This window comes from Sceloporus undulatus, chromosome 3, assembly GCF_019175285.1.
Source record: "Sceloporus undulatus isolate JIND9_A2432 ecotype Alabama chromosome 3, SceUnd_v1.1, whole genome shotgun sequence".
Taxonomy (NCBI): domain Eukaryota; kingdom Metazoa; phylum Chordata; class Lepidosauria; order Squamata; family Phrynosomatidae; genus Sceloporus; species Sceloporus undulatus.
The window spans coordinates 159,455,986-159,528,074 of NC_056524.1; the positions used below are offsets into that span (position 1 = coordinate 159,455,986).

Sequence of the window (72,089 nt, forward strand, 5' to 3'; positions counted from 1 at the left end):
CTCAGACTATATGTACACATTGCCACATTATACTCTAATAGTGCTGCTGTTCCACTATTACTGCTCTGGGTGCTTCCTCCTATTGCATTTTGGGATTTGTAGTTCAGTGAGGCCTAAGATCTCTCTGGCTGAGAATTCTAAATGCCCCCTCCTTAAACTACAAATCCCAGAATGCAACAGGAGGAGGCAGCAAGAGCAAGTAAAAGTGGAATAGCAGCACTATAAAGAGTAGTGACATCACACAACAAGAAACCTACGCTAGCTCTATTTCCCAGTAAGTCTTAGAGAAGCTCTAATTCCAATCAGCTTCCAGTTTGCAAACGACGCCCCCCTTGCCCTTATCAAAGATGGCACTTTGCAGCTTCTGGAGCCAGAAATCAAAACGGATGCTCCCCGCCCCGCCCTCTGGAAAATTCCGCAGCGTTCTGGCAAGGGGCGGCGGCCATTTTACGAAGGCGCCAGAGCAGGAAATGAACTATGCCCTCAATTAAGATGGCGGAGGGAAAGTCGGCTTGCCCATTGCCCTTAGGGGCAGGAGTCACCGATACCACGTGAACAACACTGACCCAATGGGAGGGCGGGGAAATGCTACCCTCCCTTCCCTTCTTCCCACTGAGCTTTGCGGCTGCTGGTGATAGGGTACTACGCAGTACGCAGGCGACGCAGAGCGGGAGGCGTTGAGAGGTGAGGTTGAGGGTCGTCATGGAGGGAGTGAGGGGCAGCCTAGCTTAGTGTCCCTCTCTGGAGGATGCTGAGGCTCTGGTGGAAGAGGAGCAGCTTTTGTGGGGGAGACCAGGGAGGAAGGCCTCACTGTCTTGTACTGTAACAGAAACATAGCCTTGTGTATGATTAATTAATTAATTAAAAATTAATATATATATATATATATATATATATATATATATATATAAAATATAAAATATATAATATAATAAATATAAGTATAAATAAATATAGAAATAAAAATATATAATATAGTATAAAACATAATGGAAAAATATACATATAAATAAATAAAATATAAAAATATATATAGTATAAAATATATAATATAATAAATGTAAATAAATATAAAAATACAAATATAAAAACATAATATAGTATAAAATATATAATATAATAAATATAAAATAAAAATGTAAAAATATAGTATAATATAATATATATAATATAATGAATACAGATATAAATAAATATAAAGATACAAATATAAAACATATATAATATAGTATAAAATATATAATAGAATAAATATAAGTATAAAAATAAAAATAATAAACTCTTCCAGAACAGCCACATGGCCCAAAACCCCCCCACAAAAATTGTGGATGCCTGCCTTGAAAACCTTTGACTTCATAACATGTAAAAATAAAATAAAAACCCCATTAAAATTTATGACAATAATAAATTATTATTATTTATAATACATAAATAAATAAACTTGTTTTCACTTTTTTAATGTAATATATTGGTGAAGGTAGTAAAACACATTTTAATTCGTTGCTTTGAAACACAACGATAACAACAACAATTGAGGGTTATAAAACCTTTTTTTAATGTACATTGGTTTTATAGGAATTTGGCTTCCTGAATCCAAAATCGACCTCCAGATTTGCTCCACCAGGAACACAACAATAATAACAACATCAATAGCAAGAACAACAATAATAGCCTTCTAATAGACATTCATAGAAGCCAACAACATCTTAATTTGCTGCTTTGAAACAACAACAATAATAATAACAACAGATCAACAAATAATAACAGTAGCCTTCTAATAGATGTTTTTAAAAGCTAACAGCACTTTAATTTGTGAAACACAATAATAATAATAATATTTATTATGATTTAAATCCCAGTTCTGCCATTAGATTCCTCTGGGTAACCTTATGTGAGTCACACTCTCTCGGCCTCAGAGGATGGCAATGGAAGACCGCCTCTGAAGAAACTTGCCAAGAAATCCCCATGATAGAGAGTCGTAGGGTCTCCTTACGTCAGAAACAACTTGAAGGCACAAAACAGCAAGGTGAACCTATTGTGGGGTTTCCTTGGCAAGATTTGTTCAGAGGAGGTTCGCCATTGCCTTTCCCTGAGGCTGAGAGTGTGTGGCTTGCCCAAGATCACCCAGTGGGTTTCATGGCCAAGCTGGGATTCGAACCCTGGTCCCCAGAGTCACAGTCCAACGCTCAATGGCATAGTGAAATGGTATCCCTTATAAAATGGCAAGATCAAGGTTTGCTTTGAAGAATTTATGTCTTTTTTTTTCCAAGCTGTTGATGGTTAAATCCTTTGAGATGAAAGGCAGACTGTATATTTTAATGGTGCAAAGAGATTGCCAGGTCTTTCTGATCTGCATATTGGATACAGATGGTGCTTTTTTAACAGCAGCAGCAACAAACAAGGCTGGACAGAATCAAGGGCCATTTGTTCTGTATTTGGGTCTGCTGCATGCCAAGCCCATGTTGCCCACTGTGCAAAGGCTGTGTGTGTGTGATCTCAAACACACAGACACACAGGCTGCCTCTCATGAACTGGCTCCTAGCATTTACAGGGTCAAAGCCCTAAATACCCGTAAGTCCCCAGATCTCCTCTGATCTTGGAAGGTAAGCAGGATAAGCCCAGGTTAGTACTTGGATGGGAGACAACCAACCAATACTGTGTACTGCAGGCTGTATTTCAGAGGAAGGAAAACATTCACTAGACTAATGTACTCCTCATGGCTTTTTAAAACTCATTGTGGCATCACATGGTTGTGACTCAGTGTTTAGTTGTTTGCCACAAAATGTCAACTCATTGTAGAGTCGTCCTGTGCTGTGAAACGTTACTGTCTCTTGCATCATCTCCTTTATTACTCCTCCCTTTTATTTTTAAGACTTTGGAAAAGCTGAAAGTAAAGTTGTTTTTTTCTTTTTCTTTTCTTTTTAAAAGAATATGTGATGGTTATCTTCATGTTTAAGTCAGATATCCAGGTCTTAGACATGCCTGCTCAGAAGTAAGTTTCACTTTTTTATGGTCAGGTGTGATTTACTAATAGGTGTGAAGAGGAATTCAATTCAAGTAAGAATTTTCATCCCAACGTTATCAGTCACCCAGTGTAAGGTATTCATTCAACCACTGTAAGGTATAACTAGAGTCATAGTTAATTGAATGTTTTCCTTTATAGTTAATATATTATAAAACTTTGTGCCATGTAACCAGAGCAATGTTAAAATACAATAATTCTTAATGTTTTCTTTCCAAACTTCCCTTGAAACATTTCATAGATCTCCATCACATAGTGGTGTTTTTTTAATGGATCTGTTTATTTAAAAGTCCTATGTAATATTTGGCTCAACATAGTTTTTCAATTTCTTTTCTCTGTAAGGCCTTATTATAAAATAAGCTGAAAATGGAGTGGGGTAGGCAATTTCCTATGCTTAATAGTATCTCCAAGCAATTTTGTGTACTTAATGTCAAATAGTCATTTAGAGTTTTTAATAGATTGAAAACTGACGTGTTTCTTGAGTCCTGGCCACTTTGCAGTAATTAAGTTGCAGGCAACTACTGACTGTTGCTTTTTTCATCAAGGACACCAGAAATCTGAGTGGAGCTTTTGAAGAGTTGTTGAGATGTACCATCAAACATACCTATGGCCTGTTACAGACTGCCAAAATAAAGCTGCTTCAGGTCTCTTTGGAGGTATGCTATTTAAATGATGAATGAGTCCTAAGAGTCCGGAGGTCGCGCCAAAGCCACACTCCATTCCTAAGCACTGGAGTGCAGCTTTGGCACAGCTTCCAGATTCTTACGATGCATGCATCATTTAAACAGTATATCTCCAAAGAGACCCGAAGCAGCTTTATTTTGGCAGTCTGTAACAGGCCTATGTTTCCTTTTTCTTCAAAGACTCGTCCTCCATTTTTCAAGTGAAAAAAACTAGAAATGTGGAGGAAAAGTCTAGAATCCATGTGTTTAGGATGCAGTAATTTCTAGTAGTATCTTTACTGTAAGGCATAAGTGAACGGGTTTTATGACTAGTGGCTGCACTGGCAAGGGAAACTGTAGTCCAAAAAGATAACTTCCAAGTTCTCCAAACAACCCTTATCCCTGAAGTTGCCATCTGTCAACTCCATCTTGTAGAGTATGTATGTAGTACATCTTTTAATGTCTGCATTGTTTCAGTGTTGTGAAGAAGAGGGAGCTATCCTTTTTCTAGAGAAGTCTTCCTGCTCCATTTTTTAGGAACTGGTTTGTACCTATTCACAGGTGGTAGGGACTTTTTAAATCATCTGCTGGCATGGAAGGCAGTCTGCTATCTAACCCAGCTTTCAGTAATGTCTTTATTTGATTTTGATCCCCTGCTTCTCTGTATACAGTCTGCCCTTGCCTTATGCAGGGGATCTGTTCTGGGACCCCCCCCCCCGCATAAGGCAAAAGGCGCATATGCTCGAGCCCCATTAGATATAATGGGAATTGTGCACGTCACACGGCCATGTGTGCATACTATGGGTGCACGCGCCATTCTTCCAGCGGCGTCCGCATAAGCTGGAAGCCGCCTAAAACTAGCCTGCGTATGGCGTGGGCTCACTGTATTAGTACAGTCAGCCCTTCTTATACATGGATTTTTTTATACACGGATTCAAGCATACACGGTTTGAAAATGTTCCAAAAAAGTATAAATTTACCTTGATCTATTTTTTATTAGGGACACCATTTTGCTATGTCATTATACTTAATGGGACTTGCGCATACACGGATTTTGTTATACACGGGGGATCTTGGAACCAAACCTCAGCCTATAACAAGGATCCACTGTATTCCATGTTGAAAGTATTGTACCTAGCTGCTCTTACACAACAATATTATAGGAGTAGCCTGCTTCTCCATGCCACACTTTCTCCTACCTCTATAGCACATTTGCTGGGGATTAATAGCCTTTCATGTTGTTACAGGTGAGAATTCGCTATTGGCCTGACTGCCGCAGAGATGCTGGCAGCAAGGTTCGTGTGCCTTCGGGCCCTCCCAAGCAGGGGGCTAGGCCCTGCACTCACTCAGGCCCCTCCGGCTTTAAGGAATTCCACTCTCAAGACAAAGCAGTGGCTTTTGCAGCCATATCAGGTGGGTGTCTTTGGGAATTTACTGTATATACTCATGCATGTCTAGAAATTATAGTCAAAAAATTGATCCCAAAAAGCTGGGTTGACTTCTCCACAGAACAAAAAAGGAACTATTCTCTTTCTCCAAGTAGAGTGGCAAAAGGAGAGAGCTTAGTCCATCCCAGGAGCACCTAAATGAAGCACCAACCCTTTGTGCTCTGTTCACCATTGCTCCACTTCTGACCTTTTTGAATGCCTGGGTTGGAAAAGCACAAACAGTTATGCCTGCCATAACTTTGTAAGTTTGTTGGCATTATTTTCCTTAGCTTCATCCTTTGTTAAGTGCCTCAACTTATCCACGGGTCAGATCAAAATCCACAATTTTGCTACCAAAACCTGCCCTTGACTTATACATGAGGTCGAATTATAGTCAAGTATATATGGTAATCCTTGTTTTGAGATTTTTTTTCATGTTTGGGTTGTTGTTGTTTTTTAAGCCTTTAGTGTGCAAGTTCTTCATTCACTATATGGATCAGTGTGTGATATAGGTTTTGTTTCTTAAAAAAATAAATTGACATCTAACCATCTGGCATGTAACCATCAGATCCTCAGTGTGAAGTGCAACATGAGCATCTTTCAGTGAGGTCAGTTAGGTGAGATGTAGTGAAAATGCTGTTGTTAATATATTGGTGATATATTGATCGTACCTGGTTGTAATATCAAAATATTTCCTGCTTTTTGAACTAACTCGCCCAGCTCTCAGGCTTGCATGATCCCTCCTCTTCTCATTTCTCCTTACTAACTATAATTTAAACAGAACACAGCTGTCCAAGTTCAGATAGTATGAGGAACTGCAGTTGCATTAGTTTACAAATGGCTGCTTTTGATTCTTAAGGTTGTTTTGAGTTACACATCAGATTCACTCTCAAGTCCATGTGCTGAAGTAGACTTCTTACACCAGATTTGAACATGAGTATCTTTAGTTCACATGTAACAATAGCAGAACAGCATGTGTTCAGTACATAAATGCTGATATACGGTAGTCTGTGTATCCAAGAGAAATTTAGTTTAGTCCTTTAAATTTAGTCCTTTAGCTCCAGAGACTCTTCAGTTGCATCGCAAAAATCATAGTCCTTGAGTTGTCTATCATTTAGCATTCCTCCATGCAGAACTTCCTCAAAGTCTTCACTCTCACAACAACATAATAACAAACTCTTGCATACCTTTGCATCTCTTCATTCCTCCCTTTCATGCCTAGTTTGAGATACACATTATTCATAGCAGTTTAAAAGCTGAGATAGAATGATTCAGCATTTCTTGTGGCCTAATTTGAATCACCAATCTTGCAGCGGCTTTCATTACCTTTTTTCTTTTTTTCTCTTTAATCCTTTATTTGTAAAATACCTACAGTACAAATAACAACACTGATCTCTTCTGGTGGGCAAAAGAGCAAGGCTGATGCTAGCTTGTTCACATACTAGAACATTTCCTGCTTCCCTTATGTAGCACACCATCCTCTTTCAAGAGGATTTTTTTAGGGAATCCCACAAGAAGGCCATGAGTGCAACAGCAACCTCCTGCTCAGCAGTTGGTGACTTTGTATACTGTCTGATCTAAGTTACTATGTTTAATGGCTCAAGTCCTGGATGGTGTAGCCTAAACACAAGCCTAGGCCTCCTAAACATGCATCATACACTGCATGTGTGTGAACAATGCAGCCATGTAAATGGGTGCAGTTTTGTCTACCTTTACCCCTAGCCAAGATATGGTTAGCTGGAAAGATATCCAAGAGGCCTGTGTGTGGCTACATCATTGCTTTGTATCCTTGGGGGATAGTGTGAGAGGAAGATGGTGTATATGCCATTGTGAATTCATTTTAAGGGGTCTTTTCATAATCTCTGTGTACTCACATACTTGATGTTCTTACTTACTACTTCCTTGGTAGGGTGAATTGCATGCCCCTTAAGGTTGGAAAGTCTCCTGATTTTCAAAGTCTAATTTTCCATTTGCATATATCATTTTTTCCCAACCTGTATATTTATTGAATTAGCGGTCTCTACTTTTTGTTGCAACAGGGATATGCCTCCAGAGCTAGGATGGGGATACGCCAAGGAAAAACTGGTCAAGAAATTAAAGAAGCTGCTTTTGAGCCAGCAATGGAAACAGCATTTAAAGGTATATGTGTGTCTTCTCGAAATGAAGCAACTGTCAAAAAAGAGGCAAGAAAAAAAATCAAAATCAGAATGAACAGAAATCAGTTCATCTTATTATTATATTTGAACTGCAATGTCGACTTTAATGGGCAGGTAGTTGAAATGCTAAAATAAAGCAATTTTTAAATTACTGTATTTCCAAACTGCTTTTAATGCTGTCCAACCCTAATGCAAAAAAATAAAATAAAATGTATGTTAAACCAGAAATGGCAATTGTTCAGTGCTTCAGATACTGAACTGCAACTCCCATCAATACTAGCCAGCAAAGATCAATGGTGAGAGATGCTGGGAGTTGCAGTCCAACAACAGCTGGAGGACTGCACTATTTCCACCCATCATAAATTTAATTAATGATACTGGATCAATTTTTTTGTTTGTTTGTTTCTTCACATACAGAATAACAAATGATAAAAAGTGAAATAGCAGATTTCTCTCAAGCTGTCGGTAGCTTCTTCGGGATCTGACAGTTTGATCTCCTTCATTTCTCTTCCCATTTCTTTCCTTGAGGGCACACAAATCTTGTAGACACAGGTCAGATGGAAGGGGACTGTCTCAAAATGGATAATAGAAGATAAGGGGAATCTAGTAGCTTATAGTGGCCAATACATGCCTGAAGGGTTATGAATAGTATAGTATAGCTGCCACCTACCAGCATCCTTCAGATATGCTGGACTGCAGTTCCCATCATACCAAGCAAGTATGCTAAGTAGACTGAAGGTGATGAAAGTCAAGATCCATCACTTCTGAAAAGTGCTGAATGGGAGAAGACTAGCATAGCAAGCTAGCAAAAGGTTGTTCAGATACATGTCCTTTCTGAGCTTTTTCCACCTTGCTGCTGCTGAAGATCATCTCTGTACCTGAACTTTAGTTGTGTTTTGTCACCGTGTGCATTATGAACACAAATTCAACCAGGCTCACATGTATTTAAGATATTTCATTGGTATGCTCCCTTACTGTGAGGCAAGCACAGTTAAAGATGTCTGACTGCTGTTTTCTCTTTACCAGTTGATCGGATGGGAAGAATGATTGTTGCTGGAGGTGCCGCTGTTGGTCTTGGAGCCCTCTGTTACTATGGATTAGGGATGTCCAATGAGATTGGGGCCATTGAAAAAGCCATGTAAGAAAATATCTTTAAAAAATTTAAGTTTTGTAAATCAAGACAAGGTAACTGTTTAAATGAAAATCAGTTTAGAGACACTGCTGTTTTAGAAATGTTCTCCTTTACCTTGCTGCTTCTTCTTTTTTTGTCTCTCTTTGAAACATGCTTCAGAGATAGGGGTTAATGTTCTGGGAAGGAGTCTCCTGCAGGGAAGTTGGAACCTGATGGAATTCCTCTGATAAGATTTCTTTTTAAAACAAAGATTCAGTCAAACTGCTACCGAAAAGACACACAGTGCTTTTTATTGGTTCAATTGTAATAGAAAGTATTCAGTCAGACAAGCTGAGCTAGAAGCCAGTTGATAAATTTTGATGTCTAATGGAAGCCCTTTTCAGAATTTTTTCAGGGATTGTAGTGAAAGAATTTAATTCAAGTGGGATCCCCAACAGATTGGAATCATCAGTGTGACCAATATAGAAACCATTGCCCCATTCAAATTTCTTATCAGTCTTTATTTTATTTATTTATTTACAGTATTTATACCCCACCCTTCAGCCCTAAAGGCTCTCAGAGTGGATTACAATTATTACTATTTTTAATAAGACAGTTCCCTGCCTTCAAGCTTACAGTCTAATAATCTTTGCGGCATCATCCTTTCCATTAGACTATGACATCAAGAATTCCTTCTCAATTAACTGTGTTGGTTAAGGCTTCTGGGAGTTGCAATCAAACAACATCCGGAAGATTACCTGATTTCCAACCGTCCCAGTATAGGATCCTTAGAGAGCTGGGATCACTTTCAGGAGGAATGAAACAAACCAAAATAGTGTTGTAGTATCAGCGTGTGTGCGCGCGTGCGCACAGAGTCCACCCTTGCCTTACGTAGACTCTGCATACTCTGCTTTGAGTGTTCAAGGTCTGTGGGTGGCAAGAGAGGATATGGCACAAACCTCCGCGCATGGTGTGCAGAAGTGCACCACCATAACAATTAATGGGACTTGAGCATAGGTGGATTTCCCCATAAGGTGGGGGGGGATCCAGAACAGTTCCCCCACATTTGGGAGGGTGGACTGTATATCTCAAAAACCAGTTGTTGAAACTGGAAATTGGAGTAGGGAATTCGAGGCTTAATAGCCATATGAGAAAGTTCTGTTACTACAAAAATACATAGAGTAGGTGTTGCAATTTCTTTTGCTGTGTATTACTATTGCTACTATTGTAGTAGTAAAAACATTTCGAATAGCATAACTCGAGGTATAAGATTTATTATTAGGTAGAGCAATTAAAATTTATTTGCCAGTGAGATGAAACTTTAAATTGGTGGGCTGCAAGCTATGAACGCACTACTCTTTCTACCAGGCTGTTTTGGTGTGTCGATATAATGAGAAAAAAAGATGCTGGAGGATATTTCTTTCTAACAATGACATAGTTTTTGTTTATTAAAGTGCAAATTAGCTCAAAAGGTAGTAATAATGAGGTGTAATATGCATACATACTTAAATTTAATTGCTTTAAGAACAAGTTATTTTCAAAAATATAGTTTAAACATCAAAAACTGTTCTTAAAAGGTATGTATTGCAGTGACTAGTAAGAGATTTGTTTATAAGGAGATGAAGTATTGCTACAGGAATTGAAAGCCAAATCCAACATTACTTTAATTTATGATCTATTGAAATTAGTGGAGCACTACTTGGGATTAACAAGACCTGTTCATTTCAATAGGTCTACTCTAAATAGGATTAATGATGGCTTTAGCGCTTTGTCATGCATTATTTTGAAACCAATGGGAATTGAGTTCCTCATACAGTAATTGATTTACCCTCTGGACTTCAGTGGCTCTGTTCCCTGGGATCCAGCCTGAGTCTGGATCCAGTCTGCTGTTGCAAATAGTAATCTATTGTTTGTGTAAATTTCCTGAATACTAAATGTCATGTCAGGAGAGTGGGTGATCTCCCAGCAAAATTAGTATCCTGAACCTTCTGTATTAAAAGCCTGTTTTTTAGTATTGAGAACTGAATTGGTTGCTTTCCATATTTATTCCAGAAAATGTTTATAATTTATTTTAACTCTAAAATAAACCTAATACTTAGAGATAATGAAGAATTTATCATCTCACATTTCTTAGAAGAAAAATTGGGGAAAATATTTTAGAAGTAAAAAGGAAATTTAAGCAAAGAAACTAGACAAGGTAGAGATAGCTAGAAAAGATACTAAGCAAAGCAAAAGATTAAGAAAGCGTGTGTTTATTTAAGTGGATAAAGTTGATAATAAAAAAATGTGTATCATAGTTAATTACAAAAATGTAAATGGGAAAATAAGTGTGATGGTTTGTACTTGGTTTTATGTTTTGTTGTGTGTACAGTGTTAAAAGAAAATGTTTATAACGTACGTATTTCCTTTGTTTCCAGTATTTGGCCGCAGTATGTGAAAGACAGAATCCGTTCCACCTATATGTATTTTGCAGGAAGCATTGGTGTGACAGCCTTGTCTGCTGTACTTGTCAGTAGATCTCCTGCCCTCATGGGTTTAATGATGAGGGGTTCCTGGCTGGTAAGATCCTTTCTTTTTCAGTGTTACCTGTCCAAAATCTAGCAGACCACACCTTTCAAGATTACTCGTCAGCCTTTCACGAATTTTCTCCTTAAATGGCCAGTGATGGATAGGCAGGTATAGAGACAGTGTATACTGTGGCTTTGACTTGGAACCCAGGGAACATAAGCATGGTTTATCTTTAGTGAAAAATCCAATATTATAAACAAACCATTCATGAAGTACCTTACACAACAGTACAGAATACTTCCTAGAAAAGAGAATGGTCAGAAATTGTTTTCCAAATCTTTTTTTGAAAAACACCCATTGTCTGCCATTATGACACAGAAATAATTGAAGATCCCTTGTGTCCACTGGGGGGTAGTATTGCTAATTTAGTACTTGTAGTGTGTTGTCTTTAATATGTACGTGATAGGAATGTAATGTACTTAATTGCAAACAGAATCCATGGAAAATTCTAATAGTGGCCATGCTGTATGTGCAGCAGTTTCCCTTTACTTGCGAAATAATGATTTTGTCATCATGTAAAATTTCTGTCAGAGTCTTGAAGCCATGTGTTTTTGTTTTGTAAAATGCTTTAAGTCCCACTATTGAGGAAAAAGGGGGATATAAATGAATAAATGTTCTGCTACACAGTGATTGATAAATTATGTTTATCAATTCCAGAACAGATAGATCTCTGGAATGTATGTGTATATGTTTATTTATGGTCTTTGACCAAAACAAATCTATGGGATCTTCCCAGCATTAAACTGGCATTTTCTTTGTTGTCGTCATCATTTATTTATTTATTTTATACAATGCCATCACATTAGATAATGTTTTACAGGAAAAAAACAGTTCCCTGCTCTCAGACTTACAATATAAAGACATAACATGCAAGAAAAAGGGATGGCAATAGGGGAGAGCATTAAATCAAACCAATACTGCCACTTCTTCTTTCCCTCCAAGGCCAGGGCAATGGCAGTTGGGATGGAGAAAGGACCCTTCATCTGCCTCTGGGTCTAGGCAGGGTGGAGCTGTGCCTGTCTCTTCTGATAAATACAGTAAAGTTACAGCTTGTTCTAGGTTACATTTTTAGGCATTCACTTAAAATCATATAATGTGTGATTAAGGCATACTGGCTTAGAAATGAAATGAATGGGATATATCTCTGATGTGCAAACACTTGAGCTTACGTATAATTGCTGGCTCCAATTAGAGTAGATATGTTGAATTATATGTAAATATTGCAACGTATGTAAGTATTACTTGATATTTTCATTAATTTAGTGATTTGGTCTAGTTGGGACTAGCAGTTGGATTTAGACCAACCCAAAACTAATTTATTGGCCTCTCATCTATTGCAAAACCCTGACTGGATATTATTGAACACAGGTGAACTTTAGAATTATTGTTTTGTGGTTTCAAGTCATTTCTGGCTCATAGAGTCCCTATAATGGAGCTTTTTGGCAAGATTGTTCAAAGAGGGTTTGCCTTTGCCTTCCTCTGAGGCTAAGTGTGACTTGCTCAACATCTAGTGGGTTTCCATGGATTCAGACACTGATCTCCAGAGTCATAAACCAATGCTCAGACCATTACACCACTCTGGCTCTCACCAAATATTTAGAATACTTAGGATGTACTAATAATAATTATCTTTTACAGGCAATAGGTGCAACTTTTGCAGCAATGATTGGAGCTGGGATGTTGGTTAGATCAATAGATTATGAGCAGAGCCCTGTCCCTAAACATCTGGCTTGGATGCTGCATGCAGGTATGTGGCTTGTAACTGTCATGATATTTTGAAAATAATATTATTTGTAAACAACATTACCTAAATGCATTGCTATTTAGTCAAGCATTGAATTCTTACTTGTTAAAAGTGCACAAATTATTTGTGGGGATGATTCTTCATCTTAGGTGCCTTGGCAAACTGATAATATCTCTTTTCCTGTAAGAACCTTTATATTTGATCCTGAAAACCCAATAATTCCCTCCCTTATTAACCCCTGTATATACAGTTCACTTAAAATTTGGAGCAAATAGAAATATATGCTAGCTCCTAGCCCCTCTTGGACCTGTTATTCCAGTGTGAAGAGAAATCTTATTTTGAAACATGGGAAGGGACTATATACTGTTAGAGATTTTTTTTGATAGACCCATACCAAAATCTATGAAGTCTATGAATCAGCTTGGTTCACATTTAGTACAACTTTCTACTCTGTTAAATAAGATATCTAGAATACAGGATCCTATGAAAACTCTAATCCCCTTTGAACATCTTTGTGTATCTTCAAATAAGCCCTCCCCAGGGGGATTATTGGGTTAATTTATAAAGGACTCGTGGAAGAATCATACGGAAATGAGTTAGCAGTTAAACAGAACTAGGAATTAGAAATTAACATCTCAATATCAGATTCTGCATGGCAACATATTTACAAGAGTAGAGATTGCTCAGAAGTGGGACACCGACCAATTAAATCTGGATGGTTGGTGGCAAAGAATATGGGACTCCTTGTTAATGGAAACACTTTCTGACAAAATGGAATGGGCCTGTTGCGTTTCAAAAGGGGGCGTGATGGGAACGGAAGGCGGCATAGAACACAGTTTACCACACAGGAGACGGCCACTGCCACCGCCAGAAGTTCTCATTGCGTTCCGGATGCATTCCCCAGGAGGCAGTTTTCAGGAACTGTTTAAAAGCATTCCTGAAAATCGTCCCCTCTGGGACGCATCAGAATGCGATGGGAAATTCTGGCGGTGGCAGTGTTCTCTTGTGAGGTAAGATGCATTCTATGCTACCTCCCGTTCCCATCACGCCCCTTTTTGTAACATGCCAGGGCCTGTGCGATAAACTCCATGCTTTCCCTTTTATAATTTTGTAAACTCCACTTCATATTTAAATCCTTTACCAGGAAACCATGTACACCTCAGAGGAATGTGTTAGAAGAAAAGTTTGTTTAAACCTTGTGATCTGCTTACAGACTGTTCTTGGGTTGATCTTGTTGTTTGGTTTTAATCTTAATTTATGTATATTTTTTAAACAAAAGTTTTAAAAAATGCACTTGACAGTCAACTGTCATGAAAATTGGACTGAAAGTTACAGTTAGTTAATTGAATTATCGTAAATATCTCATAGGAGAGTTTCCAAAAATTTGCCTGCACCCCTTCCCCTCCCATTTTGAAAGATACAGAACATTTTGAAATGGGTTGCAGAGTTCTTAAGAATGATGATCCTAAGAAAAGTGGCACCTTTCTTCCCAACCAGCCAAGATAAGAGTGGTTTGAATGATCTGTAAAAGTGAAACTCCATCAGATTTAAGGAGCTAGCAGTAACTGCATTGGTTCACTCCTTTGGCTTGGTTTTGGGTAGAACTGCTGTTCCATTATAGTAGGCTGTTTATATTTCTGAGTGGGGTCAAAGAGATCTTATTCTGTTCCATCAAACTGCTTTTACAGCAAAAGGCTATCTGGACATGAAACTGGCTTTCTGCCTGCTCTACAGTGGAATGTGTGATGTAGCACTATTGGAAAATGTGTGGTAAAAGACTGACCTGGAGGCATGTACCTTCAGATGTTGTAATACTTAAATATGCAATGGCCAGCATCCAAAACATACACATGAAGGACTCTGCTCGCTCTTACCCTTTCTGGTGGTATTTCTGTATTTTGAAATAAATCCTTTGCAAATAAAGCCTTCACTTGAGAATAGTATCCCAAGAGATAAACAGGGGATTATTATTAGATGCTATACCTCTCCATGCATGGTTGTGTTTAGCATGCAGGCTACTGTGATTTTCAGTTGATACATTATCTGTTTCAAAGGTATTCATCACATTATAACTGGAATGTAATCAGAGAACTGGTGTAGCATAATGAATAATTGTGTGAGCTATAAACTGGAAATTCCTTTGTTTAGTCCTCATTCCAGTATCACTTCAGGCATAATCTTGCTATGGGATGTTAGAGAAGCCAATTTTTTCTTCCTCCTTCTATACTTTCAAGGATAGTACTGGTCTTTGGGGATAATTGAAATAGTACACATAAAGGCCTTTGAATTCTTAAGGAAAACAACAATCTTACTTAACAATGTTCCGAATTTTATTTTTATGTCTCTTTGGAGAACATTGTTACACAACTTGCAAATTCAGTTTCCCAGTACTCTGTTGGTTCTTCCTAGTTTCATATCATTTAACGTGTAGCTGGACCATAGGGCAGAGTTAAAAGTAATCTGGGATATCTTGATGGTGGTTTGAATATCTGGGAACATAACTGTATGAAATGTGTTTTCCCCACTTGCTTAACTTCCAGGGATGGGAGCCTGGGGTGGGGTTGTTCTATGAGGAGCATTTAGCAGTGTTTTCTGACACCAGCCCCTTAAGATTTTGACACTACACTTCTCCACCCCTAAACAGAGCATCTGTTTTAGAGGCAAACATTTCACCAGACATAATATTCAGAGTGTTCTGTATGATCTGGCCTTACTCCATTGAATGGAGAAAAGCAAAAAGAATGTGAAAGAGCCTTTTATATTCTTAGAATCAATAACAGTATCTCTTTCTTCACTTAGGTGTTATGGGTGCTGTAGTAGCTCCTCTGACTCTTCTGGGTGGTCCCTTACTTATTCGAGCTGCATGGTATACAGCAGGAATCGTAGGTGGCCTGTCTACTGTGGCCATGTGTGCACCAAGTGAGAAGTTTCTGAACATGGGAGCACCTCTGGGAGTTGGCTTTGGCTTCGTGCTTGCATCTTCTCTTGGTAAATGGATAATACTCCGTGTACAGAATCAAGTATGCTTGAATGTATATAAGTTTTATGCATTCATACTCTATTATGATTTGATGTTTACAGACACTATGGCAGGTCCACTAGAGCTGAGTAGCCCACCCAGTTAGTTGAGCACATTTTACAGTGTATTAGAAATCTTTAATTTGAAACTGAAGCTCTCTGGGTTTGTATGTAGCCCTTCTCTTTTCCTTCTTCCCTTGCATAGATTTTATAAAGAGCAGATATCCAAGACAAAAGAGAGGTTCAGCTAAGTAGTTGGACATCATACTGTTAGCCTATAGCTGATAGGGAGACTTTGTTTAGACACAGTGTTATCCATAATGATGTACATATGGCATTTGAAAACATAGTGAAAGTGTAGTATAAGTGTGCGTTCGAGTTGCATGTTTAGTTCTTGATGGCCTGTGTTTGTGTTTTCCAGGATCAATGTTCTTTCCTCCTACATCTGCACTTGGTGCTGGACTTTATTCTGTTGCTGTTTATGGTGGATTGGTTCTTTTTAGTATGTTCCTGCTCTATGATACTCAGAAAGTTGTAAAACGTGCAGAGACTCAACCGCTGTATGGTGTACAAAAGTATGATCCAATCAACTCGTAAGTGTTTTCTGTTATTAAGCTTAACACAAATTGATAGGCTGTTTACAGCCAGAGTGGAGAAAATGCAGCCCATGGGCCTCATGCAGTTTTCCAAGCCCATTTTAAACTGATTGACATTTGCCTCCAAGTTGGCAAGGAATGAAATATCAGATGAATAGCAATAGATCTGTTTACATTTCTATAACTTCAGTTAAATAATCTTTACTAAAGCATTTCTTGTCATTGTTTCTTTTGTTTGCTGCTTGTAAAGTTGAGAGGAGAATGAGAATATATAGACTGTTAGGTTCTAAATCCTAACCTTTTCAGTTAACACCAGTAAAACAACTGTCTGTGTGTGTGTGCACACATGCGGTGACATGCTTAGTTAGAATCATTCACTTAGGTGATTAGATTGAATAGGAATAGATTGAATGGGACCAGGTTGAATAGATTTTATAGAAGTTAGTGACCAAAAGGGGACATATCTGGACATGCTGATTGTAAATAATTAACCTAAATTAATATTGTTCGTGGACTTTTTTTCAAGTCTGTTTTTAACAGAACAGTAACTGGACTTGAGTTAAAACTTTAGGATTTGTTGACAATAACATTATCCTTTTTTGTATTGGTCAGGCTAACTATGCATAGAATCATAGGCCTGTTACAGACAGCCAAAATAAAGCTGCTTCGAGTCACAGTAGAGATATGGTGTTTCAATGATACATGCGTCCTAAGAGTCCAGAAGTCGCACCAAAGCCATGCTCCAGCCCTAAGGACTGGAACGTGGTTTTGGTGTGGCTTCTGGACTCTTAGGATGCATGCATCATTGAAACATCATACCTCTACTGTGACTCGAAGCAGCTTTATTTTGGCTGTCTGTAACAGGCCTTAGTCTATCTTTTGCTACATTCTGTTGAACTAATGACTACTTCTCTTGTGTTTTAGGTGTATGGGTATTTATGTGGATACACTCAACATCTTTATCAGAGTGGCCACCATACTTGGTGGTGGTGGTGGTGTCAGGAAGAAGTAGAATGCTGCAACCTTTGGCACGTTGTAATGACAGCTCATCGAACACTTTGGCTTATCTGCTTAGTGCATAATATTGAATAAAACTGTGGTTGTGTACAAGCAGCTTTCATGTAGACGTCAAATGTTTTAAACACTTCAACATGAGCTTTAAGGTGTTTTCAGTGTAATGTGATTTGAATGTTAGTTTCCTATTTAATTTTTACAACAACTGACTGGAGACTTTTCACCTATTCGCACTTTATTTTTCAATGGGAAAGAAGTTCATTTCATGTACTTGTGTTCATAACAAGTGTAGGTTTTGTTCCATCTTCCAAAAAGATGAAGGCCTAAGCAGTGCTACAGTCTAGCGTCACATAAAGGACCAGCTAAATAGTGTAAAGTGTCTAAACCAATAAGAGTTTTAGAAGGACTTGAATAGACAAGCAGTATGTAACTAATTGCACCAAATGTTTGATAGCAACTGGACGTAGCACTTCCATGACTCGTGAGAGTTAATGGCTCTGATAGTGCTCTGTGGGGATAATTGTGAAGGACTTTCCTTGCATTTAGGCAGAACATTAGGGAGCAAATTAGCTAGATAGGGGTTTTTCCAGGTACACTGCTCCCTCGGGTTACGAAATTAATTCGTTCCGCGGCTGCTTTCGTAACCCGAAAAGCCTTCGTAAGCCGAAATGCCATAGGCGCTAATGGGGAAAAGCCGCGATTCCGTGCGAAAAAGCCGAAAAAAGCACCAAAAATTTTTTCGTAACCCGAAAAACATTCGTAACCCGGAACAATTATTTCCTATGGGATTTTTTCGTATCCCGGAAATTTCATAACCTGGGTATTTCGTATCCCGAGGTACCACTGTAGTGTTAACTACAATCAGAACAGTGCAGCTTGTCTTCAAAAAGATTGCAGTAACAGTATTTAAGCGCAGGTAAATTACAAATGGTGAAGTGAGTATCTCGAATGGCAAGGCAAATAGAAAATAATCCTTTTGGCAACTTCTGAACTCCTATTTTCCTTTCAATGTTACACTGGGGCACAGTCTTGTCTTTGAAACATGTTTCCCCTTTTCTTTGATTTTATCCTGGGAAGTAAGCACCACTATTCCCCAGACAACAGAGCAGTGATTTCCAAAGATGTTCAATCAGGATCTGTCTTTAAGAATCACATTTTTACAACTGCAACATTTATAAAAGCTGAGAAAACAGATGTATGTGAATTTGTCAGGTGGAATAAAGGTTATTTTGGAAATTGCTAAAACTTCCTAAATGCTATGGCATTTATCTATTTAACTACAGCAATTCAATAACTTTCTTCCTTACATCTATTAAGTCTATACATGTATCAGTTCATTAAACAATAAAGTCTCAGCTCAAAAGTCTGTTGGTCTTGTTTTCTCTGAGATGCTAAGTGTTTAGATAAAATAATACTTGGATATATAATAGAATCATAGAATTGGAAGAGACCTCAAGAACCATCAAGTTCAATGCCCAGCCATGCAGGAATTTACAGTTAAACCACCCCTGACAGATGGCTATCTAGCCTCTGTTTAAAAACCTTCAAAGAAAGAGAGAAGCTATCTGAACATTTTTCACTCTTCTAATTAACCTTATGAAGGGGTAATGGTCAAATCTTCAAGTTTTAGTGTGTCATGTTTGTGTCTTCAGTAAAAAAAAAAATCAGCCTAGAAATTAAACATTAATTATATTGATCCCAAACCCCTAAAAATTTGTGGCCTTTTTCAGATAGCCTAAATTGAATCATTACTCCCAATTAGGGTAGACTCATTAGATCATTTGCTGAATGACAAGTCAATATTTTATAAATCCCATTCTTTAGTGGGTTTACTAACAATGTACACCTTTGCCTTCAGAAAAATGGAGAATCGTAGATTGAATAAGTGCGTTTAGAAGCAAAAAATTAGACCTCGGGTCCATTCAAGCTACACGACTTGGCATTCCATTTTAACTCCCATGGTTCCATCCTCTGGATTCCGGGGTTTACAGTTTGATGAGAGACTAGAGTCCACTGGCTGAGATTTCTGCATGTCCCTCACACTACTAATTCCAGGATTTCATGAAGTGGAGCCATGGCAGTTAAGTGGGTGTATACTGTATTCTGCCATTGCCTGCTGATAAAGTATTTGTTCGTCCTCACACAACGAATTAAGAAAGGAAAGAAGAAATAGCATTGATAACAGATTTTATAATGAATGCATGCCTAGCTGTGATATATTTCACCTATCCAGTACATCACTACCCTCATTAAAAAACGTGCTTCTTAAATTAGAATAAAGTATACACGTATGCCTATGGGACTTCATATGATACTTCTGCCTTCTACTTCCAAAAAGTTAAACTTTCTGTGGCCAGAAAAAAAGATTGAATAAGCCCCACAAAAGATGGAATGTTTAAGAAAATTGATAATAGATGGCAACGTTGTATGTATCTTCTAGTGAAACACACAGAGAACAAGACGTGGCAATTCCACACTAGATGTGCAGTATGGAAGCAACCTTAGACATGAGGCGAAGCAGCTTTTCCATTTGTATTATACACTCAGCCCTCCACATTTGCAGCTTTTGACTTTTGTATATTTGATTATTTGCGGATTTGGCTAATATTCTCCAACCCTAGGAATCTCTCTGCCCTCTCGAGAAATTCTGTGGGAAGTTGATAATCAGATGGCACTGGAGGACCTAAAGATTCCTAGACAAAGCACTCCTATATGCATTTGTAGGTCCTGCAACATGATTCTGGCAGATGTTGGCTGCAGAGTTCCAAGAAATGCCTGGAGAGATGTTCTCTCAGGTTAAAAAAAAGTACTATTTATTTATTGGCATTTTTTCATTTTCACATGGTTCCTATCCTAAGCCCAGTGAATGTGGAGGGAGAAGTGTAATACTTTTTTTTATTTGCTTGTTTTCACCATGTATTTGTATCGGACGTTTTTGGCCTGCAACTCCATGCCCTCCTTCATTTCACAGAGGAAAACTGGGACACATAGCCAAGCAACATCAGAAGGTATTCAAGATGGCACATGTTATTAGGAAGGAAAAACACAAAAGCAAGAAGATACTGCAGCAGTTACCTTTTGCCTGAGCTTACTGGGAAGGGCCAGTTTCCACTCCCTTCTTTCTTCCTTCTTGCTCATTTAATTGATGCAAACTGCTTTTGCACTTATCTGTTTGCAGCAACTGAAGTAAGTTGACAAAGGAGGAAGTGTGAAAGGGAGAAACTCTGACAGGATTAATCAGGACTGACCCTGCCAAATCAGGACAGTTCAAGGGTATGCAAATACCTAGAGAGAGCCAGCATGGCATAGTGGCTTGAGTGTTGGACTATGACTCTGGAAACCAGAGTTTGATTCCCAACTCAGCCTGAAACCCATTGGGTGACCTTGAACAAGTCACATGCTCTCAGCCTCACGGGAAGGCAATGCAAACCTCTGAACAAATCTTGCCACAAAAACCCCATGATGAGCCTTGGAAACATAACAACAACAGCAACAACAACTCTACCCATCATGGCCAATGGTAAGGGGCATTGGGGTAGAGGTCTTGCACTCCACAACATCAAGAGGCCCTGATGGTAGGAGGACCCTGAATTTCTTTATGTTTTGTAACAGTTGTCAATAGACAAACAAGCAATGGCCCTGACTGAGTTGGCCTGGAAAGACTGATCTAAGTTCTGGAGCACAGGAGCCTAGGCTAGCTGGATGGCATGTGGGTTGAACTGGAGTGCCTTTGTGGTCTCTTCCAACTCTTATGATTCTATGGTTGCACCTTGTTCCAACCTACAGCCATAAAAGAAAGTATTGTGAATGGTTCATGGACTTTGGTACTACCCTGGCATGATTGCATTCCTTTAGTTTAACAGCGGTATCACCTCACCCGCAGAACTGTTTGAAAAGTCTCCTTTCTGCAGGTATGTGAATGTTAATCATAAACTGTAACTTTTATAATGCTGTGTTGGAATCTATTTATTTAGAATGGATAATTCACACATCCGGCAAGCACATTCCATCATGAGAGTGGGTTTCAGCACTCAGGCTTACTGGCATTAAATCCCGAGGGTTCATGTGTCATGTGCACACCACAAAGTAGAGCTTATTATTTGATAGTACATCTTTGTGTTTAGACTGCCAATAAGCCAATTTACTCTGGGCACTGTATAGGTAGACAGCATGAAATACAATATTCCCTCCCCACGTCTCCATAGTTTTGCTCTCCTCAGTTAATCACAGTTCAAAAACATTACTTGCATAGGCTTCAGTCATCCACTGAGGGTATTGGAACATATTCCCTCACACATAAGGGGTGGACTACTGTACCAGCATCAAGGAATAATAATAAAATGGGCATTCTAAAGGTGGGGCACCATAAGTGAAATGTGTGTATCTCTTTCAGCTACACCCCCCCTTTCCCCCCCTTTTGGTTAGATAGGGTTCCTTGCCAGATCTGCTTTGGCCCCGAGTCTCAGGTTGCATCTACACTGGGACAGCCAACTACTCTCACACTGCTTTAGGAAGGATGGTTCAATGCCATATGAATTGTTTCTGGGAAATATAATTTGTTTGGCACCAGCGCTCTCTAAAAGAGAAAGAGAAATATATCACAAAACTAGAATTCTTATAATTTCATAGCGTTGAGCCATGGCAATTAAAGTGGTATCAAACTGGATTATCTCTCCAGTGAGGATGCAGCCTCAGATTTAGGAGTTGCTTCTTTGGGTGGATGGATTATGACTCTAGGATGGAATGTTAAAGTGTGTGAAAGGAAAGTGGGATGGTGTGTCTGCCTGTGAGAGGGGAACTGAAGCAGAGAATGAACAGAATGGAGTGTGTGAATATGTAAGAAGGAATGAGTTATTTGGCACTGTATAAGAAAAGGATAGGGAGAGAATGCAGTGAGGGAGGTGGAGGAAGGGCTATGCATTTGCGAGAGGAGAGATACATTAAGCAGAGTTTCCAGACTCTGCTTAATGTATCTCTCTTCCCCTCGCACATGCATAGCCCTTCCTCCACCTCCCTCACTGCATAAGAGTAGTGCTAATTGTATAGGGGAGAGCAGAGGGTAGATGAGAATGTATTCTAGTTAATTGCTTGCTTTCCTGAATGTTTTCCTTTTCATAGATTCACTAGTTATCCTGAGCTCAGGCTCATTTGTCTGAATTATGCATGATTAGTTCTTGCTTTCCATTTGTGACACACAGGTGGATGTTGATCTGATTAGACTGGTTCTGATAGGGTTTTTGTCTACACATTTTCACAAGTTGCTTTTAAGAGATTTGGGAGCTTAGGCTATTGTAAACTTTGTATGAGAAGTGTATATTCTTAGTCTCTGCTGTTCGTCTGTTAAGGTCCTCTCTTAGTACTAGACTGATATTTTAATGTTTAGCATTGCTATAAAACCTCAATGCCCTACTTCATATATTTCAGGTCTTGCACAGCTGGATAAATTATAATGATATATCCAGAAAATAACTTGCCTAAGGTCACCCAGTGGGTTTCCATGGCCAAGTGAGGCTTTGAACCCTGGTCTCCAGAGTCATAGTCCAAGGCTCAAACAACTACACCACATGAGCTCTCTTAGGCTGCATCTGAACTGGAGAAATAAAGCAGTTTGACTCTGCATTAACTGCCATAGCGTAATACTATGAAATGCTGGGATTAGTAGTTTTGTGAGATACTTAACCTTCTCTGTCAGAGAGCTTTGGTGCCATAAGAAACTACAATTGCCATGATTCAATATCACTGAGCCATGTCAGTTAAAGTGTTGTCAAGCTGCATTATTTCTACAGTGCAGATGCAGCCTAAATTAAGATAATACGGTTGAGTATGTGAGATAAAGTAAATAAAGATAAATTAAGATAATATGGTTGTGTATATGAGATATGTAGTAAAGTAAAGATCTTCCAGGAGGGAGAGACATGACAGTTAAGGTTGAGAGGGAGTCAGTCATGATTAAGAATTAATTAGTGGGGTTTTAAGTATCTGAGTGGTTAGGTCAGCTAGTCAAGGTCAGATATAGAGAAGAGTTAGAGCCGGGGTTAGATTTAGGATGGAAGTGAGAGACAGAATAAGAGATGTGTGTTAAAGCTAGAATCAGTCAGTGTATGTGTGTGTGTATTAAATCAGTAATCTGTGGTGTTATGTTTAATTTCTGTTTAATATATCATTATTTTTGTATTATACACTTACCATACATTATATACTTGAGTCTCTGAAAACACTATATATTGGAAAGCTTGAGTCCAGACACAGTTTCCGTAGTGGCAACAATTAATACAGGATGGTGATGTCTGGTGGGGAGATAGGATGAATAAAGTCTCACACAAGAACCACAAAAGCATGTAGCTGATCCCTGAAGTTGGTGGCCACAGTGGTTGGCACACACTGCTGGCAAAGGTGAGGATAAGTGGAAGCCCTCCCTCTCACTTCCTTCCACTTTCAGTCTCATCTTTTCTTTTTCTCAAGCATATAGCTCACATAATCACCTCAAATATCTCTTCCTAACTCTAGATGGCATTCCTGTAATAAACATAGCTGCCTATGCCAAACACCAGTCTTCAATGTATATACAGAAGCTTGAGCTAGTGACCTTTGCCAAGGATGGCTGCTGGAAGTACTTCAGAACACTTTGCCAGACAGTAAGAAAATCAGTAAAATTATTGTTTCTTCCTTTCTTGGACACTCATCAGTGATCAGCATCCAGTGGAATATATGCCAACACCTGTCTATGGGCACTCTGAGTAGCTCTATCTGACATCATTCACAATACTCTGTTAGAATGTAGAATACACTATCATTATCATTATTAACTTTAAAAGGAATTTCATATTTGAATACTAGGAACTACATTCAGAAATATGGAACAAGTGATGCCCAGCAGATTTCTTCTGGCAATTAGCCTGCACACATGGATAGCCTTTGCCCCAAAGGAGACAACTACAAAAGAGGCTATTCTTTTGTGCCAGAAGACCACTTGGACTTGCTCTCTGAAGCATATAGTAGCCTCCAGGCTGAAATACCTGTAAGATCTGTTTTTGACACAGACCGTCCTTCTTTCCTCTTCCTTCTGGGAGCTGAGTCTGATAAGATCAAACAACATACTAGTTTAAAATCCCAGCTTTAAATCACTAAACTACTTCCCACTGTAATGTGGCGGCTTTCATTTTATGCCAACATATTTGGCATGTGTACAATGTTGAATGAGGGAGTGGCTGTTGCCACTCTGCTTATCTGCAAAGCAGTGCAAAGGCTGAACCTACTCCCATCTGCAGTCATCACTCATATTTGATATCCTGTATAAATAAATAAGCTTTATGTTACCAGGTGAATAGCAGCTGCTGCAAAGCTGCTTTCAGAGATAGTCAATAACCAAGTGGAAACATGAATATCTTGAAATTGCTCAGTTTGCTGTTCATCCTGATTCTCTGCCTTGGGACGTTTTCAGCTGAAAGTGCAGGTAAGCCATTGGGTCGACAAGGCATTCTTGGCAAGGCTTAGCATTTTGTAAAAACAGTATTGTTGGACTGGGTCAAAGGTTTGTCTAACCCAGCATTCTGTTTACAGCAATGGACAGCCAACTGCACCGAGGACATGCACATGTGGGCTATCACCCTAGAAAAGAATATTAAATACCCAGAGATGACATTTCATACTTCAGTAGAGGTGGGAGAGGAGAGGTACAAAGCAAGGTTGCAGGACCTGCACTTTGAGCATTCCTAGATTTAGAAAAAAGTTTTTGTAGTTACCATAAAAAGATTTAAAATATATATAATGTATGGCTGCTTTTACTGTGTTGTTGTGTGCCTTGAAGTCATTTCCAACTTATGGTGACCCTATATCATGGGGCTTTCTTGGCAAGTTTCTTCGGGGGGGGGGGGGTTGCCATTGCCATCCCCTGAGGCTGAGATAGTGTGACTTGCCTAAGGTCACTAGTGGGTTTCCATGGCCAAGGTGAGATTCAAACCCTTGTCTCCAAAGTCATACAGTGGTACCTCGGGATACAAAATACCCAGGTTACGAAATTTTCGGGATACGAACAAATCCCATTGGAAATCATTGTTCCGGGTTACGAATGTTTTTTTGGGTTACGAATAAAATTTTTGGTGCTTTTTTCGGCTTTTTCGCACGAAACGCGGCTTTTCCCCATTAGCGCCTATGGCAATTCGGCTTATGAAGGCTTTTCGGGTTACGAAAGCGGCCGCGGAACGAATTATTTTCGTAACCCGAGGCACCACTGTACTCCAAACTATTATGCCATGATAGCTCTCAACTGTTCATTATACAGTGTGCCTGCTCCATATGTGGAAGAGGTATCACCATTAAATGAATGGCACACATGCATCACACGGGCATGCTGCAGGCATGAGCCACATTATATTGAATGGGGCTCAAGCTTATGCGGGCTTTATCTTACACGTGTGTGTGTTTGTTCCAGAACAGATCCCCCGCATAAGGCAAGGCTTCACTATAATATTCAATGGTCACACTTACTGTTCGTCTGATATATTGTGAGCCAGATATGATCTTGTGAGAAAACAGTGAAAGGAGGGAGGGAGTGGGGAAATCATGATATTTTAACCATGAGCTTTAGTTATGGATACTATTGTGCCCGGCTTGATGATATGCGTGCGCTGATAAGAATATCTGTGATCTGAAACAAGGGGCCTGCCTTTCTGACAGGGATGTAAAAAAAATTGTAACAAATCTTTTTGTTCTCAATGAGAAATGATGTCTCAACAAATTGAGACACTCCATTGGGAGAATGGTCCTTCATAATGAGTTATTTTGCACTTTATTTGGCAAAATCATCATCCTCCTCCTCATCATCATGATCATCCCTGTTTTTGCATTAAAACAACATTTGCTCATAGAAAATTGTGTATTCTGGACAAAACATATAAAATTGTGCAAAATTATAAAAAGTCCAAAACTCATAAAAGTTTTTAAATTATTTGTTCTTCCATGTGAGAATGAAATAAAGGAAAGTTTGCGTCCGTATTCTCTGCCTTACTAATCCTGCTGCCCGATACAAATATATAGGATTTCATCAACAAATGGGTTAAAAACTGTGTGCCTCACCCATCTTTAAAAACAAACTAAACTAAACTAACTGTGGACATTTCAGATCTGACAAGAAACCTGAGATAAACATTAGAAAATGAAAGCAAATACACAGTCTGTGTGTTTTTCCAGGCCATATATCAAACTCTAGCAGACCTCTTTTTTGTAGTAGCTCTTCTTTAGCACTTAAAAAAAAAAGTAACTCTGAAACATAAGTAAAGAACATTTCTCATTCCACCAATGAAGTAATTTGGCACTCAATGCATCGTTTGCCAGACTATAGTGCAGTTACGAATGCTTTGTGTTCACTGTCTCTATGGAGTCATGATCATGGCATTATTGCCACAATTATAAATGCCCTTTTAAACTTACTTTGCCAGGCACCAGCCTCATCAAGTGAAGGAGGTCTGTTCTGTTAGCGATCACAATGTGAGTCAGTGGTGTTACTAGGGGTGTGTGTGTGGGTGCGGACCACATCAGGTGACATCCTAAGATTGTGTGTGACACCACTGCTCCTCTTAACACCTATCTTTTGGCAGAAAGGGACTGTGGCATTCACTTGCTTCACTTGAAAATGCTTTAAGAGATGGTGGGATTGAGGTGAAGCTCAGTGGGAGGAGAAAGGAAAGGCTCCATCGTTGTTTAAAATTAAAATTTTAAATTTCAAAATTTTAAATTAAAAATATTGAAATATATATTTTTAAAATATTATTTAATTTTTTCTTTAAAACATCACATTTTAACTCAATCTTTACTATGTATAGGTAAATACTCTTAGGGTGTGCATATGATATTGTAATTTGAAGGTGCAATTTTAATTTCATTAGGTGTTTATGTCACAACTGTTAGCATGACAAATTCAGCGGTGTATGGGAATTACAATTTATGTGTAACATTAGTGCCCAAAAGCATGACAAAGGATTCTGTATGGTGTGAAATAGGAGGAGGAGGTTGGGGAAGGGGGATAACACCAGGAGTTACTGCACCGGGTGACACCATCCCTAGGGATGCCACTGGTGTGAGTAGATGATGTTTCCACCCCATCCTGCCAGCAAGTCAGACTGTGATGGGGAATTTCAGCAGGAGTCCTGCGTCTGATTGTCGCAAATTCACTGGCTGGTAGGAGAGGGTGGAAACTGTCATCCAGTGACATCCAGCAAAACAGACCTCCTTCAAATTATGTGGCTTGTGCCTGATAAAGTAGATTTGGAAGGGGTCAGACCTGCAGATGTTACTTAGTTATGTATGCATAACAAGGTGTAGTTGTTGTTGTGCACTTTCAAGTCATATCAGATTTATGAGGACCCTAAGGGTTGGGGGGGGGAGTATCATGAGGTTTTCTTGACAAGATTTGTCCAGAGGAGGTTTGTCATTGCCTGAAACCCCAGTGGGTTTCATGTCTGATCTGGGAGTCAAATGCTGGTCTCCAGAGTTGGTCCACTACACCACACACAGTGTAGAATATGGAACATTCTTTTTAAAGCTATAGCTTTAATAAGCATTAATTACGAAGGAAACTCATTACAGATGCAATTACAGATAACTACATCAATTGTAACTCGTCATTTCTCAAAACTGCTTCCATTCATGTTTCCACACAGCCATTCCATCCCCAGTTTAGATACACTCCATTTCATTTCTCCTGCCATCTTATCCTGATTGATATTCTACATTCTTTGCCTATTGAACAAGGTCAGCCCTACTTTGTCTAGGATTGGACTGCATTGAAAGAGGAATGAGCATGTTAACTATTTTGTCAAACATCAGATCTCCTCCTGTCCTCCTCCTGGTAGCATGCTAATACCTCCCTCTTGTTTCTCAATGATCCTTTGGAAACTCATATCTTTCTGTATTGATTGCCAACTTTTTTGTTTATCATTCTTTAGGTGCTAAAGCTAGAAGAAGATGTTGCTGCAAAATGAAGAGGTCAGACAAAGCACACAAAAGTATGTTCATCTTCTATCCTGAATGAATGATCCTAAATGAATTATGGTATCTGCAGATCACTGACATTTAGCTCATTTCTAAAAACAAATTATACCACATGCCTATAGATATAAATTAAAACTAAAATTAAAGAGACTTTTTGAAGGTATGTTCTGTAGGTGATTGGCACTTCAGACTGGAGAAATGTACCAAATTCAATCTTCATATTTATGGTATCAATTGTCAAAACCATTCCGACTGGCCATGCTGGTTTTGGGTTTCTGGAAGTTGTTATCCAGCAAAGTAAGTTCTCTGTGTTCTGTTGTTTCCCATGTCTGTGGAAATAGCTGTAAATCTTTGCAATAAGCTTGGCAAAGTCTTTGAGTCCCTTTTGACAAGAAATATTCAGAAAGGTTATGTGTTTACTTATATATATAAAAAAAACCACAGACATACTTTACAGCAACTTAATAGGTCTAATCTAACAATGGATGTATGTAGGAAGTTGAGCAACACCAAGTCAATTTCTAACTTTTAAACAAGGAAAATCACAGTCCCAGAGGTAACAATTCACCTTTAAAATAAGGTGCATGTCTTCATGTGTATTGTTCCTATCAAAAACAGGTTTTGCTGTTATTGTTTTGGAAGTTGCTTTCTCTGGGAGGAGGTGATTATTTGGTTCCTGGCTCACCAAGGTTGTTCATGATATAGAGGAATGGTAGACTCTCCTTTACTACCATTATAAGTAGGAGTTGGATAACCATCTGTTAGAGCTGCTAATTAATGTTTTTAAAATGCATTTTATTATTTTAATGAGTGTTGCATTTTAATATTGTAATAGTTTAATTCTCTTTTAATGCTCACTTTTATATGTTTTAATTGTATTGTTCTTTCACATTTTAAGCAGATTTGAGTCCCATGCTCTAGTTATAGATTTCCTGCTTCAAAGGCCTACATATCCTCATACTCCAATTCTGCAATTTCTGTTCTTAGGCAGTGCTGGCTGTTATTGTTGTTTCTACACAATTGTACCTGGGATCAACAAAAATATCCACATCGATTGTTTGATTGTTTGGCTACCCAGTGAGATTCATTGTTGAGCAGGAATCTGAACCTAAATTTTCTATGTGTAAATTCAACATCAGCCATTGTACTACACCGTTCAGGGCACTATTTACTGAAGCTTCCAATCTTTTCAGCTGTGCCTCTTACATTGAAAATTTCTTCTGTTAACTAATTTGCAAGAGGGCATCCACAAATTGTATTTCAATGGGGAAATTGATTTAGCTCAATAGGAAACAGCGAGAGGGCTTTGATGACAAAAAGCCAAGATCTTAAGCCTTTGTATACCAGTTCCGAACCCAGAGAACTCCAGAAACAGATGTAAGATATATAAAAAGGTAGTATTGGATAGAAAATTAAAGGATTGCAATGAGCAATGCTTACCAGTTCCAGAAGCCAGGCTTCAATCTGGGAGAAAGCTGGGAGTTGAATGTGACTGCAGTAGTATTGAGGGTTCTTGAATCTGACAGAGTTTCTTCCTGATTACAAAACTGAACCAAACTGCTATTGTTCAGGCACATGTATTTATAGCAAGAAATGAGTGTTGGGACACCATTCAAGAATTAAATGGCTTTTCCAAGGATTAAATTACTTTCCCAAGGGATATGAATAAAATGAGATATGCAGGAATGACTGGACAATCAGCTTGAATGTCATCAAACAAAAGCAGTTTCATTTCTAGAAGGACACTCTGTAGCATGCAACCAATTTCCAGGCTCAGCTCTCCCCATCACACTTCTTAGTGAAGGGAGTACGCTGATTTCAATCCTAAACGATTTCATCTTGGCTAAGTGCCCTTGGCATCTCCCATGCTAAACCATCTGGATTGCATACTGTGGTATGGCTGTTTTCCTGCACTGGAGAATCCTTTTTTGGCTAGCTGCAGAAAACATCCCTTTTTGATATTAATTTAATGTCAAGGGCCAAAGAGAGGTGACTGAGAGCTGGATCCTGGGATAACACTTCATTAGTTCCCACGGATTCTTAAGAGGACTTCCAGTGTTGGCCAGTGACAGGATATCTTCTCAATGGAACTAGACAACATGTTTTGATATTTCTGTGGATCCTGTAGGTGGAACCTACAATAGAAACATTAATAGCAGCAGCCTGAGAGCTTCCATTTGTTTTCGCTAAGATGGTTACTTTCACCCAACTCCCTTGTACATTTGGCTCAATCAGAAACATTTTGCTTTAAGTGACTTCAATGGGCATGCTAGATAGCATGATGTAGAAGAGAAAAGAGACTAAGGAGATAATATTTTAGTGAAATAGAGATGCACATCAACAAGCACATCTTGATGAGAAAAGCAGAATACAATAGACAGGTGGGGACAGTAACAGCAGCAGCCTGAGAACTGTAATCAATAGATTCTAAAAGCATCCTTGTAAGTACCATTTGGTACAGATCTGGTCAATTCTTTCAGTTAAATGTTGTCTCTTTCTTTCTTCTGGGTTACAGGGATTGGAAGACATTCCAAGAAGCACTGCTGTAGGCCCTGTGGCAGAAATCAATTTCCACAGAATATATTACTTCCTGGGCCTTTGCCTCAAAGCTGAAGAAAATTATTTAGATACTTGGATTGCCTTTTTGCACTTGAACTACTTCTGATTTGGAATCTTTTCCTTTCCAGAAAATCTTCATTCAGTAATATCCATTCATCCACAGGAAGTCTCAGATCTGTTAAGGCATTTGGTTTATTAAAAAGGGTCCAAAATTCAGTCTGAACTGTTTCGTGGTGGCATTTGATTTCTCCAAACATTATTTATCTATGACTGATATATTTCCCCCCAATACAGTGCATGGCTCATCAGTGCACTGCACAATGTAGCAGCTGGAGAGAGAATAGTGGAGGTAGAAAGAGGCCTTGAAAAGATGAATATTCAATAACAACATATTGAATGACATAGCCATCTGAGCAATAATACAGCAATGACTTGAGACCTGTTAAGTCCCAGAAACTTCAGCCTCACTTTCATAAATATGGACTGCCCTGCTGTAAGTAGTTCAAGGGGCTTTCTTACTTTAGATGATCTTAGGTGGAGATGGGTGACTTCAGCAAGTCTAGAGGCCAGTTATGAATGCACAGGTGGCATTGTGGGCTTCATCCCCTCTGAAAATGCACAGCAAGGTTTCAAAACCAGAACAATTCCCTTTTAAAAAATTGGCCAAACTTACCCTTTCACAAATTCCATACTCCACATCTTGCTTTAGAGAATCGTTGTTCCTAGATTGTTCCTGGAATGTAATTCTTCTTGTTTCAAACAGCATCATTTTTGTTATGGGGGAGAGGGTATCCAAGGTCTATGTGAGCTGTTTCTTGCCCCCTTTAACTCAAGAGTACCAAGCCCTGCCCAAAACAATAATTGGTGCCCCTATAACATTTGGTATGTGGCTGATGCTGTTGGGATAATGTCAGGACAGGAGCGTTCTGTGTTTAACAATCATTTAAGTATGCAGATATGTCTAACTTCTTTCCAGGATCTAAAGCAATAATATTTCAATATTCACCAAAAGAGGGCACTCATTCAAGTTACTCAGTGCTAATAAAGAACTGGTAAATCTTTCAGTGGCATTATCCCCTTTGCTCTCTCATCTTTTATATTAAACATGTTCTAGGTTGCACATGCTTTGAAGCACACAGAGATGCATAATCTGATATTTTAAAATAATGTATTTTAATACGATAAATATAATGAAATATGATAAAAATATTTTTTGCTTCTCTGGAGTTTCAGAGTGCCACAGTGCCCTGTCACAACCACCATTTTGAGTGATCAGTAGTGGCTTCACATCATTTTTGTCTCCTTTTGAATTTTTTTGAGGGGGAGTTCACAGTTGTTTCAGAAGAGGGTATACTCTAAAACTATATATATATATATATATATTGGGGGAAACACTGGGTTTTGGGTGGGTCAGTGGGGATCCAAAGGATCACATTGATCCTAAGTGCTGCTTGAAGCCTGCAGTATTCAGTATTCCTACCACTGCAATACATAATTGTGAAATCTTTACTTGCAAGTTGAATGTCTCTGCAATTATGTTTATGCACAACAAGAAAGAAATACGGCTTTGATCTTGCTCTCTGGAATGTAGAACTGTAGAACTGTAGATACTATTGAAGTTGTGCTTGCTTTCAATAAAATCGTACACAGTTATAGTAATAAAGTCTAGGTTTTGGTATTGCTGTCCATAATGTTTATCTTCTTCTCCCTCAGGGAAGTTTAGTGGAAGTTTTGTGGAACCAACTGGATGTCCAAACTCTAGGGTTTTTTCACCACTGCTTTTCATTTTTGTTGCTTTTAAAGCCTTGTTAATACCTGAAGGCAACCAGCTATGTGCATATAACAAACTGATGAGTTCTTTGCCTGAATCATCCAACCAGCTCTACATGGATTAGTGTGAATGGGTACAACACAGAGATAGAATGGGCACCATGGAAATCTCAGAGGGTTAAAAAGGTGGAGATGGTCTGACATTTCCAGTGAATATTTACAATCATTGACATTTTGGATACTTCTGCTTGAAGTTTTTATTGTACAGTTGTCATTCCATAAATGTGAAATTTAATAGGGAGCAAAGGGAGACATATTTCACTCTCATTCTGTAACATTTCTTTATTTCCCACCATTTTTCTTTTTTTTCTAGCTATAAAATATAATATATATAAATATAAAATATAAAGAATGGGGGGAAAACCTACACAATGTATTTTCAATGAGCAATCCGTATTTTGGTAGTCAGGATGGAAAATATATGTCTCTGCAGATATACCAAGACTGAAACTCTCATCAATCCTAGCCAACAAAGTCAGTGAAAAAGGATGATGGGAGATGTAAGCCAGCCACGTGTCTCAACTGTACACTTCCCATCCCTGTCCTGTACATGAGGAACACATCCACTCATTAATGCCAGAAGGCAAACAGGTATTATATAATTTAATAATTAGTCAGCCCCCAACTTTCACAGGGGTAAGAGGCTCAGCCCCTACATCAAATTGGAAAAAAAACCCATGAATATCCCTATGTTCCCCCAAACTGCATTTAACGCACACAAACAAAAGTACTGGCGGGGTGGCGGGATCTAACTGTGCAGAGATTCCTTTGCTCACTCACTCACTTGCATGGGCAGCAGGGAAGAAGGGGATGGGATGAAGATGTGAGAAAGGGGTCTTCCATTGCATCCCTTTTCCCTCTCTCACCCATGCAAATGAGTGTGGAACCATGCAATATGTAGCTGGCACTTGTCCACCTTAAATAAAGCCCCAACCAGAAAGCGAGCATAGGGAACTTAACTAGAATTGGAGCCCTTGCCTCCTCGCTGGCTCCCATAGGTGCTACTGGTGTCAGGCTCATTGTTTTCCCCTACACAGTTCCCATAGAAACAGGAATCATTAGGATGCTGACACACACACATCACAGGTACTATATTGATGATCATACTTGCATATGTGTTTCTTACATTTGCCTTCATTGTAATCCCAGCAGACAAGAGCACCTTTCTTGTTGGCTGGGGCTGGCCTTGCATGTGTCCCTTTTGACTGGTTGTCCACTGGCATGAAACGACTGTCACAATGATTAAAACGGTAGTCCCATGTATTGACCATAATGTTAGACCATAACTCCAGTTGCTTATTGTTCCAGAGAATGGAAGGGTCCAGAGCACCTCATATACAGAACAGTTCATTATATTGCAAACAAGCTAATCCCCTGGAAGTGGTGTAAGCCCTGAGTATGATCTGATATGTGACCAGATACTTGCACCTGTGTGGTTGCATTTGTGAATTGTCCACCTCTCTAACTTGCAGTACTTGAACTGCTTCAACTGCTTGGGAAGGTTAGTAAGAATAGTAAGCTAAAAGCATCTATGTGCTTGCTCTTTCTAATGCTCTTTTTGGTGGTAGGTAGTAGGTCAAGACACAAAGACACATACCCATAAGGGTTATACTGAAGGAATGCTCCAGGAGTGAGGGACACAGCAGAGGTTTGGGTGAGAGGGGCAGTTTAGTAAAATGAGTCACACCACTCAGCCAAGTCCTGAATGAGCTGGTAGAGGTCAGTGATGCCCAGTTGCATGAGTGATGCAAGTTCACCTCATGCAGATGAGAGATCTATCTGTGTCAGTGTTGGCTAGACAGTCAACATCAACTGAGCTGAGGTAGGGCTGCCATAGTAGGTTGATTGGGCTGTGGGATGTTTGGCCATGGTATTGGGGGGTTGTGAGACAGTGGAAGTGTTATCTGCATTGGAGGTGGATGGTGGAGAAGGGAGATTGTGCAGAAACAGCCAAAGTGGTAGGGAGCATGGATGCTGGTGAAGCCACCTACTGAACAACTGCTGATTCCAGTGTCTTTGAACTATGCTCCCAAGTGGTCATCCTGCTGTCTAGTTGCCCCAGTAGGGCAAATCTCCTTGGCAATCATTTAGGCTAATAATCCTGTCAGTGGCAATGGCTGGTCCCTTGGCAACCAATTGCCCTTTGGCATCATCAACAGGTGGAGGCCGTTATGCTTTATCTGTCCCGACAGGGTGTGTATGAAATCGAACCCACGTCCCAGTGGGAAAGGCAGGGTGGTGCAGCATTACAACAAAATGACAGGAGAAGTCAGGGAGGATGAAATATTATGAGACCGTGACAGCAAGCCCCACCATATAGCCAGCAAGCCCTGCTGACTCCCAAAACCACAGAGATGGAAAAGGAAAGTCACTTCAATGACCACAGAGAAAGGAAAGGAGAGAATCAGGGAAGAGTATGTAGCAAGTAGTGTTGTGCCACAAGGGAAAAGGAAGAAAGAGAAGGGGCATGGGGGGAAAAAGTGGGGAAAAAATATTGGGTGGGCTGAGTAAAAGGAGGCAGGCAACAACAGTGATTTTGGGACATACTGGGGGGGGGGGACAGGCTGAGCCAATATCATGTGGGACTAGAGCAGGGTGAAGTGATGTGATGAGGGTGGGGAAGATAGGCAGCACCATTACAGGAGGATGCAGGTGGAGGGGCGGGGGGGGCACCAGGATGGCTGATGACATATGAGGACCACAGGCTTATGATTGGTGATAAGGGGACAGAATGTTCCTGACATAGCACTTACCACATGGCCCTGGGCTGCTGTGTAGTGCTGCATGTGAAAAAAGGGAAGAAGGGAGAGAGAGAGAAGCATCAAAGGCTAGGGAGGAGGAGGCAATAGCCATGTCTTTGTGCCATGGAGGTAGCTGAGGTGGCTGTGGGACTGGGAATGGGCAGGCAGGTTCTTGGCATGGTTTCAACCATGTGGTCACCCTGGACAGAACTATGAGAGAAAAAGAGGAGAGAACAAACAATAGCTAAAGGAAGTGAAAATAATGGTTGAGGGGGAAAGGCATGTGCAAGGAGCTGCCCTCCTTTTAGTCCTACCACCCCCTTCTACCCACCTCATGTGAAAAATGACCTACTTCCCTCTTCTACCACACTGGGCCTGAAAGGTGGGTACAGGAAAAGGAGAAAGAGAGACAGGGAGAGATGGAGAGAAAGGAAGGATAGCCCCACCTGCTCCAAATACATGCAAGACCCATCCACCTCATTCATCCCTACTCTCCAACTCCCACCTCATGAACTTACCCGCCCCACATGGACCTACCTCTCCAACTCACTTTCGTTCCTCCACCCAGGCAGGCCACACAGCAGAAAGTCTGAAAAGAAAGGCACCTGAGGCAGCATGATCTGCTTGTGCAGAAGGCCCAGCAGACAATGGACAGCCGCCATCTGCACAGGCATACACACACACTCCTATACCTATGTAATTTCATGCAAAGTCTTGCAGGATTTCTGGTCCTATGACACTTCCCCTGAGATCTGGTGTTAGATTTGCACTCAAAGTCTTCCAATGGCCACCAGAAGACTTCGAGCAACGCTGGGTCCAAGTAGAGAGCCTGCAGTAGTTACAATGGCTCAGCCAACAGCACTCCTCTGGGTAGCTTTGAGTTGAGTGATTGAGCGACCAAGTAAGTGAGTGAATACATGCACCCTCCCTCCTGTTGCATGTTTTCAGTGGACACAGTTGGAATGTAAAGAAGTCCAAGGGACAGAGTTGATAGATTGTCCAATTCTCTCCACCTCAGAGTAGTCCCTACCCCGTGGATATGAAGTGTGGACACTCCTTTCTCAGGAGGCTATAGTAATATATCACAGCAATGTCTGTGTCTAGAGGTCCGAGAGGTCCTTGGTGTATGTGTAATTTGTCCAGCTTTTCTTGAAGACTTCAGTGTGTTAAATTAAGGGCTATTTTAAGCTACATGGGGTCGAGTGTTTTCATTATTTGTCACTAGAGAGGTACCACAAAGCACTACTAGGCTGCAATCCTATGTGCTTTACTTTAAAGTAAATATAGTTAAATATAGTGGGTTCTACAGCCGAGGTAAGAGACATCAGAAACTGGCCATAACTTTCTATGGTTCTCTTCTCAAAAGGAAATAAGTTGTTTTCGATTCCTTCTACAACACTCAGCTTCTTGTGGAAGTGGAAGAACCATGTCTCACACAGCAAGAACAACAATATTCCTATCATAAACATTGCCATTTGATTTGCCTGCATATATATATATATATATATATATATATATATATATATATATATTGTAATTGAATTGAATTGATCTAGGATGAAGTTTCAGCTTTTCCTTGCCGTTGTACATCTTCACATCATTTCCCTAAGGTGGCCATACCATGGGGCTTTCTTGGCAAGTTTTGTTTCACTTTGTCTTCTGCTGAGGCTGAGAGAAAGTGACTTGTCTGAGGTCACCCAGTTATCACGGGTTAGCAAGGATTTGAACCTTGATCTCCCCAAGCCATAGTGCAACAGTGAAACCACTACAGCATACTGGTTCTCTAGCTTTTTCTTTGGTGTTATAATACCTGTGGACAAGGTTTTTCTTTTTAAAGGTATTTAAGATCTAGAATTGAGCAAAGCTATTAATTCTTACCACCTAGGAATAAAGTTACATGCTCATTACTATGGCATATTGTGAATCCTCTACCTTCATATATATTAGAGATAACATTTCCAGTCAGTATCTTCAGGTGCAGGAGATTTAGTGTTCATGGTTTCCATTTGACTCATCTTCAAGCTAGGAATGGATAAGGATTTGCTGAGTGATAATCCTCTCGTAAGCATAATACCATCTGTCCACCTTACCAATGTGTAAATGGAGAAATCAGGTCACCCTGTGCCAGTACAAACAAGCAGATCGCATGAGCACTTAGCCCTTTTGATAGCTGTGCTTGCAAGAGACTGACTCAGGACTTTGTATGTGTTTGTGTACATATATATGATATATACAAGTGCAGCAGATCTTGGAAGATTTACTTTCTGGATCATAATACTCAGAACCCCTGTTTTTAGGGCCAGAACATTTTAACTTTGAGAAAAGCATTTTCTCAAAGTTAAAATGAGAAAACAAGCAGATAATATTTTCTATTTATATATGCAAATGAGTGCCTTAGAACATGCGCAGAGTGTCTTTTTGTAGCTTGAGAGTCCATGCTATTTTACTTTGTTCATTCCATTCCTTCATTTGCCTCATTTGTTCAGCAGCACAAATCAGGTTATAGCATTTTAACAATGACATGTAAAGTGCATGTGCATTTTAAACATTAAAATCCATTAAAATTAAGTCATGATAAAAGATTGCACTGGTCATAAAGCCCCTGGCATAGATCTATAAGAAGAAATAAGGCATTATTGAAATGGCAATATACAAAACCTTGTATCATGCCTTAAATGGCCTTAGAAGCGGTGCTGTTAATGACAAAATTGCACACCAAGGGTTTTACAAGTTGTATTAAAGAATACTTTACTTTTCAGGCCTTGATGTATTTGTCCTAGGGAAGTAATTCTTCACTAATTCTGCATCCACACTGCAGAAATACTCCAGTTTGATACCACTTTAATTACCATGGCTCAATGCTATGGAATTCTGGGAATTGTAGTTTGCTGTGGCACCAGAGCTATCAGACAGAGAAGTCTAAATGTCTCACAAATTACAATTCCCAAAATTCCACATAACTACCTATGACAGTTAAAATGGTACCAAACTAGTTTATTTCTGCATTGTAAATGCAGCCTTAGGGGCCATTCATACTACATTATAAACCAGTTTGCAAACTGGTTTAAAAGGAGCTTATTCACACTTGTGCCATTTTCCCCCAACCCAAATTCGGGGGGGGGGGGGGGGCAGCGCAAATCCCTTTTAATCCGGTTCTTTTGGAACTGGAGATTTTAGCATGACTTTTCAAAAGAACTGGTCTTTTTTTACCAGCTGCAAATGGGAACTTGCTATCGATTTCAATTTGGAGCACAGGAAGGGAGGGGCTAATGTGCAGGGGGAGGATCATGCCCACCTCTTTGCTCTCTCCCTGTTAGCCAAAGCCATAGCTATGGAGGGGGTTCTCTTGGGAACATCCCATTAGATAATGTAATTTAAAAAAAAATCTGTGCTTTGCATGGCTGCAGTAAATACTGGTGTCGTCGATATTATAAAGATGTGCATGATTTGATTGACATTTGTTTTTTTTAAAAAACCTATCACTGGGAGGCAGGAGTTAGAGGCCTGGAGAACTAAGGGTTCTTCAGAGGGGCTTGCCATCACCATTCTCCAAGACTGATGGGGGGGGGAATCCCCCCAAGGAGAAGCTATCACAGGGGTTTGTTGGCAAAGGGTCCACAAAGGGGTTTGTCATAGTCATCCTCCAGGGCTGATGGAGGGGGGGAATCCCCCATGGAGAAGCTATCACAGGGGTTTCTAGACTGGGAAAATGCCACCCAAACAGTGTGACATAGATGTGCATGATTTGATTGACATTTTAAAAAACCAGAATGATCAAAAAGGCAGCTCCATTTTAAATAGATAGAAATGGTAATTTGAATGCCAACAGGGTTAAATTGCCATGGAGAGATTCGATCAGGGAAAATGTAGTGGGAACTTTGATTCAGTATTGTATCACTGAATCTTCCTGGATCTACTCGGTGCAAAAATGTGACTATGAATGCGGCCTTAGTTTCTTCTCGAAGGTAGCAATGAGTAATTTGAGCAATTTTTCTTCCCACTATGAGAAAGTCTTAGAAAGCCACACAGTTTTTGAAGGCTATTCACAATTCAGGACTTATTGTGTGCAAAATTCACATATGGATGTTTTTGTACAGAATACAGAATTTTCTGCACGTAACAGAATTTTCTGCAAAAGAAACAGCTTGTTCTGCATGGAAAATAATATTGCAATATAGAAATTTTAACTCCTGCACAGTAAATGCTATTTTCTAAGCAAATCAACCATGTGCAAATGTTATGCTAAACAAATCTCCAATTGCATCATTTTATGTGCAGAAAACAGCATTTGCTGTGCAGGAATTAATTTCTGTATTGAAATATTATTTTATAGGCTTCAAATACTGTTTCTTATTACAAACAAAATGTTTTATCAGTATGAGTCAAAGAACAGGATGTAGAGATATGCGTGGGAAGTGAAACCTTCCCTGAGTGCAGAAACCTCAATCGGACATTTAAATAGATAACAGTATAATTATGTGTATGTATATCTAAGGAGTTTATTGCATCGCTAAAAAGCCCGGCTTTCCTTTCCTGGTTTGAATCTTAATTCAGGATGCAGTTGCCATTATCATACACCAAATGCCACCAATGCCACCGGCCGAGAGCAGCCTGGGTAACTTCCGGCTAGAAGTTGCACTCAGCCAGCCTCTTTTCAAAACCAGGAAGCTCCCGGCTTTGCAAACTGGCTGGCAGAGTGCAGCTTCTAGCTGGACATTACCCCAGTGGCATCAATGGCATTTTGGCATGTGATAATACCTGGCTGCATCCCAAATTAAGATTCAAACTGGGAAAGTTCAGCTGGGTTTTTTAGCAATGCAATAAACTCCTAAGTTCAGTATGGTTTATCCTCTTCTAAATATTTAGAGGATTGAAATAGAATGATGTGATCTGATATATCAGAGGTGGCAAATGTGTGGCTTTCCAGATGTCGTTGGATTGCAGATTTTGTCATTCTGAGTTGGTATAGCCAAAGGCAAAGAATGGTGGTAGTTGTATTCATACCACATCTACACATTCCCTATCCCTGCTTCACATATTTACGCAGCAGTAGCTCCCATTAAGGAAACTTGTACTTACTCCAAGGGGAGAGCTACAGGATTGTAGCAGATGTGTAAAGCTTAGGCTTCCTACTTGCTTTCAGAGAAAACTTTCACCTGTACCCCTATCAGCTATGAGCTCTAGTTTTTTATCTGCCAAGTATCTTAAATGGAAGCTATGAGCACATGACTGAAACCCTTTAACATTTCATAGAAGACAACTAGGACACACATGGCCATACAACATCAGAGTGTGGCCAAAATAGCAAAGGTTATTATTGAGGAATAATACGCAAGGTAGGAAATGCTAAAGCAGTTTGTTTTTGCCTGAATCTACAGGGAAGAGCAAGTTTTTATTCCCTCCTCTTCTCTCCCTCCTGCTGAGTTGACTGCAAACTACTTTTGCACTTTGGACTGTTTGCAACAACTGGAAAAAAGCTGAAGACAAAGGGGGAAATTGGAAGGAGGTTAGAGAAACCAAAACACTTTAAAAGTAGCCAAAAAAGTGGGACAACAGAGGATTAAGAAGGACTGTCCCTGCCACAATGAGACACTTCCGGAATATAAGATCATAGCTTTTATTTCTAAATTTGTGTGCATGTACGTAATCTACAAATTCCATGTAAATCGGTACACTCTTTTTTCTTTGATGATGTTTTTCTCCTTTTCAAACAGTGCATGGGTGCCCAGAGACTGAACCTTTGTGTCAGCAAACCACTTCCCTGTTACTGGTTATATTTGTTTCCATTTTCTTTTTGGTTGCTGTTACTTATGTATTAATCCATTTTCTTTTCCCTCTCATTGGCCAGCTGCTTGTCTAATGCCTTTTTGTGGCTGACAGGGTGAGTAAATTAGGCTTGCACTGACCCCTCTCCTGATCCACTCACTCAGCCATGAGCCTAACAAAGTGGACATCCATCATCCCCTGGCACAGCCCAAAGGCACAGTAATTTTGTTTCAGCTGAAGCATGGCGACTCAAGTCATGCAGTGCTGAGCCCCGGATGTCATAGCCCAAGAGCCAAGAAGATTACTGTACATCGGGCATGGTCAGCATTTGCTTACCCTTTACAGAATGACAAATGAGCATCCAGAGGGAAACTGAAAGACAGAAACTAAGTACAATAAAACAAACCTCATACAAGAAAGCACCAGAGTGGGGCAGGAAATAGAGAAAAGGATGTATCCTAATTCAACATATAACACACTCAGATCTACACTGCCATTTAAAGTGAATAAAAAATGCATTTTTGAATCACTCAATTTGATGTACATGTTCAAAACCATTTAAGAACCAAACTACATTTTACACAGACGTGGTTGGGGAAACTGAATGCACCAATGCAGTTAGGCTCTTTTAGGTTTACTGTTTATAGGAGTTTAAAGCAGGCATTATTCTAATGGTAGAAAAATGAAATGTGCAGTTGAAGAGAGGTTTTGATGTAGCTGACACTATGAGCATCAATCAGGAATAAGTTTATTAAAACAAATAGATATAAAGCAGATATAATCTTATGTTAATGGCATATTATTGAGATCAACTTCCTTACTGCTCCAAGTAACTTCCTTACTGCCTCACATAATGATGATATGTCTACTTGCTTTGATATGTGTTGTTGCTGACATTGTTAACCTCATCCAGCATTCATTTTGTACCATGTTTCTGCACCTGTAGAAAGGCCTGCTTTTCACCACCAGATTTTGTAATTGCTGTCACCTTTACATAGGTTTCACCAATTCGGATCACAGTGCCATTACAGCCCAGATACTGTGCCAATGTATCTTCAGGTGATGTCCCAGTGAGGCTCTCTCTGTCACTGTCTATGGTACTATGTATGTCATGCAAAATAATATAAGGTACTGTCGAGACTGGGGAGAGGTATCTTCTTGGTACTGGCCCTTGGCTTCTTGTGCAATAGGAAACATAACTTAGAATAAACCTTGGTTTAAAGTTTAGAGTGTATACTTCTACCTTTATATAAAACATTGTAAACTAGACTTCTTGCAGCAAGAGCATCTATTATTATTATTATTATTATTATTATTATTATTAACCTTTATTTATAAAGTGCTGTAAATTTACACAGCGCTGTACATACAATCTTTTTAATTGAACGGTTCCCTGCCCTCAGGCTTACAATCTAAAAAGACACAACACAAAAGGAAAAGGGAGTGGTGGTGGCTCATTCTGCTGCCCCTCCCTCAGACCTCCTTTCTGAATTCTTGCCAAGACTGTACTACCATCTGAAAGTCCACAGTTAGTTTGATGTGACCACATCAAAGGATTTGAATTCAAGCCCTGGATTGGCAAGATGCAGAACCATTCATCTCAAAACAGGGAAGGGAACGCAGCTTGTGGCTGCAAGTGTGGTGTAGTGTTTGAGTGTTGGATTAAGACATGGGGAGAACAGAGTTTGAATATCCGCTTGGCCACAGAAACCTACTGGACAAGTCACACTTTCTCAGCCTCAAAGAAAGGCAATGGCAAACCACCACCACCACCACCCCCCGCCCCCTGAACAAATCTTGCTGATAAAGCCCTGTGGTTCACCTTAGAGTTGCCATAAGTCAGAAATGATTTGAAGGCATACAACAATAGCAGCAGCAAACCAGTTTGTAAGCCCTACACCCCTACAGCAAAAGAAACAGGGAATTTGAAAAGGACATCAAAGGAGGATGTGGGGATCTCAAGTGAAGGGAGCCCTTCTCCCCAAATTTGCAAAACTAATATGTGCAAATAATGCATTGTCATGATTCAAAATTCAGGCTTCTCTATAGTGGTGGAAGATTTTGGTTTATTGCATTTTGGCTAGTGAAGGACAGGAAACAAATGGGGGGACTAGCTTACTGTGCAATAATGCCTTCCTAACCTGATGCTCTCCAGATGTTTTGGACCCCATCTCCCATCCTCTCCTAAACAGTTGGTGGACTGCATTGCCCCAACTTCTCAACTATTGACTTCATCCTCTGGGAGCAAACTTGGGTTTTGTAACTAACAGTTACAACAGGGTACTTTGGCTGTCTCTAGCTCATTCAGAAGTAGAGCAGCCCATCACATATTCTGTTGATCCCACTTATGTGCATCTTTTTTTCTGAAGTATTTTGATTCTTAGTTAATATTTTCAGCAGTTGAAGCTGCCAATACTTCACCAACAGTGAGGCCACATCAGGATGTCACCTGTGTCAATTTCTTCTCTGCCCCCCCCCATCTAAACTTTAGCTGTACTTTTCCTTTGACCTTTCCTTATTGCTCTGTGCCACATCATTGCCTGCATCATCACCTGTAAGCAAGGAGAAGATAGCAGCATCAGTAAGCCTATATGTTGTTACATTATTTTCTAATTAACTGAAGTGTGTTTATGTGCCTGTTTTCCCAAATGTGTACATTTTTAGTTGTGAACATTTTTTTTAAATATCCACATGGTTGTCTGTTTTTCCACTCTGAAACGTATCTTGTAACAAATCACGTAAATGTACAGATTTCTAAGGCAAGGTCCACTCTATTGTGTTGTGAATTGTGAAATTGTTATTACCATATGAAGTGCACGCAGTGAAATTTGTTTTCCATTTCTGTATTTGATTCCAGACTTGCATTGTATCAAGTATCATCCTACTGACCACCAACAAACCTTGCTCCTCTTTGCTGAAAAATAGGGCAATATTTACTTGGGCAAAAAACATGGCTGTTTAAAAGTGATTTTTGATCGTACTAAAAGGGGTTTAAAATCTAGTCATAATGACAGAGCATTTTGCATCTGCAGAGGGCTGGAGTGTACTGCACTTACAGGTTATGATCAGATAAAGAATATCACCAAGTCTTTGTATAATGGATTTTGTTTCCCCCACTAGCTACGATATTGACTGTGAATGCTTTCTGCTTGTCAGGTTCAAATTGTGCCAGCTCGACTTCTGTGGCAAATATTTATTTTGCAATTATGGCCAGTTGGCTCATGAGAGTGTATTCTTGATTGGACATGTTTTTGCTGATGGTAAGCTAATTAGAACAACATGGCCTGTGTTGTTATGTGTTATGGCTTTTTTATTTGCTTTTCTCATCATGGTGTAACTGAGAATAATCAACCAATTTTATCACTAGGTAGCACTGAAGTTTACTTCCCCCTTTAAAAACCTCATCTTGTGAAACAAGGAGGAATTTAAAGGCCAGCAAGAGGGATCACTCCCAGCTTTGACAAAGATCATCTAAAACGATTGCACAGACTTTTGGTGAGAATGTGGGATTCCATGAGACAGACATTAGAAGCCTCAGTCCTTCTCTCTGCCAGTTTCTGTAATCAGAACTTATTTTCCAAGGATATGTGCATTATATTTTCAGACTTTACAGTAGATGTGCTATATGGAATTGAAAGTGAGAGATGAACAGGCCATAGCTGGCCATAATCTTTTTGTTGCTTATCCACAAACCAATTGCACAAGTGCATGAGTACTCAGCTGCGCCATGGACCCATTGCACACCCCTTGCAGTGAAACCAGTCCTAAAAGATCTTCATTGGCTGTCTATTCACTTCCGGGCTGAATACAAGGTGTTGGTTATTACCTATAAAGCCCTAAATGGCTTGGGCCCAGGGTACTTGGAGGACTGCCTCTCCCCATACAATCCGCCCCGCACTCTCAGGTCGGGTGAGAAACATCTTTTAAGAGTTCCGAATGCTAGGTATGTTTCATCTCGGAGGGCCTTTTCTGTTGCAGCCCCACAGCTCTGGAACTCCCTCCCCAATGAGTTCCGTACTTCCACCTCCCTTGATGTCTTCAAGAAGAACCTGAAGACTTATTTATTCCACCAGGCTTTCCCCCTGTGAGCCTTGTTGTTATGCTCTTCCCCTTCACAATGTTTTGTTGTATTCCATTCTACACAGCCACTTGTATGGATGTTGTTGTTTGTAATTGTTTTTACTGCTATTATTGTAATACTGTTGGGGTGTGGGGTTGTGATGTTTTTATCTGTTTTTATCCTTGTTGTACACCCTGTGATCTTTGGAACAGCGATATAGAAATAAAATTTTATTATTATTATTATTATTATTATGACAAATACATCAGATTACCAACAATAAAATGGAATTAATAAAACATTTAAGAACTGGCTGGCTCAACAGGGGGCAGCGGGGGGGGGGGGGGAAGAAAGGCGGTATGTACAGTGGCGCTTCATGACCATGCTGTTCCAATGTGCCACTGGGTGCACTGATGCACTATATGGGCAGTTGGTCAATTGTGCAGTTGAGTAGATGGTTGTGTGAGATGTCTAATGGACTGGTGGCTGGGTAGGATGAGGAAGGTGATTGGCTGCTGCTACCAGAGCTTCTGTGCACAATGCACATGCATTTGAAGTGGGAGAGAAAAATAATAATGGGATGGCACAACTTGTAGATGTGATTACTCCATTATGGCAGGTCCATCCTCACAGCAGGAGGGGATGGTGCCGACTGCACATCAGCTGTCAGCCCATTGTGGGAGCCAGCAATGTAGTCAGAATTGTCCCTGCAATTCAAGAAATTCTGAGAGTGGGGCCGTTTTTCCACCTGGTCCCTTCCCATGTCTACAAAGCAGTGCACAATCTACATAATGGTGTGATAGTTCGTTCTTTCCGTCCTGAAACAGAGAAAACGGATTTATTTTTTCTGGTGTTAAGCCCCAGAGCATAGCTTGGGTCCAGTTTCCTTCTGTTTGAACCAGGTGTGTTATCTGTACAGGTGGGCTCCAAAACAGGGCATGCAGACAAGCCCATAGTATTAAATGTCCATTCTATTCCATCACCACCAGCACCACCACCTACCCCCTCAATACATACTAGAGTAAGAAAATGGAAACTTATCATAGGATGCCAGGTGAAATATCCCTAGTGATATGAGGAGTTGTTCATACAAATGGATGTTGTATGTATGATTACCAGGCCTGTTTTTCAGCATGGCCCTAACTTCCTAAGGCCATACGGCCACTTTCTGACCTTTCCTCTTCATGACTGCACTCATTTTTCTTTCCTGGACTGTTACATTTTAGTATTGCCTTTTAAACTGAACCATAAAGTCATGTACAACAAAAATTGTACTATAAAAATGCACTATAAAATCTTTGCTTTTATATGGATAGGGCATGATCTCACTAAATGATGGAGGAGATATCGTATAGTTCAAAGGCTGGCTTGTGGTGTGCATCATGTTGTTGCATTCACATTTCCAAATTAACTTAGCATAATTGTTTAGTTACTTTGATTAAATGTGAGAGTAAAGAATTACTTTCTGAAAATTATAATGGTTATCCCATCTCCCTGCCCTACAATAAGAGATGTCCTTGATGCTTGAATTTGAATAATGTTAAGGAGGGTGGAGCAGCCCCACAACACGGGTTATCTCTCAACACCTTAAATCAAGGGTACGCAAAGTGAATCCCACAGGCTGTATGCCACATGGTGATTTTGTGGCCCCCAGAGTCTGCCAGGCATCACATTCTTTTTACAAAAATACTTTAAAAAAAGAATAAGAAAAGAAACTGTCCCAAAAGGCTCTCCAGGGATGTGTTATACACTACCACCAAATTTGGAGGCTTGCTGGGCTTAAATTGTTGGTATCATTTATTACCCTAAATGTATAGGGTTAGTAGAAGCTCCATTGACAGTAGCAATATATCTTTAATTAGTTTGGGAAAACATTCAATTTGGCTATGTTAGTGGGGGGCAACATAATTTGCAGGACCCAGTACCAGGTAATACCTGATAGAGACCCTAGACATGTGAAACTATATGAACTTCTCTTAGAAAAGATCACACACAGAGAGAACTCATTCAAACATTGAACATGCAGTGCTAACCAAATAGGGTAGTGAAAAGGAATAGCTTAGAGATTGGGGAGAGGGTGCTGTTAGTGATCCTGAAGGAAGGATCCACAGAAAGCCAGAAATAAGAAAGGCTCAAGTCGCAAGGCTTGAGTGAGCAGCTTTGGGAGATGGTGCAGACAAAGAGACTGAAGCCTGAGTACAACAGTGAAGGTGCAAACAGGGAAGGTTGACTGCAGCAGTGGTCACAAAATGTTTTTTTTGGGGGGGGGGGTATTTATACCCCTAATCTATGAGAGCTGTGGGAAACCCAAAGTTTGATTACTTCTGACAGAACCTGAGAAGGTTTCTAAAGTGAGGAGTTTGTTTAGGTATTTAGGAAATGAGAAGGTTTGATTGTGATCAATGATGCTGCATAGACTTTACAACACTTAGACAATATCGGGATTCCACAAAAATGTGAGGACAGGTAGGGTGTGTTTAGGAACACACAAAAAATAAAACTGGTTTTTGGTCTTGTTTTGTCTGGCAGAACTAATCTTTTGGGCATCCATTTCCATCAGAAATACAGAATGCAGAATGGGGTGTGTGTCTGTGCTCTTTCTTGCAAGCTCCTTCCTCCCAATGCCTTTCTGCATGGCTGAGCCTAGATGCCATTCACACTCCCTATGTCTGGAGTTAGGTATGCCATCGTGAACTATGTCCACTTATGTGGTGCCTTAATATTGCATCAAACTGTATCTGGACTGAAAACTGTATCACAGCAGTTTGGAGCATTAAATGTTCCTATTTTCCAAAGCTGTGGCCTATTTTATTCCAGTAAGAATAACTGGCTCTTTTTTGGTGCGGTTTTACTTTACAGGTCTTGTTCTTCTTTAAATTTTTTTTTAATGGGATTTTTAAAGACATTTTACCAGGGAATTTCTCACATGTTTTAAGCCATTCACTAGTCAGTCTCTAAAAGTGGGGACTGCTGGCATCCATGTAATGTGATGATGAATCCATTCTGAGTTTTATTAAGAATTGTAAAAGAGCCATCCAAAGTTCAGTGCCTTATATAGCTCCTTCAAAGTTCTGACTAAAATCCAAAGCAGATTCACTATCCCACTGACTTAGGAGCCATCGCTTGCCACTGATCTCAGGTAATTCCAAAAGAAGTAATACAAAAGTAACAGGTAGCCTGATACGCAATATAATGAGCTACTTGTTTTCATTGTTGCAACAGGCTACGTTTTAAACATTATAAGGAAAAGCAAAATAAATTACTTTTTACATGTAACTTTCCAAGCTCTGTACATATATATGATGTAATTTTTTCTCTGTATATTTTGTGTTGCAGATTGACTTTCACATCGATATTTAACATGCATATTCAGCTTTGTTATATATTTTCACTAGTGTATATTGGAGGCATATTGGTAGCAGAAGATAACTTTTCTGCTTTTCTTCTTGCCAGTCTTTGAATATAAATACTTAAGAAACTCGCATAAAGACTGAAAAAGAAAAGCCCGTTAAGGAGCCTAGAATGCAAGAGTCAGAATTTGTTTCTCTATTTACAGCAATTCTTTCTATTCCAATCTTCTTTTTAAAAGCATTTTTTTTAAAGTTTCAGAAGGTGTGATGTAGAGATATAAATCTTTGGCTTTTTCATCCTCACATGTGAGGACAAATGCAGTAGTTTTCTTCTCACTCTTGGAGAAAATAAATATTACTCCACAGAATTCTCCTTACTTTAAACACCTTGAAATATTTTGCACATTATTATTTTATTTTTGCATAAAACCTGTTTCCTGTGTAGAAATATTTTTTTGCACTACCTTCCCACAAAAACACTTTGGGAATTCAAACATTGGAAGAAAATTGTAAATGGTTCTTGCTGATTATTATTCCTTCTGACCGAATTTCTCAACTGAGAGGAAAACCAATTTTTTTCCAGCACAGAATGAATAAGTAGGAATATTATTTCAATCTCTAGTACATTTTACTTTTCATTGCCCAGTCCATGCCTAAGAATAAACATTATTACATAATGCAGTCCAATACAGAAGTAATTATTAGGTCAGGGGAGATGTTTTAAAAATGTGACTTAGGAAATGTGTCATTTCTCATTACATTGTAGTAGGTGGGCACTGTTGTCTTTTAACACATCACATCAATCAGAATGAAGAATCTTCATGGCTGTGTGAGTGATCTGTGATTTTACTTTTGGATCCTTTCTGTCACTAATTCTCAGTCCTATTTAAATCTGCAGTGGTATTAACAAGTGATATGCTGTAAAATTGAGTTTGTAGCCTAGGATGAAGGTGAAATGTGCTTTGTTATTCTTCCTTCCTGTGCCTTAGCACTTCTTGCTGCAGGTGTGACACTGCAAAAGAAGCTTGGAATAATGTGCTCACAAAAAAAGACTGGGAGAGTGGGCTGCTAGTGAGATGCAATATACAATTTCTCTGATTAAACAGCGATACTGTAAAGTAGACTAAATTCAGGTTGCTTTCCCTTGCCTTGACATGAAAGATGAAGCAATTCTCTTCTTTGTCAAGGGTGTGAGCAATATTCTTGCACCAACCCCTGTGCCACAATAACTCCTTAAAAGTGAAGGAAGGGGAGGGGGTACACACAAAATCTAGCATTGCTGCAATAAATATTTTCTGTGTATGTGACAGACATGTGTGACATAGATTTTCCTGGACTGCAACACATCAGATAACTGGGGCTGCTGGTGGAATTATATAGCCCTTAGCGAGAGAATGTTTTTAATACATTTCAAAAGAGGATGGGATGAGAATGGGGTCAATTTGGGATTGCATAGATAACTGAGGAATGTATATTAGATGAGAATTACCGGGGTACAGGGCGACCTTCTCAGGCAAGTTAAAAGGGTTTCTGTGATATGGAGGTCAATAGATTAATTTCTTGATTAATTGATAACTGAACTTTCTCTTTGTGTGGAATCCAAGGTACCTTACAGCACAGGTTAAAACAAAATACAGCTAATCAATTTATAACAGAAAAAAATTAAATAAGCAGTCCCATTAAAAATCTTAATTTAAAACTGTTTTTAAAGTTTCAAATTATAGTTTTTTAATGGGATTGCTTATTTTTTTTCTACTATGAATTTTTATCTTAAATTTTTTTTGAGGTGTTTAAAACATAAAAATGATGATAAATGATCATAATATTCAGTTCAGGTGGTACTTAGCCCTGGCACAATTAGCTAGGATGTATAAAGGTGTATCCAACAGGTGCTGGAAATGCAAATATGAAGATGGTACTTTTTACCATATTTGGTGGAACTGCAGTCTTGCAAAGAAATACTGGAAAGTGATTCATGGTACTGTAATAGATATGGACTCAAGACTTTATTTATTAAACATGTGTGAGGATGGGAATTGAGAAAGAAGTTGTGGCAAACTTCTGTTTTATAGGATAACAAGTGCTAGGATTCTTTACGCTAGTAAATGGAAAGCAACAGAATGTCCAGATGTGGAGGACTGGTTGAATAAATTAGTGGATTTTGTGCAAATGGATAAACTCATATAGAATCATAGAATCATAGAGTAGGAAGAGACCACAAAGGCCATCCAGTCGAAGTCCCTGCCATGCAGGAAATCTCAATCAAAGCATCCCTGACAGATGGCCATCCAGCGTCTGTTTGAAGACCTCCAAGGAGGGAGACTCCACCACTCTCTGAGGAAGGAGTGTGTTCTACTGTCAAACAGCCCTTACTGTCAGAAAGTTCCTCCTAATGTTGAGGTGAAATCTCTTTTCCTGGAGCTTGCATCCATTCTTCCAGGTCTTGCTCTCTGGAGCAGCAGAAAACAAGCTTTCTCCCTCCTCAATATGACATCCCTTCAAATATTTAAACAGGGCTATCATATCACCTCTTAACCTTCTCTTCTCCAGGCTAAACATCCCCAGCTCCCTGAGTCGTTCCTCATAGGGCATGGTTTCCAGACCCTTCATCATTTTAGTCGCCCTCCTTTGGACACGCTCCAGTTTCTCAATGGCCTTTTTTAATTGTGGTGCCCAGAACTGGACACAATATTCCAGGTGGGGCCTGACCAGAGCAGAATAGAGTGGCACTATTACTTCCCTTGATCTAGACACTATACTTCTATTGATGCAGCCTCTATTGATTCATGTTTGCTAAGAGCTCAAGACTGGGGGGAAAACCAAAGAAATTTGGGGACCGTTGAATTATTGTTTATGTAAGAAAGGGGTTAAGAGTGACAAAGATGACTGAGGTTAGAGAAAAGTTAGCTTAAGGGATGTAAATATACTTTTGGTAGAAGAGCAGGTGAATAATTCCCAAAATTTGAAAAAATGGTGAGAATGGAAGAAGAAAGTAATGTAATTTGACTTTGCTGGAGTTCAGGAAGTCATTTTTTGTTACTGTTCTTGTTTTTCTGTTGTCATTTATTATGTTGTTTTATGTTATTATGTTCTATGTTGTTAGGATGTCTGTTCATGGTGATGTTTGTGTTTTTAATGCAATAAAAGTATTAAAACCATAAAAATGATTATAAATCATTTTCAAAGTGTTTAAAACATAATAATGTTAAAAGAATAGCACCCCCTATTAAAAGACTCTTCTGCAAAAAACAGTCAACAGCTGACATATATAAAACAGTGTGGGAGCCAACATAGTTTCCCAGAGGGTTGGAGCAGCCAGTGAGAGGACCCTCTTCTGTATTCTCACCAAACATGCCTGTCACAATAGTGGAACTGAGAGATAGTGCTCTCCTGAGGTTCTGAACACCTAGTCAGGTCCATATCGTGAGATAAGGCTTTCTTACAATGTAAACTACATAGCATTTTATGGGACACAATGAGCATTTTGAATTGTGCCTGAAAGCAGACCAGTACCTAGTGAAGCCTTGTTTGACTTACTGTTGATCCTTTGCAAGGCCAACTCTACTGTCAGACAGAGTGAGGCAACCTCAATGTGCCTTGAAACAGACCAGTACCTAGTGAAGCCAGTGATGACCAGCAGCAAACCATTCCTGTGGCCCTCCACCCTTTCTATGGGAGGGCAAAGCTGTTTTTGCCACACAGTCTGTCCTGCAACCCCATAACAGAACACCACCTTCTGTTGATGGTGGATATTGATTGACTACATTTATTGAAGCTGGAATCAAGAGACAATCTCCTCCCATATAAACCTATCTGAAATTTGAGATCTCCAACAGAGGCCCAGGTTAGCTTAGTGGATATATGTGTTAGGGCTTTTTTCTGTAGCAGCACCCTATCTATGGAACTCCCTTCCAAGGAAGGGGCTCAACAGATGGGGAGAAAGGGACAGTGAGACGTCGCCCCTTTCTGCCCCCAACGGAGGCCGCAGCAACCAAATGGTATGGCCTCCAGGAGCTCTAAAAAGAACCCACTCCCGGCGGGTTCTTTTTTCACCACACAGGGCACCATTGCCGCTTTCACGTGCACTGATGACATATGCACGGCACAGCCCTGTTTGGACTCTGTGCCTTGTGTACATCATCACGGCAGCCCCTGTGTGGATAGGGGTGAGCCATGGTGGTGCTGGCGGCACACGGTAGGGCTCATTTGTCATCTTGGCTTTGGCCCACCATGAATATCTCTCCTAGGAATAAGGCACATTGAAGGCACAGTGAAGACAAGAAAAATTCCACCAAATTTTTGGTGCATTTTTTTTTTTTAGCAACCCAGAGAAACAGCAAAGACTTTACGTGATAAATTTTATTCTCTGCAGTTTGGGATATCTTAGTAATTCATATTTGGAGAGAACCACTTGGTTCAGTGGGATTTCAGAGTATATTCTGTGTGTATATGCAGGGCAGAAATGGTTGGATAACATTTATTCAGCACAAGCTGCACATACAAATTCTAGTGAGAAATGGCTTCTGGATAGTTTCCCCCCTCTTTGGATTAGTGAATTCAGTTATTTTAATTAGTGTTTCTTAAGCATGTTTATTTTTGTGTGAAGAATAACAGTTCTAATTCTATAAAACCAAAAATTAAATGAAAAATAAAAACTCCTCTTTATTTCCTTAAGGGAGGCTTTTCCCAGCTATCTGTGTTGGTTAGAAAATTAGTTGTCTTTTCAATGAAGCATTAAAAGCTTAATAGAAAGTCACTCTTTAAAACATAATAAAATAATAAAATAACATAATGAAAGAACCCTCTAGACAGAGGAATGCTTGACTGGCTTAACTTCATTACAGCAACTTCAATATTTCATGCACTGATTTCGCATCTATGAAAAATAATACATGCTTGTTCCATAAATCAAGGCAGAGTTAGTTTACTTTTGAGAATTTGTGATTTGAGCAAACAGAAATGCAGGAACTACTAGTTTCTTGTTTGTGAGAAGAAAAAGAGAAAAGTCAAAATAAGGAGGAAAAAAGGGGATGAGAAATGCTTTAAATCCCTGTGTTACCTTGGCTTTTCTGGGTCTGGAGAGTGTTTTGCATTTAGGCGATGTAAAGTCTAGCACGAACAATAACAGTCCCAGCAGAGAGTGATGCTCCTTCTTTCAAACTCTGCCTTAGAAATGAGTCCCTCTGCTGCTTGCAAAGTAATTGGTCTAATTAGGTGGAAGGCAGGAGTGTCTTTAAATTCCTCAGAAATTAAGTCCTGTCATCCACTTAACATCTTAACATCTGCTCCTACCTCTTGCGCAGCTCCCACCGTACAGGTCTGAAGGACACTTCTTGCTCTGGATCTGGGGTCATATTTTGTCCCCCTTCCTCAAACAAAGAAGAAACTGGCCTTCATTTGGGTGAAATGAAGCAAGTATGGCATCTCCATCCATCTTTGTTTCTCAATTTGATGCATGTTTGCCTGGGTAAGTACAGCAAACCTCTTGGCTACTAAGAGTAGGATGGCAGCATAGGCTTTAAGCTTTGTAGTTATCCTTGGCAATGTGGACTTTCAACTTTAAAATAATAATAACTGCCTAAATAGATCTTGCTATTCCTCTCCCCCACCCCCTGACCTCTTTCCCCACTCCTGATAATTGTATACTCGCAACTTGATTTCTTTTAAAAAATTATTATTGGTCTGTGATTAGAATGATCACTAATTTTATTTTTTATTTTTTTATTTTCTTTGAACTTTGCTGTTCTCTTGCAGCAAGTAAGTAATTATTTCATTATGGCTTCTTGGTAGGCATCCCTGGAAAAAAAACCACACAACAACAACACCAACATGTTTTAGAATATTGTTTAATTTATTTAGGGATTGCCTCCAGGTTGAATGCAGTCAAGAAAACATACTGCAGTTGTTTATAGTGAGGCAGCATATTGTGAATGCCCACTGAACAAACGGCATATTTCGGAAAATAGATTAAGGTCATTCTTAATCCTTTTAAAGCGCATTATTTATATGTATGTATACAATTCTTAGCTGTTTGTGTTGTTAAAAACATGCTACTGGAGCCCATTAAGATGCCCATAAACTTTCTAAATGGTAGAAGAGATTTATTAGCCTAACTGATCGTGTTATGAACTCGGGTCATTCCCATGGGCTTTGATCTTTGCTTTGTACCCAAAAGATACAGGCTAGGTAGTTCATCCACTCGTGACTGACAGAATGTTTTCCTTCTGGCTTTTGTTCTCTTTGATTTGCAGCTCAGGCAAATTACGCTCCTTACTTCTTTGACAATGGAGCCAGCAGCACCAATGGGAACATGGCACTCCTCAGCCTTTCAGAAGACACCACTGTGGGTTAGTAGTGCAAAGATATACCTGTTTCTAAAATGGTGAACTTTGTATTTATTGTCAAGAACAAAAAGGACATCACAAGTGTATTTACAGGGACTGTAGCCTCCTTATGTTGTCTTGATGCGGTTTTATTGTAAACTAAATTAGTTTGGTTTTTTTCTAATGATGATTTGAGGGCATATTTATACACATACGTGCATGTGTGTATCTCTGTGTTCTAAGTTGCAGCTGTGCACAACAAATGGTGTTGCCCATCCAATTAAATAGGGTTTGGATGATCAAAAATTCAGATTCATCCAGAAGTGTATTTTCATCTGTATTTGTTCTGTATGCACCATCTAACTTCTGGGATAGTGTATGGTCCAAAACAAGGAGGCTATCTCGCCTCGACATCCTTATAGGTACCTTCCCTGTGTTGAACCATGGGCTGATGGTACTTGTTTCTTTCATTGCTTTGCGTAACTGGGTCAGTGAAGTTGCTATTTAATTTCATGCACACATTATTTATCACAGAGCATGGGCATCAAGCTCAAATAAATTGTCAGGCACAATGTCCCTTTCAACACATGCCCAGGGGCCATGGCCAGCTTTTTTTTTTTTTTGTCCAAACATTGCCAGTTTGACAAAGAAGCTGCAGTTAATTTCTTAACTAACTAATTTTCTTCTTCTCATTTAATTCCAATTCTTCTATATCTTATCTGCTCAGATTCCTTCACCAGTACCACTGATCCCACCAATCACCAGGTTGCCTTTCCCATGGCTAGTATCCTCAACCCCACAGTCTATACTGCCTCCAACCATGCCCCTGCTTGCCTTCTAATGGTTTCTCGTGTGCTTTATTTAGCTAATATCTGGTCAATTTAAACATCCCTACCATTCAAGCTTCATTCTCTGTTGGACACAATTATTCATTCCACATTGAAAAGTTCAGGCAACTAGCAAATTTTGCAGACATCTTTGCACTAATCCAGGGCACTGTGCCCCACTTGTTCTCTTCATGCTGTATGCAATACTAGGTTATGGGGAATGACTAATGTTCTAGCAAGTGGTTCTAGCAATGGCTAAGTACATCTCTTTGCCTTACTAAAGACTACAATTCTGCTCTGGGTTTTAGTTTGAACTTTAAAGGCACTATCCAAGGTGTTGAGAGCTATCTTCAAAATACGTTAAACATCGTAAACAGCTCAATTAAAGTTCAGAAATCTAAATCCCAGAGGTGATTCACTGCTTCGTTTGACATAGGAGACATCAACTTTCACTGACATCAGCCTTCTTGCCTTAAAGACAGTTGAATTGTTTGTGAAAAGCAGTCTCCCATCAAACAAAGCATTTGCTCTAAGTATGCCTTGTTTAATATGAAAACATCCCTTTATTTGCAGCATCATGCTACTGCATTGCCAAAATTTGGCAACATACTACTAAATTTAGGAGCAGTGGCAAGGATTCCAAGGTCTCCAAAAATGCCCTAGCAGCAACATGGCCATGTGTTGCCCACTCTGGTATGAAGTGTGTTAGCAATTGGCAGCTGGATATATGTTCTGTATGCACTGAGAAGGAATGTGTTTGGAGTGGCACCAAAGGATATAAAAGTGCTTTGTGGCATTATATTTGTTTTGGCTTATTCACACATTTATATTCACACATGAGAGTCATGTGGGCAGAAGGTGAAGGCTTTCAAACTACAGCTCAGCCAATGCTCACCACTGCAATTTTGGAGTTTTGTTCATGGCCTGTCAAATGGGACTTAACATTTGTTGTTTGTTGAGGGTGGTGGTGCAAAGGTGGGCCACAAGTTTACCATTACACCCAACCAGGAACACATCTTGTCACTTCCTAGGCAACTGAGCAACCATCATCTCTGCCTGTACTGTGCTGTAAGCTACTGCGGCAAAGGACAAGAGGCTAGGGAGAGTCTCTTTAGCAGTGTAACAGTCCTTTCTGCCATACCAGAATGAGTACAATATTGAACTGCCTCTGATGACAATGTGTAGATAATTTCAATTAGCTACACAACAGTATGATATCATTTCACTTGCAATGTTTGCTAGTATAATGTGGTTGGCTAGAATAATGTATTGAGAAAATACAACCAAAATGATGGTGTAGATGGTGGCAAGGAGAAGTAACAGAAAGATGGATTATCATGGCTGCAAACAGCCACAGAATGCACTCCACAATCTGGTCTGTTTTACTGTATACTCATGGTGAACTCACAGCATGCACAACTGCTGGAAGGATTTTCAGATAGATAGGTGCCACTTTGGTGGGAAGGTAACAACGTTCAGTGCAGTCATGCTAATAGAAGAACTCATCACCTCACCATAGTGTGGCAGACTGTATGCTGTGACCAGCTGACCTACAAGCCTGTCCAGTTGGCTTTCCAAGTGGGCAGCTCTAAGGACTTGCTCTCTCAGTGCTTGTTCTTTATCTGAAAATCAGGCTTAAAATGAACAGCTTTTCAAAGAGAGGACATATTCAAAAAGAATGCTGCCCTCTTAAAGTGAAGAGTTGCCAGTTCAAAGTGATGCATGGTGCTTCAAAGAAGCAGTTTCTGCTGGCTCTATTCACTTGCCCCCACCTTTACCCATGGGTAAACTTCAGGAGCTACTCTCCTACCTCGTCCTCTGTTTCTGAGCGGATTCAATTCTTGTTGAGGCACTTCAAAAGGGACCTCTGTGGTATGAATGGGGAAAAGTAGTAGGCCAAATTTGGTACACGAACCAGCAGTTCTTTATCTTTGTTGTTAGGGTTATAACAGCATAATATATATGAAATGTTTGCATGCTCTTATTACATCGTAGTTGGTCCGAGGAAAGGCATTGCCCAGCTGTGGGCATGAAGTGCTTTTGTGTGCATGTGCCTTCAAGTCACCTGTTAACTTATGGCAACCATACGAATTTCAAAGAGTTTTCTTAGGCAAGGAATACTCAGAGATGGTTTTGCCAGTTCTTCCTCTGAAATATAGCCTACAGTACCTAGTATTTGTTGGCATTCTCCTATCCAAGTACTAACCAGGGCTGACCCTGCTTAGTTTTCAAGATCAGATGGGATCTGGTGCATTTAGGGTGTTTATGTCACTACATGAAGTGCTTTTATGATCTGGGAAGATCCAGTGGTACATTTCCATTGGTTCTCAGCAACTTGCTACCAAAACTCAGGCAAATAGTTCTTTGAGCTTCCTTCTGAATTCATCTGAACTGCAGCAAAGACTTTTTGTAGAATTCTCTCCTCATGTACTTCAGCTTTTATTGGCCCTCAGCTTAGAGAAATGAAAGTGCATAGTCTCTGGAGAGTCCTAGAAATCAGAGCCTGAAGCAAGGGCCAAACAAGAAATCCCTATGGTTAGACTGAGCTCCCTGCCAAGATTTCTAAATTTACTCTTACTATTCTGCTGCCAGTTTGCCTTCTCATGTACCCATAATACCTGTCTTTTCTTTATCCACTTCCCCACAAACATTTATTGTTCCCATTGCAGCCCTGATAAATTGGGTCTGCAGTTGGATAGATGCCAGGATGAAGTTTGATCACAATTAGAACCTTACTAATGGTCATAGGGGTGGGGGGAGATTGCTGTGTTGGCTTTTGTTTGCATCGGGTTGTGCCCATAAAGATAAGACTTTATTTTAATTCACTTTTCCTTTCAGTAATAGGAGGCAAGAGTGCCAAGGATAGATTTTTAATTGGTGTGAATTCTGTGCTGGGAAGTGTGCCCAGGGTGTTAATGATATGGAGAGTTGGTGCTGAGAAAGGTGTAAAAAATATCAGTTAGTCATGAGCCTGATCTGGAAAGAGAAGTCATAAAGCCCTCCAGTTTTAATGCTTTATTAACATTCTAACAGTCACACAACCAGTGAAGCATCTGTAGACATTCACAACATCAGCTTGGTAGCAGAGACCCAGGAATGAGCAGTGGATTCGTTCCATTTTTGGATGATGCCTTTGCTCTCCAAAAGGCCATTAGGATTAATATTTCATGCTGTCCTCAGCTGTTGGTCATTTCTTTTTGGACTGCCCAAGAATCTATTAGATTTGCCAACTGTACCTCCTTTCTGTTTCCAGAGAATGGATGGAATAAGCAAATAAACTGCCAGATTCTACTTTACATCTACAATAATCTCCTAAAAGGGAAGATGAGAGATTGAGCTACTGAACATATGCCATTTTAACCCCCTGAGGTCTTTCAGTCAGTCATATCCATATCCTTCCCGGATTTCTGTCTTTAAAGCTGGAGAGCACAACCATGTCCCTTTAATTGTTAAGGAAAATCCTGCAAGGTATTTCAGGAATGGTAATCTGAAGGGAGTGCTGCAGATTTCCTGTTAGAAACTTTTGATTCCACTCAGATAACTACAGTTTCAAAAATTCATGGGAGGTGTGGCACTTAAACCAGTTTAAGGCTGCAGTAATCCTATGCACACTTATGCAGAGTAAATGCTAATGAACACACTTCCAAGCACACATCAATAGGACTGGACTGTAGTTGTGGGTACAGATTTATATTATTTGCAACACTACCTAGTGCTATATATTTCTGTTCTAGGAATTCCACACAAGTTAATCCAAGCCCGACTTGGATTTGACCTCAAGGGGTTAAAATGGCATATGTACAACTACACATCAGCCTTCCAATCTCTGAGCATTTTATCCCATCAGCGCTCAGCACCCAAGCTCTCTGGATAGGAAATCCCCCACAATACTAGAGAGTTTGGTCCCTCTTTGCTCCTTTAGTTTGTCTGGGGGACAAAGGAATAAAACCCTACAAGGGCAAAATGGTGAAGTGGAAAGTGAGGTCTGGTCTCTGCTGAGAACCACTGTATGTCGTGGGCGGGGGGGGGGCAATGTCCATTTTGCCATATTTCTATCTTGCCTGTGGTTTGTGTGTATGTGTGTGTGTGTACACACAAATGCAAACATTTCTTTTGTCCCAGGCTGTTTTCTGACTATTGACAGCACCAGCTGCAACACTTTATTCCCCTACCAAATGAACTTATTTTTAATTCTAACATTGTTGTTGTTAACTACCCTTGAGTCAACCCTGACTCATGGCCACCTTGCGGATGAAACATCTGCAGGACCCCTATCCTCCACTGTTCTGCTTAAGTCCTATAGGTTCAGGCCTGTGGCCTCTCTGATTGAGTCCATCCATGTGATGTGCAATCTTGTCTCTTTCTACTAGGCTCTACCTTTCCTAGCATTATTGTCTTTTCTAAGGAGTCATGCTTTCTCATGATGTGGCTAAAGTACAACAGCCTCGCTCTGATAATCTTGGCTTCCAGGGAGATTTCATGCTTAATGTGTTCAAGTAACCATTTGTTTGTCTTTTTTGCTCCCCATGGTATCTTCTGCACTCTTCTCCAATGCCACATCTCAAATGATTTGATTTTCTTCTTATCGGCTTTCTTCACTGCCCAACTCTCACATCTGTACATGATGATGGGGAATGCAATGGCTTGGATAATTCTAACATTAGTGCTCAGTACATCAGGGCAAAAAAAATTTCCTTCTATTCTCCTTTTAAACTTTCTTTCCCTTAGAGCCAGACTGTAATAGTAGATCAGCGTATGAGTGAAATGGTACTTTGACACTATAACCCAATAACGCTAAGAAGAAGAAAAAAGATTGGTCCTTCAAATAAGGATAATCTGAGCAAATTATGCCAGCCACCATTTAAAAAAAAAAGATTTTGGAAATCACCTAGTGCAGATCTAAGAAGATGCTACGAACAAAAAATGAGTGGATACATAAGTGACAACAACCAGCAAAATACAAGGAGCTGTATTGGAGAACTCTTCTTTATTGGAATACATGTTTCTTTAGACCAATCTGTAAGAGCCCAATAGTTTATGAAGCCTGGATATGTATGTTCTTCAGACCCACATGACAGAGACATCTCAAGTAAATCCTAACCTCCTACAACAGGCAATGTCACAGCATTAAGGTTAATTATCTGGCTCCTATCTCCACACAAATATAGTACATTCAGAATGTGGAAGTGGTTAGGTACAAATGATAAATCACTTGTGATTATTTTCTGTTCTAATAACAGAATTATAAATATATTATAATTGCAGCTAGAAAAACAAAATTCACTTCTTTTGCACTTTTATGGTTACAGGAGTTGAAGTACTGGGAGTTTATCACACGGGGGGAATTTCTCTTAATTTCGAATGAAAAGAAAGTGGGGCCAGAATGCATTCACGTGAATTCGCTAGTTCAGCCAATTTACGTGAATGGGAATCGCGTTCAAATTGACTTCTCATTGCCTGAAAATAGCTTGCCATTGCCTGAAATTGTGTGTGGTAGTCTATCACACAATAACATGAAACCCCATGATTGCGTTCAGACTGACTTCCCATTACCCAAAATTGCATGTGGTGGTCTATCATGCAATAACTTTAAACCCCATGATTGCGTTCAGATTGCCATTGGATTATACTTCCAATTTCCTTTGTCTGATAAACTCCTTGGTTTATGCCCCAAACCCCAAGATCTGTCTAGTGGTCCTTTGTGGCTGTTTAGGTGACACTGAGGTACACTGGAAAAGAGGGTGTTTTATACCAAAGCCCAGCACCTTGTACCATTCTCTTCATTTTTTAAAAAAGTAAAAATTATAGTTAACTTTGAAAAATGGGAAAGTGAATAGTTATTTTTTTTAAAAATGTAGCTATAACTGTAACTAAATTCTTATTGATTTAGGAGGATTACAATGACATCTAATTACTTTGAACAGTAACTTCCCAAGCTGTGCTTGATGTATGCACAATATTCACATTAAAAATGTTATTACAAGTAAAGCTTGAAGAAGTCTCTCTCTCTCTCTCTCTCTCTCTCTCTCTATATATATATATATATATATATTGTTATAACAAAACTATATTGATTTTCAATATTACTTTCATAAATCAAATCATCTTGAGCTATCTGTAAGACGTTGTTCAAATCTCTCTCTTCTAGGTACACACATATACACCCTAAATGGATCTGATCCGGAAGGGGATCCAGTAACATACGGCATGACTTTTGAACCTGGTTCAAGAAACTACTTTGCCCTTGATGAAAATTATGGAAATGTCACACTCATTGAAGAGCTTGACCGAGAGGTATAGTGCAGCAAAGCAGAACCTAGCTATACCACAACAATTAATTTTGGTTTTTAACATGCTAGCTGTTGATGGCCTGGTTTTGCTGAGATGATAACGCCATATTTGGACTATACAATTTCTGTGGGTAAAACTCATGTGATCAATAATCCATTAAAAATAACAGTCTCCACATAGAAGAGAGATGTCTAAGTTGGAATAGTGGTGTCACTACCTTTTGTGACACCCAGTGTGGAAGGTGTTTGTGGTTGGGTGGAGGGCTGCCCCACTCCCTCCCACTAACTTGCTCACCTGCAGCCCCTTCCTAGCCTCCTGCCCCCTCCCCTGGCTGACCCCTCACTGCCAGTCATATTTCCTGCTGGAAATATTTCATGCTGGAAGCAGAGAGTGCAGGGGGATTTTTATTTCTATAGGATCCACAGCTGATCCCGTCACAAACACACACATACACCTTCCTTTCTCACTTTACCTAGTCCAGCATGCATGCACATGCACAAACACACACACGCACACTTTCTCTCCCTCCCTGCCTTAGCTCCTTTTATGTTTGGCTCTTCCCCAACTGAATCTTCACCCTCACCTCCTCCTCATCCTTTGTGAGAAGACAAGCCGGCCACTGTAGACAACTGTGGATGGGCCAGCAGTAAAGAGCTTCCATTCTGGGGAGAGTCTACTGTAAAAGTAGGTTTCCTGGCAGGACTCAAGGGGCAGAGGGTTCCTGTGACTGTTGTTTAACCCTACTCCAAGGAAAAAAATGGCTGCAACCCAGGCTCTTTGGTGCTTTCTTGCTGCAGCAGAGAAACAACCACTGTCCACTGCTTGGGAAATGTTGAAGAGCCACCATGGACTTGAGGAGCCTCAGAGTTTTACCCTTGACTCATCCATGGGTCATACCAAAATCCATAACTTTGGCCCCAAAACTCACCCTTAATTTATACATGAGATTGACTTACAATCACGTATATACGGTAACTCATATATTCAAACCATTTCTCCAGAAAGAGATATTCTGAATAGGCACCATCCAGTGCATGTTCTATCAGAAGTACATAATACTCTGTAAGACAAAAACTAAATGGGACTTATTTTTAGTAGACATCTATAGACTTGTGTTGCTTAATGTTTCCTGGAAGTGTTCTTCAGACAGAATTATCTATTTATTTAACCAATGCAATATAAAGCAAGAAAAGTTGCAGAACTGATGTGTTGTGTTGAGAAAACTATGGGCCTTGCAGTCCAATAGCTGTTCTACAACTAATTCTTTGACTTCCATTTTTAGAGAGAAGATGAAATTGAAGTTATTGTCAGCATTTCAGATGGCTTAAGTACAGTAAGTATTTCCATAGAATGGAGGCATTCTTATCACTGATCTACATGATATACAATGAAAGTGAGAGTTACTGCAAAATCAATGCCTTACAGTGTTATTTCACAAGCGACGGTTTGTGTGATTTGATGAGTTGCTCCAACATCCTTTGACGTACTGAATATGTATGAAAAACTCAGACAAGCCTAGGAAATTCTAGTATTCTTTCCTAACCTCCTGGGTCTCTTAAATTCATTTACTTGCTCAAATATAGAAATGACCAAGGATCCAAGAATGTTTATGCACAAATATATATATGTATATAGGATAACTAGATGAAAAGACAGGACTGTCTTGTTCTATTAAAGCTGTATAAAAGAGGAGGAGCTTGTGGTGGGAGCCAGCCTGACTCATGAGTAGTTACAGGTAAAATTTGTAGTCTTTAGATTACAATTCTCAGAATCTTCCATCCATTTACATTCTTCCCATATTATGGTTTTTAAGTGGAAATGGCTTATGAACATAATTCCTTTCATACTTTTTCCTATAGAGCAAAAATGGCAAGGCTTAAACACTTATACTCAGGATATAAATAATCATACAACACAAGCTTTTTCTATACCACATGGGAAAGTGTTTGGTTATTTCTTCAGATGCCAGCCACAGATGCTGGCGAAACTTCAGGAATAAACTCTTCTAGAACATGGCCACTAAGCACAAAAAACCCCACAAGAAACAATGAAAGGCTAGTTTACTCAATGAAATTATTTGGCAGTATAATCGACCACCACCACTCCAAAAAGAGAAGCATTTCTTAAAACATATAAGTGCCTTTGAGAACTCAAATGTTTACCATTCAAATGGTGTAATGATAACTAGAGCTTCACAGAGAGTGGAGCTACTAACATCCTTAAACCATGATTAAATAAACAGAATCACCATATTTGGGGCAATGCACTTCTAAACACAATTGTTGACAAACAATTGAAGAAGGCTGGTGCTTTCATGTCCACTGTTTTAATTTTCTGTTTGCACTCAGTTGTCTACTTCTGGAAGCAGGATGCTGGCCCAGAGTTTGAAAACATTATTTTTGGGGAGTACAGCTCCCAGAATCTCACAGCTGGCACAGACAGTGGCCCTCCAAGCTTTGTGCTGAACTAGATTTTTGTTCTGACCCAATAGGGATCTTCTGTATTATTTCCTTTGAAAATAAATAAACAAATAAATAACACAGTGAGAAGAGTCTATTGGTTTCATCTACACAAGAAAGGGGAATTCTCTTTATACTGGGTCAAACTGTTGGTCCCAACAGTGCTGACAATGACTGGTATCCATACTCTCCAATCTAGCAGACAGGGGACTTTTCTAGCCATACCTACAGACAGCATGAACAGAACTTGGAAACATCTGTGTGTAAAACATGTGTAACTGCTGAACTGTGGTCTTTGAAGGTTGCTTTTTTCTTTTTTTCTGCTTAAAACAAATGATAAAAATGAGAGAAAGTGCCATAGATAGGTATTTCCTGAGGAACCATAGTTCATTTTCTTTGAACAGAGTATTATGATCCCAATGGCACATTCAGAAGAGTGGTTGGGTTCACTGCCTGCTAGCTGGCCTTCTTCAATGTTTCCCATTTTATGGCTCTCAAAATCATTGTCATTAGGTTATGTTATCACATGCAAAAGCTAAGGATACACAGAAATTAAATCCTATATCTCTTAATTCACTTTTCCCACTTACAATTTCATTATATTCAATTGCAGGTGGCTGAAAAGGTCCGGATCCTTGTAACAGATGCTAATGATGAGAGCCCAGAATTTATCAATACACCATACATAGTCCATGTCCCAGAGGTTGGTGAAATTTATTCATTCTCTCTGTTAACTGACTGAGGAGCAGAGTGGGCATGATGAGTTAGGACAAGATGTGGTCATTACAAGATGTTATCACAGATATTTGTTTTTCTGTTGTGTTTCAAACCCATACAATTCCATCAACAATATAGGTTTCAAGTGGATTATTTCAAAATCCCAAATGGATCTACCAGTGTAATTGGCAAATTTCCAGAAGCATGGGACTTCATCCCTGGGCTCAAAACTAAGGAAAATATATATTTCCTAAGGACTTTGGATGAAGCTCCACAGACTTTAGCAATGGCCACTCTTCTGTAAGACTGGAGAACATTCAGCAACCATGCTCTTTTGAGCAAGGTCTAGGGATAAAACAATTCCCTTAAGGCCATTAGAATCTCTCAGCAGTGAAAAATCCCCTTAGAATTTTTGCAGAACTCCAGCTACAAAGTTTGCATGCATTATTTTTGTGGAACTCAAAGATTTTGCTTGACTCAGAATCTGCCAAGAATAATGGAGATTACTGCACTACACACTTATAGAACTGTTATTCCACTTTTACTGCTCTGGCTGCTTCCTGTAGCATTCAGAGAGCTGTAGTTCAGTGAGGCCTAAGAGCTCTCTGGCCGAAAATTCTAAATGCCCCCTCCCTAAACTGCAAATCCCAGGAGGCAGCCAGAGCAGTAAAATAGCAGCACTGTAAGAGTGTGGTGTGGTAATCTCCAATATCTATTGAGACATTTTTGCATTTTGAGCTAACTATCATTATGTTCATATTAGTATGCTTTCTAAACACAAAATTGTTGGTTGATTTATTTGGTTAAAAACCATGCAAAACTGTTTGAGGGACTGGGAGGCAGTATTCTCTTGATGTCCACAGCAGTAGCCAATTAGCTACAGTTGTCCATAGTCAAATTCTCCTAGAGACTGTCAAAGACATTTGGGAAGGGGGCAGTCCAAAAAAGGAAGTATGCATTAATCACCAGGATTAATCTAAACATCACCAACATTTTGCAGATGGCGCATTGGTTAAATATTATATCAGTCTTGCCCTGAGCTACTTCTCAAACTTCAGACTGTACATTTATGAGCATATTCTTAGTTATTCAATGTCTATTCTTGTTTTGGAAGGTGTGTAAATGACTGTAAACATTATTATCTTTATCTATACCACTTTCACTTGTATTGTTCCCCCCTCTTTTTTCTATAACACATTTTTCCCGATTGTAGAATGCACTTTTCTTTTTATAGCACCTTGCTCTTCTGTCTCCATGTTGTTCCATCATCCTTTTTCTTCTTCTCAGCCCTGACTTGTTCATCCTGTTTCAATTTGCAGAACACCCCTTCAGGGAGCAGCATATTCAAGATTGAAGCAGTGGACAGAGACACAGGTTCAGGGGGTAGCATTACTTACTTCCTACAGGTAAACATTGGCTAAAAGGCCCAGGAACAAGAGGAAGACGATAAAAACATGAACAAAAGGGTGGATTCTTAGAAATGAGAGGGGCACTTAAAATATTGAACTCAACTAGGCACCTTCAGTTTTGGGGGAATACTTTCTGACCATGAAGTTAAGTCCAAGATCACTAGAGCCTCAACAATGGCCTTAGGAGATGAGTGCAGCTAGGTACAACATGAAACAAATGTGTTTTCAAAAGATGTGTGTCTGGGAATTTGATATGATCTGTATTCACCCAAATCTCACATTAACTCTGTGGAGCTCTTTGCCTTAATTTCCAACTGAGCAAATGAAAGCATTACTTATCAATTTATTTTTAAATGTATTAAACTATCTATACCCCACCCTATGTCCAAGGATCTCAGGAAGATGTAAAATAAAATCAGTTTAAAAGTTTAAAAGCAGTAAGAATAATTTAAGGGAGCAAAAGTGTAATTAAACAATTAGTCAAATTAAAACAAGCCACTTTAAAACCAGATAAAACAGTTTAAGATAATTTAAAACCATAAGCACACGTAGACTTGAACGAATACAGCTAGGGTATGCTTTTATTTGGCAGAGGAACAATGGTGCCAATTGATCCTCTAAGGCAGTGATTCAAAAACTCTGGCCTTCAAGTGTTTGGGATTTCCGCTGCCAGAATAGCAGACTATTGGCCAGGATGGCTGAGGCTTCTAAGAGCTAAAGCCCAAAACACCTGGAGAACCAGAATTTGGGAATCACTGCCCTAAGGCAAGGGTGGGCAAAATGTGGTCCCAAGGCTGTCTGTGGCTCTGCTTTCTAGAGCGTAAGGCACCAGATACACATTCAGCACAGGTGCATCCTAGGGAGAGAGCTAGTGGCTGCCCATTTATATTCTCAGTGGCTGCCCCCTGGCTCTGGAACCTCCTTCCCAGAGAAGGTAGCCTGGTACCCTACCTGCTATCTTTCCACAGACAGATGAAGACCTTTCTGTTTCAACAGGCCTTTGAGAATTGATTGTTTAGGCAGGATAGGCCTTGTACAATCTACTGGAGTTTCTATTTGTTGTTATTGTTGTGCTTCTTTTATATTTATATATATTATTGTCTTTATTGTTTTTTCAAAAACAAATTGTTGTGTTTCTTTTTAATTGGTTTTATATTTTTAGTAGTTTAATCACTGTTATACTTTTGTATTTTGCTAATTTTGTAATGTTTTTTTAAAATCTGTTGTAATCTGCTTTGAGTCCCAAACTGGGGAAAAGTCAATATGAGGATAATGATTCTGATGATGATTGAGGCGTTTCTCTGCTTTACAGATGTATATTTGTCTTTATGTTCTCTTCTCACTTTAATTTTTATACTGATCACAAAGAAGAGCATTTAAAAATGCATGTGTGTTTGTTGTAAACACAGTACTTGTTATCTCATTATACCTAATTTATGATTTCTTTGGGAATAACAAGATACTATTGTGTGTCAATTTGAACTGTCCAGAAATGGGATTGATGTTTAAGAGGAAGCAGTTAGAGTTCATTTAATAGGTGCATTTTCTCAAAATAAGACTTCACAAAAAAACAAAATCCTGCTACCTGAATAGAGCTTGCAGTATAAGAATATCACAGTTCAGTAATTTTGATTTTCATGTAACTAAAGGTACAGTAAAAGAATCCATGTACATTAATTTTGATCTTTCCTTAGACACAGGAGAGCTCACTAATCAAGTAGCTGCTTTTCAAAGCACAAATATTTAAGTAGGATTAAACCTAATCTTCTTAACAGGAGAAAAATACTGGAAGAAGAGAAGCCCTGAAGGAGCTAGAAAGGCAATCGCCTTTTACTGGAAAGAGACATGTCCTTTTCCTCCTCCTTCTTCATCAAGTAGTCTCTCTTTCTAAGTTGTTTCATACCTTCATGGGAGAAATAATATACTCTTCTAACTTGTGCCAACTTCAGATGCACATGGGGAATATATAATCTTAAAGCTCTAGCCAAGCTGATGGGAGAAGTTGGAGGATGACACGCATCTTTTTACTAAATCAGAGTGTAATTTTGTCTTTGTCATCCTGTTATGAAAGCTTTTAGTTTTATGGTATGTTTTGCTTTATTTTATGGCAAGCGCCATTTTAGGCCAAAAAAATCAGGACTGATTGATTGCATAAGTAAAACAAAAATGAAACAAAATTCTGCAGTACCAAAAACTCCTTACACTTAGGGGTAATTCACACAATGATAATAATCCAGGATGAATTTGGGATGAGTCTCTGTTGTTTACACACATCACAAATGCACTTGATTAAGTTTGGGGAAGGGTTGCCAAAAACCCACTAACTCCGGGATAATCAATATCAGGCTTTTTCTTGATTTTTTTTGAAAGATTTGCATCATCGGCTGTGTGAACAATGATGCGAATAGTCCTGAATAGACTCGGGATAAAACTCTCCATCCCTTTAGTGGGTTTTGAATGCATTCACATAATTGACAGCCTATACAGTTGAGAAAGTGTTGTTGCTTCTCCAATGGAACAGCTGCCCCAGGAAGAAATGGAGGAAAGAGAGAGGAAAGGGGGGGGGAAGAAAAAAAGGGATGACAACCTCCCCTTTGTCCAGCTGAGGGATGCTGATGGCTACAAGGACACGGGAAGGGTGCCCACATGTGTGAGCAACCAAGCTCGCAGAGATGCGGAGTGATGTGCTTCCCAGAAAGATGCAGTTCCATAGTGTGAATAACAAACCCAGAACGCATGAGTAATGTTAATTCCATTGTTCTGGTAAGAAAAATCTGATGGTGTGTGAATGAGGCCATTTGTAGCTCCACACACTTGCAGTTATATGGCATTGTGCACCTATTCCATCTTTTTTCCTTTTTAACATATTTAACATGGTAAGGAAAAATAATAAGTAGCAAAGGACTACTTTATTTGAAGTCCCGATAAAATTCAACAGGAATGGGGCAGGGTGAAGGTATACAAAAAACTCCACTTTAAACCACGTAGAAACTAACCCATCAGTGAGAGGAGGGTTTCTTTACAGGATTTCTCCCTAAAATGAAGTTATCCATAAATCCTCAGAGACAGACCTATGGTGTTTGAGACTGGCTCCCCACTACAAGGAGTTGGAACATGCCTTTTTCCAGGTTATGTAGGGCTGTAGCTCAGCCTATGGTTCTCCTCATCAAGGTTTCCAGTGATCTGATAAACATGAGTGTTTTTTAGATCCATTATCCAAATATTTTGTTCTACTCTTTCCATCCATTGTGTTGATGTGTTCTGTGCTTGTGACATTTTTTTCAGGTCACCTCATGGTGATAATAGTGAAGGGTAGGTCTAGACTGGCCAGATTACTCTGGGTTGCCCCTGGAAAACTATGGCCACAAAGCTGGTCTGACCACACACACACACACACACACTCACATTACCTGCAATGGCATGAGTTGGTCCTCTCAGGTAAAAAATGAGGCGCTCTCTGTTAATCACATGGCTGGGCACTTCATTGTGAGCTTAGAAGTACAACTTGTGCTGGCATTAGAGGCCATGGTTGGCATAGGGGGATGCTATGTAAACAGCTGCCCAGCATTGATCTTGAGTGCTCTGGATTTTCTGGGAAGATTTTGAGCAAAAGGTAAGTTTTTAATAGTCAATTAAGGGCCCAGTTTTGTTGCAAGATTGTCCTTCCCACAAGTGGACAGTCCTCAGTTGAACTGGACCTTTGGGCCTGGAAAGGACAATGTGAGGGCAAGGGGAAACTACTGCAAATGCCCCATCTAACATGCCCTAAAAATGATTGAAAGGAAAATCATAGTGCATAGCAGAATATAATTGATTTAATTTTCAACTGTTAGTTCTTTGCTTTGCCACACATCTCATTCTCCCCCCAAACAAATAATATCTGGTGCTTTACTACAAGTATAAAATAAGCAAAATATAATTTCTAACTGATTTCTTAAAGTCATGTGTAATCTTACCTTATTTCTCTGTCTTTTTTCCCCTCCTAGAATATCCATACAAATAAGTTTACTATAGATCGTCACAGTGGTGTCCTTCGTATCAAAACAGGGATCACACTTGACTACGAAAAATCAAGAACTTATTTTGTTACTGTAGTGGCAAAGGTATTATATATTCTTCTGATAACACATCTCCCAATTTAAGGAACAATTGTGTGAATACAAGATAGTGCACCCTTACCAATGATAAAGATGGTGTAAGATCCAACAGGCCCAGAATAGGTTGTGACATCTAATCTTTTCACATCTCGGGGTTGACAGTCCTTTTGCCAGTCTATCAAAGCAATTCTCAAGGAGTCCTGCTGTGATTTCTCCTGGGGTTTACTGTGAAAGACTTGGCCAGAGTAACCTTCTGTGTGTGTGTGTGTGTATTTGCTCCAACGTGCTAGTGAAACCATTTGTGGCAGCAAAATGTATCTAGGATTCCCACAACAGATTTAGTGATTTTCCATGTGGTGCATAAGTATTCATGTGTATTTTGAAAGAGGTGGTAATAATGGATGTATATAAAAGAAAGGAGTCAGTTTCTCTTATGAGAACGTAAGGAGCTGCTTTATAGCAAATGGTCCATTAAGTTCCATAATATCTAGTTGACCAACAACTCTCCAAAATTTCAGGAATATACTTTTGATTGGAGCTGGCATGGGTTAAACCTGGTATCTTTACCATACAAAGGACATTTTTACCACAGAGCTATGGGCTTTCCCAAAACAGACTAAGGTTTGTGTTTGCATTAGACATCAAAATGTTGGTTGATTTCATTCTTAAATTATAGAATGAAAAAAACTCAAGAACTGTTATTCTACTGGACAAGATTCTATTTTTGTACATTATTCAGTGACTTTTCACATTTCTGGAGGGTTTTTTAAAATGAATCTTGTTGTGAAGCTTTTTTGAGAATTTTTTTCACACAAAATACAACATTTCCTACTACTTGATTGGCATTGCACAATTGCTAGAATATTTGGGCTGGAAGTGAAGAATCTGGAGTTAGAACTTTTTCCTCTAGCATTTTAATTTTCTGAGCTCAGAAAAGATTTCTACAATGGAATGTTCAATCATGTCATAGTGTCTGTCTGAAAGGGTGCAATCCAAAATAGGTTGTCTCATATGCTATTTCTGGTTTGTATTTTCATCTTTTAGATATTAATCTGTCTTGCACTGTATAGAGGAGAAGGATCATGTTCTTTGTTTGGATGGGAAAAGATTTGTGCCCATCTGTGCAGATTTCTGTGTAGAATCTGTTTATAAGATCCTTTCCTACAGTTACTTTACACATTCTCACTGTTGCGTAAAGTGTGCCTCCTAAGCGAAAGGTCACACAGAGCATGAATAGTGGTGTGTTGGGAGTGTATGCTGCAGCACTATTGTGAATCCCATATTAACTATGAGAACTGAAGACCCCATAATCTGCTCATTTGTGTAGACCCACAGCGAGGTGAATGCCTCTGC

The 72,089-nt window shown here is 39.5% G+C and overlaps 3 protein-coding genes across 3 annotated transcripts in view; all 3 read left to right on the plus strand.

Annotated features, from left to right (window-relative positions):
* Positions 1-571: 571 nt before the first annotated feature.
* GHITM (growth hormone inducible transmembrane protein) lies at positions 572-17,755 on the plus strand. Its single transcript, XM_042458319.1, has 9 exons — positions 572-684; positions 4,932-5,097; positions 7,151-7,250; positions 8,294-8,405; positions 10,796-10,937; positions 12,585-12,693; positions 15,490-15,678; positions 16,130-16,301; positions 17,229-17,755. Exons 2-9 carry the CDS (start codon positions 4,966-4,968, stop codon positions 17,314-17,316), a joined length of 1,044 nt encoding a protein of 347 aa, XP_042314253.1. The 5' UTR covers positions 572-684; positions 4,932-4,965; the 3' UTR covers positions 17,317-17,755.
* A 6,802-nt stretch (positions 17,756-24,557) lies between these two features.
* LOC121926506 (protein GPR15L-like) lies at positions 24,558-31,082 on the plus strand. Its single transcript, XM_042459530.1, has 3 exons — positions 24,558-24,771; positions 28,262-28,321; positions 30,823-31,082. Exons 1-3 carry the CDS (start codon positions 24,696-24,698, stop codon positions 30,918-30,920), a joined length of 234 nt encoding a protein of 77 aa, XP_042315464.1. The 5' UTR covers positions 24,558-24,695; the 3' UTR covers positions 30,921-31,082.
* A 22,917-nt stretch (positions 31,083-53,999) lies between these two features.
* CDHR1 (cadherin related family member 1) overlaps positions 54,000-72,089 on the plus strand; it is a 64,455-nt gene continuing 46,365 nt past the window's right edge. The window contains exons 1-7 of the mRNA XM_042459877.1: positions 54,000-54,080; positions 54,865-54,960; positions 61,912-62,057; positions 63,337-63,387; positions 65,127-65,216; positions 66,550-66,636; positions 70,626-70,742. Coding sequence (XP_042315811.1) covers positions 54,020-54,080; positions 54,865-54,960; positions 61,912-62,057; positions 63,337-63,387; positions 65,127-65,216; positions 66,550-66,636; positions 70,626-70,742 — 648 coding nt within the window. The 5' untranslated portion in view covers positions 54,000-54,019. The remainder of the gene's footprint in view (positions 54,081-54,864; positions 54,961-61,911; positions 62,058-63,336; positions 63,388-65,126; positions 65,217-66,549; positions 66,637-70,625; positions 70,743-72,089) is intronic.

What these genes read in the sequence shown, in the direction of transcription:
- GHITM (XM_042458319.1), top strand. Translation starts at nt 4,966, where the DNA reads ATGCTGGCAGCAAGGTTCGTGTGCCTTCGGGCCCTCCCAAGCAGGGGG. An exon ending in TGATGAGGGGTTCCTGGCTG is followed by an intron (nt 10,938 to 12,584) that starts GTAAGATCCTTT and finishes TATCTTTTACAG; the next exon opens with GCAATAGGTGCAACTTTTGC. An exon ending in CGTGCTTGCATCTTCTCTTG is followed by an intron (nt 15,679 to 16,129) that starts GTAAATGGATAA and finishes TGTGTTTTCCAG; the next exon opens with GATCAATGTTCTTTCCTCCT.
- LOC121926506 (XM_042459530.1), top strand. Translation starts at nt 24,696, where the DNA reads ATGAATATCTTGAAATTGCTCAGTTTGCTGTTCATCCTGATTCTCTGC. An exon ending in GTTTTCAGCTGAAAGTGCAG is followed by an intron (nt 24,772 to 28,261) that starts GTAAGCCATTGG and finishes ATCATTCTTTAG; the next exon opens with GTGCTAAAGCTAGAAGAAGA. An exon ending in GTCAGACAAAGCACACAAAA is followed by an intron (nt 28,322 to 30,822) that starts GTATGTTCATCT and finishes TCTGGGTTACAG; the next exon opens with GGATTGGAAGACATTCCAAG.